The following is a 72089-nucleotide window of genomic DNA, read 5'->3' on the forward strand; positions in this document are numbered from 1 at the left end:
ACGTATTATCTTACTTTGGTCAGCTTCTTATTATACCGTGTATATGAAATCTATCAAGGTATACTAAGTTTAGCCTCAAGTTTTTAACGCTTAAAAATATTGATACTATGAACAAACTTTTGGTATAGGTGCTCATAAAATCAATTTCCGGTTGTCTGTCTGTCTATCGTCTGTCGTCTGTCCGTCTGTCATCACGATTACTCAAAAACGAAAAGAGATATCAAGTTGAAATTTTTATAGCGTGTTCAGGACATAAAAAGTGAGGTTGAGTTCGTAGATGAGCAACATAGGTCAATTGAGTCTTGGGTCCGTAGAACCCATCTTGTAAACCGATAAAGATAGAACAAAAATTTAAATTTAAAAAATTCCTTATAAAAAAGTATACAACATTGGTTTGAAACATTTTTTCGTATACATCACTGTTTATCCATGAGAGCGCAAATTTTGCGCAAATTGTATAGTATGTATTATATGGGAATATCAGTTATGTATGTGTGACATATATAGGTATATGTGAAATGTGATAAAGAAATCAACACTGTCTATACATGGTATTTCAACAATTAACTGAGTCAATTGTTTGTTTTCACTTGTTATCTATATAAGTCAAAAGTCAGTAGCTTAAATTTGTAGAGTAAAAACAAAATTTAAAAATAATAGGTTCATCTTCTTAAATTTGCGTCAGAATATTATATAATTTTTAAAAAATGACGCAACGGTAAAAAGTATTCTTTTATATTTCGCTGGACTTAAAAATTGAATAAAATAGAGGGTAATATACATAAATTATCAACAACAAAAGCATAGGATAATATATATAACTCACAGACATAATTTCATCCAAAATGTTGGTGTTAAATAAATATAAAACCAGTTTTGTTATTTGATCCTTTTATAAAATGCAGATATATAAAAGAAAGTTAGTACCTTTTTAAATAAATAAAAAAAAAGCAATAATTTATGTAATGGCGTGGGAAGAAAGTTGGCAACATTCATTACACCTGTTGAAAATTAACTGTCAAAAAATGAATCGAAATGCTAACAATGCTGGATAAGTTTTTGAGAGTAAATTTTAAGACACCTGAATTTTAGATATTTCTTACTGAAATTAAATAGAGGGTGAAGTACTTCTTGCATCAGATCGCGTTAATGGGATGCTTGTTACTAATGTGTGTCTGTCAAATTAAAATAAAAATTTTTGATTATAAAGCTCTCGTAATCGAAGTCGTACTGCATTCATAGCTAATTTTCAATCAGACAAGAAATATAAAAAATCTAGCCAACTTAAAATCATGTTTTTTGTAACGTAGCTCTTACTATTATACTAAAAACAGATCAGAGCAAAATTTCTATTTTTCATTTTAATTTCAAATTAAAGATAAAATAAACAAGTGAAAACCAACAATTGACTGAGTTAATTATTGAAATACCATGCATAGACAGTGTTGATTTCTCTATCACATTATACATACATACATGTCATACTATAAAATTTACGCCTAATTTGCGCCCTCACGGCTAAACAGTGATGTTTACGAAAAAATATTTAAAACAAAAGTTGTTTATTTTTTATAAGGAATATTTTTTACATTTAACTTTTGTTCTATCTCTAACAGATTACAAGGTGGGTCCTACGGACCCAAGACTCAATTGCCCTATGTTGCCCATTTACGAACTCGACCTCACTTTTTACGTCCTGAGTACGCTGTAAAATTTCAGCTTGATATCTTTTATCGTTTTTTAGTTATCGTGTACACAGACGAACGGACGGACGCACGGACGGAACTACCTTGCATATTATATATATGCATGCTATAATGAAAGTAAAATTTGGATAAAATTTAAAAAAATATGTAATTAAACACCTACACAAATTCATTGATAAAAATATAAGTAATTTTTTAAAATATTTAAAAATAAAATTATTTTTGAATGACATATTATTAGGTGATTAACCTCTCCTGCATTTAAAACAACACCAAGTAGTATTTCTGTTTGATCATTTAAAAAGCAGAACCGGTTCGGATGGCTATCCCAATTAATTCAATTTTTTTTTTACTACTGTTTTATTAGTTTCTAAGCTCAAAACTTCGGCATGTTTGCTATAGGCAATGCCGGTGTTACAGCTTAAAGGCTGCTAATTATTTCTTCTTTTCAATTTTGTCATTGTTTCTGTTTTAATAAAATACCGTATGTTAATATGCCGTTTAAAAAGTAGAAACGGTTCGAATGACAACCCAAATTAATTCAATTTTTTTATGTTGACACAACTGTTTTATTAATTTTTGAGCTCAAAACTTCGACATGTTTGCTATAAGCAATCTCGGTATTACAGCTTGAAGGCTGCTAAATGTTTCTTTATTCAATTTTGTCATTGTTCTTGTTTTAATCAAATATCGTATATTAATATGCCGTTTTGACACCTCCATAAAAATTTTTTTACAACTGACAGCCACACTATCAATTTTTTGGCCCTCCCTTTCCTATATGTAATGGCATCTCATGTGATATAGAGGTCTTTCGATTGTCTACCCTACTGTGGAAAATTGAGAGGTGACCTATAAAAAATCATCAATTAGTAGGGGTTGCAGTACCTAGAATCAAAATATTTAAATATCACCATGGAAATTATCTCTGCTTACTGTATCGCTATTTCGTAACAATATTTTTTTAGTTTGAATAAAAAGTTATCACGTAAAAGATAGAACAAAGACTTATATATAAAAACTAAACAACCGGAAATGGATTAATTAGTTGATTTTATGAACACCTATACCAAAATTTTGTTGGTAGCATCAATATTTTTAAGCGTTACAAACTTGGGACTAAACTTATATATATAATATATATAAGTATATCTTGATATATATTACATATAAACATGGTATAAAAAACTATGGAAAACTTCATTAATTTTGTAGAAAAATTAAAACAAGTTTAATTAACATATTAACTTTTGTTTATGTAAGATTTTTTACAATTTAACAATTAATTAATAAACAATTGGATCGGCCAAACGCAAAATGGTCGACAACCACGGTTCTACTAATCGAATAGTACAGGAGACGTTATAAGGTCGATCTTCATCCATTTAATAACCAGATGATACATATTTTTATGAAATTTTGTTGATTTATAAACACGCATATCATAGTTTTTCTACCGAAAAGTGATTATAGCTATTTTTGTGCTTAAAAGGTTCGACTTATCAAAATTCGACTCATTTTTGTACTAGTAAAATTCAAAATAGCGGCCGAAAAACTCTTTTGAACAAAAAAAAACATAAAATTAAAGAAATTTGGTACTATTTCACCTTAAAACTAAGTTTTTCGGCCTCGATTATGAATTTTCGTATATTTTATGGTCAGAATCGAATTTAGCGACTCCCAAAACCCACAGAAAGAGGTTTTTACTCTCATTTTTTTTTTTTTTTATACATTTCGGGAACTCTGGTGCTGAAAATTCGAATTCTCGAAAAAGAGGTGGGGAAAGGTCTAAACTAATTCAAGAGCCGTATTAGATCAAAATCGATTCATCATCAAAAAAAAGTAGAAAGTCGACCCTGATTCATTGTAGTGTAAACAAACAAATGACATGCACGGTCAAATGAATGTCAGAAGATAAACAATTTTTAATTATATTCTAAATTTATTAATTAAAACTCAGAATACTTACCTACCTCACCTATTACTTGCTTGCGTAGGTAATTTATATGTTATTATTTGTTATTAAGTGATAAGATGTGAGTATTAAACCCTCCCTAACAATACGTTTCCACCCAAAAAATAAATTGTAAGTTTGTTTTCAGACAATCTATTTTAGTTTACTAAAAATCTGGTATTAAAACACAATACATCTTTATAAACGCATATGGTCACAGAAACAAAACACTAAAAACGGTAAAAGTTCGAAAAATTTTAACAGTAAGACTAAATTGATTTATAAGAAATTAAAAATATGCAATTTGCATAAATAATATGCATTTTATCATTGCATTTTAAATTATCATGGTACATGATACAAACGCGTTACTCGGGGGTTTTTGGGGTTTCTGAACATGAATATCGCGACAGAATCGGACACCAACTAGCTGTTGCCCGGGATACTCAGATCAATTCTGTCACGATATTTATGCTCAGCAACCCCAAAACCCCAAAAATGATGATCATAACTCTGCTCCAACTGTGATCATCATTTTGAACCATAAATTAAAGATTTCTGTAAAAATTTGAAATAGTAAATGTCAGATTAAATTTATTTATAAAATTTTTTTTTTAAATATCTATATTTTTTTAATTTATGGCTCATGTGTTACTCTGATGTATGAGCTATGTACAGTTTTTGTGTGAAAGTGTAACAAACAAACAAATAAACGAACAAAGAAACAAACAAACATCCTTACTTTCACATTTATAATATGTAGGGATAGGTATAATATCCTTATATATAAAAATCCCATGTCACGATGTTTGTTTACGCTAAGCTCCAAAACCACTCGACCGATTTCAATGAAATTTTGCAAATGTGCATTTTTTGGCCTAACCTATAAGATAAGATAGTTCCTATCTTATCTTCTACCTCAATTGGTGATCGTTAATTTTTTTATTGCGAATTTTAGGTTTTTTTAAAAAGGTTTTTATGGTGGATTTCACTTGGGTGGTGAGATCTATACAATTTCCCTCAAATATAAAAATTATTAATATGATATAATATATTAATTGATTGTATTATAACTGAGCCACAGATATGAGCTTTTTCGAAAAAAATCGTAGTTGAAAGTTTGGTAGACTCATCAAAAGGAAGCCACTCACGAAGTTTCAAGTATATATTTATCGTTTAAAAGACTTTTAGCATTTTTTGAAATCTTTAACGAACTCTGACGCTAGGAAAAATATTAAGAATTTAAAGTTTAGGTTACGGTTAAGTATTTAAAAAAAGTGTTACACATCATCATGTATGGCTGCAAAATTTCAAATCGATATTCCTATAAATAACGAAAATAATGAGGGTGTCTTCATCTTAAATGCGGCACACTGTACATATATTATTGAAGAGGTCACATAGCCTCCTACTGAAACTACAATATTATTGAATCAAAAAATCTTATAGATTATTTACAGTATAATTCGGGAGGGCTTACTACAATCTATTCTCGAATTTTGAAAACAAATATTTTAATGATCCACAGAGATTGTCTTAAGCCTTCATTCGTAGTTTGTAAACAGTAAATTTTTCCTTCCATTTATGGAAGTTTTATATACCATTAATTATACCTGTGTACACAATATCTAATATAGACCTCAACACCCTTACGATCAAGCACAAAGTCGGGCGTGCAATGAGAATGTAGAGGTGATACTTGAGATAGAGTCTTGCTTGTCCTCGTCTTGCCTTGCGGGACTTCACTAAAAAAGCGGTTTTTTGTACCTGGATCAAAGACAACACGATGTACCCAGGCGAGTACAGGTGAGACATTCTCGTCATTTCTTGTGAAGTTCAGTAGTATACATACGGTGGCATTGTTGTGTTATTTATCCGGTCAATTTAAACATCCGAATGTACAGAAATCTAAAAAGAGAGATGGTACAAGACATCATCATACTTTAAATTTAAAAAGTTCTCATCGATCCGAGATGTGAGAAAAATTTACGCGAGGTCAAAGGTCACAAAAACGGGTTTTTCGCTATTTTCAGCGAAACGGTAAGTTTTATCATAAAATTCAATATTTTTTTCCAAAGAGCCGCCGTTTCTGAGATATAATGAATCAAAAAGTTGGAAGAGTTGTTATCGGCATATGATTTTATGGATGGAGATATAATTCTATTGCTTACTAAAAATGCAAATTTAATAATTTCTAGCAAATTTAAATCAGTAATTATGTGAATTTACATTGCCATATTTCAATAATTTTAACTGGGCATTTACTATATCATTTATATGAAAAAATTGAAATTAGTCATAACAGTCACCATTACGCCAAAATTATCCGCTGCAAGCGCTGATGTCGTTTTGATTGTCCCTACCATGACTGCACACCAAACGGATGGATATATGTAAGTAAAACTTGTAAATATGTAAGTTATACTGCCCGATAGAAAAATATTTTTACTTGTATTACAGGTTCAGTGTACGTGGGGTACATATTATGACGAATGCAACTCTTCCAACTTTTTGAGTCGTTATATCTCAGAAACGGTGCATCTTAGGAAAAAAATTATTGAGACTTTTTTTATCTGATCTACAATTTTATCTGAGGTAATTTTATGATAAAACTTACAGTTTTGCTGAAAATCATGATATATCCGTTTTGTGACCTTTGACCCCGCGTAAATTTTTTCCCACATCTCGGATCGCTGAAGACTTTTAAGATTTCATTTATGGTGGTGCTTTGAACAATTCTACCAAACTCAGCTGGGTGCGAATTTTTCTACCTTCACTCATATTTTTTTATTTAATTTGACCGGATAATATTGATAACGGTTAATTTATTAAAAAACTTTATTTCAATGAAAAAAAAAAAATTATTACTGTTAATTATACGGAAAAATCCAGTTTTTTAATTGTAATAAACTTGAATTGTAATTGTACAGAGAGCTATTTCAGCAGCTACTGCCACTTCGATTTCAGCCATAATGCTTCACTTTGGCAAACTTTGGCGAGTATATTCGGCGAGGATACTCCACGAGAGTGTGAATGAGGGATCATGCAATATTTGACAATCAATATGAAACAAATGCACATCACCATGGAAACCGTTTAATTAGCAACTGATTTGCGGAACCAATACTGCCATCGTGTGTAGAGGGCCTAAATATTTCTTAATGTAAGTTTGATTGTCTTTCTTTCACGTCAAAACGGAACTTGAGAAATTTTTTTACACAGAGATAGCGCAACGTCTGGAAAGTAACACAGGTCTTTATCCCGGAAAGAGAATCTCACTTCTACGGGATGGTAAGTAGATTTCGAAAAATTACACAAAAATATGAGTAATAAAAAATAAATTCATCTGAATTACTAAGTACTTTGTTGCTCTGTATAAACAATTCAGTCGAATAAAATGAACGCATTATTATTTTCTGGAATAATTCCCCGGTCAAACGATAAATAAACAAATCCAAATTTAAAGGAAATAAGAAAAAAAAATATGCGGGAAAATAATCAAAAGTGCAGAAATAGTGGGAGACAATATAGGTACTACATTGTATACCTTTACACAATGTTTGTTTAGTACCCACAACGACAATTCTTATTTAAGATACACATAAACAATAAATGTTCACCTGTTTGGCATAACAGTTTGTCGTAACACGTGGAAAATATATGGGTTTTTTTTTTAAAAAACTTCTATATAGACTCCAATGTGATTCAAACATCCCTTGTGTATTGGTGGACGTACTTGAACACTGTGTCTTTTTTTTTATATGGTTTCATGTATGAAGTCAACACTAGAATTGATTGTAAATTTTTTTTGTTTAAGCTTATAAAAAATATTAAACATTAGTGTTGTTTAAAAATTTGGTTAGTGTTGGTTATTTGAGAACGGTGAGTTAAACATAATAATACTAATAATTTTGGAAGCTTTTAAATTACGAACGGTCGGATATAGAATAGAAGATATGGATATAGCCCATTCATTTTTTACTTAGTATTACTTTTAAGTATTCGTGATTGGAAATATCAATTTTTCATCAGTTATCGCAAACATTCAAATAGTTTCCACCAAATAATCGAAAAAATTTGAATGATTCAAAAAAATAAAAATTCAAATAATTCCAAATAACTTAACAAAATTTTAAATTTTAATATTTTAAAAAAGGCAATTTTTTCGAATAATTCTTTCAAATAATTTAAATTGTTTTTTCTATAGTTTAAATTTTTTTTAAAATAATTTTTAATAAAATAAATAGTATAATTTCATATAAATAATTATGATTTCCTATAAAAAAATCGTGAAATAATTTATTCTAACAAGTGAAATTTACAAAATTAAAAAACCCTTGAATAAATTTTTCGGCTACGGAACCCAAAACTCGCACTTGAAACATCTCCATTAAATTATCTTTTTTCTTAAAGTATTTTGAAAATTTTATTTCAAGTACTTTCCGTTAAATTACCTTTAAGACGAAACCAAAAAAAATAAAATCGGTTCATCCGTAGGCGCTACGATGCCACAGACAGATACATACACACACGGACACGCACACATAGCAGTCAAACTTATAACACCTTTTTTTTTATTCAGGGGTAAAAATCACCTAATTCTAAAACCATATTTCATCTAAAACCATATATTAGGCAAAAATCTATAATAGAGACTGTTTTCAAATTATAATTCTTTCAAATACTTTAAATTACTCTTCTATCATTTAAATGTTCTTAAAATAAGACAGTTTCGGGCAAGAGGGTGTACTGCTTTTCTAAAAAAAAAAAAAAAAAAAAAAAATGTTAAAGAATGAATACGAAACGAATATTATATTTATCAAAACATACTTTGAATGAATATTAATTATCAATTGAATGTTATACGGTAAAATTCTAAGTTTAATGGAATAATTATCTATAATTATTCAACAAAATATGTTAATTATTACAAAAACTTTATATTATTTTTGTTTTTATGATCACCCAAATTATTCAAAAGACATCGCAAAAGCAATTAGTTTTTTATTACCTAACGCAAATTTTATGCAAGGAGCAAATTCAAAATCAAACTTATTTCTTTGTCCAACTTAATTATTAATTAATTATTGCATTCTGGGGCACGCGGCTGCAGAATTAAATCTCGTACCATCCTTAAAGCTTGCTTATGCTGTTTCTGTATATACCGCCTATCATAAACTTCACTGTAAAGAAATTATTTTAAAAAAATAATGAAAATTTGGCAATTTTTATACCAGTTTCTCGATTTTTATTTTGTTAAAAAAAAAAAGTCGGGTTCATGGAGGGCCAACTATACCTTTTATTAGAAATAGCGAAAAGGTATATATTAAAGCCTGCGGTATGTTATAAAGTAGATCCATTTATTTTTAATGATATTGCAATAAAATTACCTTCATTTGAAATCATATTAAACTACTTTCGAAGTTAATACAATAAAATAAATACTAGCAGTGAAAAATAATAATTTAATCAATAGTCTAGCCAACAAGCTTCATTTTGGGACGAATGATCAATGGTGTTATTTGATTCGGAAGTACTCGGACATATATGAGCGGTTGTGGTAAAAATTACAAAAGTTATTAAAAATATAACAAAAAAAAAAAGGGGTTTGATATTTTGAAAATGTCTCGGAAACTATTCATGATAACCGAAATTTAAAAAAATAGCAGGAAATTTACTTAAAAAAAATTCTACCTTTCGGAACTCTACCACCAGTATTTGTAAATTTTAATTTTGAGATAAAAATGTGTTGCTAAAGTTGTTTATTTGAAAAAAAAAATGGCTTCTGCGCTATTTTCACCTCTGATTTAAAATTATAAATATTGGTGATAGTATTCCGGGAAGTAGAACTTTTATTAGCAAATTTTCTGCGCTTTGTGGATCTTTTTTTAAATTTGCGATATTTTTAATATTTGTCGAGATATTTGCAAAAAACCAACTGCCGCATTTTCTTCTTATTAGATTGTTTATAACTTTAGTAATTTTTACCACAACCTCTTTACTTGTGTCCAGTTTCTAAACATAATCTCGAATCAGATGATACATTTATCATAACTTTCCGAAAAGGACATCGGATTCGTTCCAAAATGATTTTTGTTGACTAGACTTCAGTTGATTGGGTCATTTCTAACAAAATATTTAAAAAAAAATTAATAAAGGTAATTTAATATGTCACTTTGGGTGAATAACATTTTTTATGATATTTGATATTTATTTACGGATATACTTTGTTTTTTAAAAATTACACCCCTCTCGTTGTATCTGTTTCAAATGTGATTACTATGATTACTATCAGCGGTAACAGTCATACACTAAGCAGAAGTGGATAAAAAATGAACGCTCGTTTATAAGTTTATTTGATGAATAAAAAGTGATTATGAAGTTTCCAGCTGTACAGTCTTCAAGTGTAGTATGTATTTAGAATTTTTTCTCGAAAATATTTTGAATAAACTCTTTTGAAAATTCGTTCAAAGTTTGTAGATTCTAAAAAAAATCATAATAATAATAATAATAATAATTGACCAGAACATTAGACGGACTTATGTAACACTGACTCGGAAGAAAGACGGACCAACGGACGTCGCGTTGACTGACGGACGTACAGACTACACGGCCACAAGTCAGTGAACTTTCTTCAAAAGACGTAGCTGCCTTGTGAAGATTTATGTCTCTCAAGGAGATGGGAGGCTCCGGGGTGTAAATCCTGTATCCTCTCTCCCTCCTTGGCAGACATGAATTCGTTAATATCAAATTTAAATCATAATAATTAAACCTATTAACTATTGAGCCCAGTGCAGGGCAAAGGCTTCCCCCAAAAAAATCATACCTACTCATAAAAGAAACATTTTCCGAACCAACGAATAATGCACTCATAGAGGCCTCACAGCTGTTCCAGATTAACTTTGCACCGAGTTTGTTATGTTTTTCGAATTTTTGCAATCGCAGAAAGTCCGAAGCATTCGAGTCACAAAAAAATGTACAGTTATGAGCGGACATGTTTATCTCACATTTCTACTAGCTCTTTATTTAAACAGCTGAATTTTTTTAGTACCATCAAAATGTGACAGCTTCACCAAAAGGGGTTACAGTTAAAGATGTTACAAATAAAGGAAAATGAAAGAAACCGCTCGCATTTTGCTAATACCTCATGGAATGTGTTTTTTAGGTGTCATATATCATTAGTAAGGCTTGAGTTAATGGTGCAAATGTTTATATTTGTTTATAAACAAAAAATTGTTAGGTATTCAACGATCAATGTTAAAGTTGACTTACAAAATTAATAAATTGTCAACTTGAATTGCGTATACGTTATACATGTATAATAATAGTTTTCTATTATTGGACAAACATTTACGTCATACAAGTTGCCTACTTACTAATTTTTTTAAGGTGAAACTTATCATTGATCATTTCATTGAATTAAAAATTTGTTATTTTTTAACAAATAGAAACATTTGAGCCAAGAACTCATGCGTTACTAATGATATTTGACACACAAGAAACGCATTCCATGAAGATTATGCAAAATGCGAACGGTTTCTTTCATTTTCCTTTATTAGCCGATTTTTGTAACATCTTTTACTGTACCATATATTATATAGGAGCTAAAATGCACGTCTACTTAAGAGCTAGCCTTTCAGTCTCTAGTTTGATGAATTTTCGTCAACAGATCTAACTTTTTTTAATATGTGAAAAAATTTCTTAAAAAAGTCTTGCCACTCTTGAGAAACATCTTGAAAAAAGGGTCACTGGTGGTCCTTAGGATTTTTTTTTTTGATATATTCATATTCTATATTTCTCATCTGAACCATACCTCTTTTACAGACCCATTACCTGCGACGTGTTTGTCAAAATAAAGATTAATTTGATTATTTACAAAGTGATTAGGAATCAAACGCAGCTTTATCTTTAAATACATAATGTATTGTGAATTCCCCTTTAATTTATCACTTTATTACATCTGGTTTCTTCTTATAATATTAACTTTTCTGGTTTAATTAAATTAAATTAAATATTTTAAATTACATATTATGTCTCATAGTACATTCAATTTAAATTGAGAAATAATTATTAAAATAATTTTGAATTTTCTATTAATATTTATAATATCTGATGTAGTTTATTTATAGTTCAAGGTAAACTTTTATAGTTTAAGGTATTTCTAGCATGTTATTTATAGTTTCTGTTCTCGAACTAATGGTGGAACCCACTTTTCGACAGAATTTAACGAACTTTTTTCACAGACTAAGGAAGACCCAATTTTGTCAATTTTCGCCAAAATTAATATCTCGAAAACAAAACGTATGTTCTAAAAACATTTCTTTTAACTCTCCAACTTGTTTTTTCAATTCTGTTGAGATAACTTTCTAATATCGTAAAAAATATGTGAGAGGACAGTGAGTCAGTTTTACATGCTTTGACCCTCGAAACAGAAACTTTGCAGCTAGTTATCTCACGATCTAAACAACAAAAAATTTTGCAACTTCGGGATCTCACAGCCGACATTATTCTGAGTCTGTGAAAAAATGGCGAAAACTGTCGACAAGTGCTTTTGCGATAGAAATATCTTAATTCAATTAAATAAAATTTTAAATTATTATGTCTGATCTATACGTAGTATAAAATAATGTAACCAACAACAACAACAATAATAGGCGCTACAGCCCGACATGGGCCTTGGCCTCCTCCACAATGCGCCTCCAGAAGTTGCGGTCCTGGGTCTTGGTTCCCCATCCAGTGACTCGCATTGTCCTCAAATCATCCAGCACCAGATCCATCCATCTGAGCCTTGGTCTTCCTCTCTTCCTGGTACCATAGATCTTGGCGTTAAGTATCTTCTTCGGTATCCTGGCGTCTTCCATTGTAGTCCTCCACTTATATCTGTCTGTTTATTCGCTAACTCTTGCTAAACCATACAACGGATTTAAAAACGATTTTCCACCATGATAAGATTTTTCCGAAACTTTAGATGTAAAAGGTCTAGCAATACATTTAAATTTGGAAATTATTATTTTTAAAACAATTATGCAGTTTCCATTATACCTAAGTAAAGTTGTATTTATGGAATTTGTTACACAAAGCCTAGTGATGGCATGGTCAATATCTTTGTGCGAATTATTAATACTAAGTTGGATTAAAGTTAATAATACTAAAATTAGATTTATTTATACAGGTTTACAATGTCAATAGAAAAAGAGCCTTTAATCAATAGCAAGTTATTGGAGATAACAGGTGCTAAATTAGTAAGTATCCTTATATATTTTTTCAATAAGAACTCAAATGTTTGTACCTTATTTTTTTTTTAAATACGCAATTAATAATCCACATAAATATTACAAAAAAAAAAACAAGTGAAATCAAACAATTGACTAATTTAATTGTCGAAATACCCTCTATAGAAAGTGTTGAGCATCAGTGCTTGCAATATTTTTTTTATAAATTATAGAAGAGTTTAAAAAACCAACACAATTATTGTGGCCTTTGGTTGCCATTTATTTGGAAACCTATGCAAAAATTCGGTAAATTTTGGAACGTATTTTCTATATTTTATTTTCGTGAATGTTTCACAAGACCACTAGTTGAAGCTAGTGGTCTTGTGCAAATTTTCAACTCCCATTCTTTTATAGCTTTTCAGAAAAGGAACACCAAAGTTTTTTCCTAATTTGCGCCCTTAACGACAGACGGGCAATCGGAAATGCACTCTTTAGGTGATTTACACGTATACCAAAATTTGGTCAATATAGAGATAGGAATATATCGACAGCTGCATATATGCTCTTTTTGTTTTTTGTTTTTTATAAACTTATCTAATTTATACAAATATTACAAGCACTGATATTCAACTCTGTCTATATAGGGTATTTCAACAATTAACTTAGTCAATTATTAATTTTTATTATCACTTATTAATTTTTAATAAAATTTCATAGAAGTTTTCTAAAAAAATACGAAAAACTGTTGAAACTTTAAATGAAAATGACATTTTTAAATGAATTAAATAACTAAATACGAATAAATGTTAAATTTACAAAAGAACTTGTATGAAGTTGAAGTACTAATTGCAGTTCTTAGTGTTAGGATAAAAGCGACCTATTATCAGGGGAAAAAGTTAAACTCCAGTCAAAATATTGGACGCTTTGTTTCAAAGTAAATTCAGCGCTTGCCATGCGTAGTAAAAGCAAAAAAATTATTTTCGATAATTCTTAGGGGTAAATCTTCAACTCCACTCATAATGTTTCAAAGAAACTCTATGCATATATCATACCTTCTAAAAGTGAACAAATTATTTTTATCAATCAGGGAAAAATATTTAAAGCTCCAGTCAAAATATTGGGCCATTCGTTTCAAATTAAATTTTATCCATGCCTAACGTTTTAAAGCAAACAAACTATTTTTGGAAATTGTCAGGAAAAAAAATTAAATTAAACCTTAGTCAAAATGTTGGGTTACTCGTTTCAAAGTAAATTTTGCCCATGCCATACGTTGTAAAAGCAAACAAGTTCATTTTGTCAACATGTTAATTCGTCACACGTGGAAACTATTATAAAATGTTGCAAAAAATTACTTTTTATTTTTTTTTTTTTTTGCAATATTTCAAATTCTTTTTAATATTAGTATAACTCACTTATAATTAATAATTAATTTTTTTTTTATGTTGGAGAGGTTAATTATTTTTTGTTAACTAATCTGTTATAATACTAGAATATTAATAACTGTTGTGACAACTCTCTTATATTAATACACGGTCATTACGCTTCATTAAAAAAATAAATACAAATTGCACGCTAATTATACAGGATGATTCAGGTTTTAGGTAGAAAAATATTCTTCTTTTCTTACGAAAAAAATGTTCAAAAATGGGTGAAATGGAAAGTATCTCTTCATAACAAATAATTTTTGTCATAATTTTGGATTTTTTCCACAAATAGCTAAGACGCTAGCAAGTTTTTTAAGTAAAAAATCTAACCTAATCTAACTATTGGTTGTTTGATAGTTGGTGATAAGTTGAAATAAAAATTTTTTCGGGCCTCCTAGCTAAATGTTAAAAGATACCTATCAAATGAACCTTCATCAACCCTCTTTAATGTTAGAAATTATTATTGAAAAAAGGCTACTGAAAAGCCTTGCAAAGTTTTTCTAGCCGCGTGGTTAGAGGTTCTTTGGGTATACAAAATATGATCCAGTTAGGAAGACAGGCAAAATTTTGAAGTCCTTCCAGCAGCCCAAGGACTAATAAGTAATAAAGTTTTGTCTTATCACCATCAGACGATTACGGTTTTAAATTCCTTCTAGCTCATCTTATACACGAAGACGCTTTATTGCTTGAAAATAAATTGTGAATAATTATGATTTTATAATTTTAATAAAAAAGAAACAACATTTTAATGATAATAATTATCACAAACTGAATAAGATATTAGATAAAAGAATAATTGGATTAATTAAAAACTAGTAAATTACCAGTTTTTAATTAATTTAACTTTGCAGGTTTGAAATCAATACTATATTTATAATCATTACTTTTGTAAACGCCAATCATTACTTTTGTTATAAAACAATGATGGATTTGACTTATAGGGCAAAATCAATAAATTTCAGATTCAGCCAATGATAATTCCTAAGTTCATCATCAATTAAATTTTCGATTTGATCACAAAATTTAGCCTTAAACACACACATGCACTTTTTCATATTTAACATTGCAAGCATCACATAATTTCAATAATCTCTGTGTAAAAAAAAATTTTTATTTCGATTTTCAAAGAGAAAACAATACCTTTCTATGATCAGAAGTTTAATAAATATTTACAATTTTCATTTTAGATAATATATCACCTTTCGCCTTTAAGAGTTAGTATTCATATATTTATAAGAATTTGTGAGGTTTTGCTGGTTGAAGTTTTCCACCTTAATACTAGTTTTTCGAGTAACTTTACTTAAATTCTTTAAATATGAAGGGTGTTTTGGTATACCGCAGACCCGCAGTAAACCAGCACCTGATGTTTTGGGACATAATTATAACGGTAATTACAATGTCGATCTATTATAAATTCATGAATCCTTCGTGTCTGAAATTAAAAAACGATAGAAATTTTATCACTTTGTTGTGTAATTTAACGGATTACAAGGTATTCTTCTTCAAAAAGTTCCGGACTGCAGGGGGTTTGTGGCAGTACCTTTTAGTCTGACAAATTCGATAATTCGACACCACCTTGCAAAACGTATGTCGGATTACCGCGGATCCACTGTAGTAATCCACTAATAATATAGTTTTCAAACCAGTTCTCCACTAAATAATTGATTTTTTGACAGTGATAATTTTTAGCAGTATAAAACAGTATATGTTATAAGTATAAAACAAGTGGAAACAAACAATTGACCGAGTTAATTGTTAAAATACCATGTATAGACAGTGTTGACTACTCTATCACATTACACATACATTCATGTCACACATACATAACTAATAGTCCCATACAATACAATTTGCGCCCTCACGGGTAAACAGTGATGTTTGCAAAAAAAATGTTTCAAACAAAAGTTGTATATGTTTTTATAAGAAACATTTTTTACTACTAAACTTTTGTTCTATCTCTAACGGTTTACAAGATTGACCTATGTTGCTCATTTACTCGAACCTCACTTTTTACGTACAAAGTACGCTGTAAAAATTTCAGGTTAATATCTTTTTTCATTTTTGAGTTATCGTGTTCACAGACGGACGGGCAGACGGACAACCGAAAATGGACTAATTATGTGGTTTTATGAACACCTATACCAAAATTTTGTTGGTAGCATCAATATTTTTAAGCGTTACAAACTTGGGACTAAACTTAGATACCTTGATATACCTTGGTATATTACATATATACATGGAATAACAATGATTATTTAGTAGAAAATCAGGAAAGTGGTGCGATTTCAATTTTAATACGAGGTAGCCAGTTTCTCTTACTTCATTTTTTTTTTTCAAACCAATAGAGTTATTATTTGACTTTGACATAGATTATTACCTACCTTCTCAGTATCTCAACAAAAATAAATTTTGTCTATGGATACCCGTAGAGATTATACATGCATTGAAGTCACACAAGTTACATATGTTACAAAACAATTGTGGTGGTATTCAATTAGGGTTACCATTCATTATTTTCTTTTTACTTTTCAAACCTACAGAGTGTGCCATTTTTTATGTCGATGTGTACAACATTGAATAACTTTGACATCGAAAATATCGTGGCCAATAGGCACCGCCTGACAACACTATTCGTCGTCGTGTCTAATTTAGTTGAGCATGAGACAGTGAAAAATCTTCAAATCTTGGGGGATTAATTTATTAAGACTCAAAAGTGTCGTATCGTCATCAAACAGTCGCTTGAATGGTTGACATTGAACCTGATTTTTGAAGAAAATTTGGATAGCCGTCGAGGCCTCTGGCGGCGTTATAAGCAAAATTGTATAATGTTGGGAATGGAGAATTCACACAAGATCCATAGAACACAATTGCTTGACCTAAAAGTGACTGTTTTTTAGCCAATTGATTGATGTTGGATTTATTAACTAGTCCAAATAAATTGTGAATAATCAAATTGATTAAAAATACCTGATACACAGAAATCAATTTTTTTTTCAAAGTTAATCAATGTTTAAAAATTTTGCCTGTCTTGTTATTATATCATTAATATTATGATTTAGTCGGTTTCTTGTTTCACATAAGATTTGGTAGATATACGAAGATTATATTATTTTGAAAAAAGAAAAGGTAAAAAAGTCTTTTGTCAATGACAAATAAATATTTATATCTATATCTATACCTAAAGTGATAACGATGTCTAAGAATATAAAAATGTTTGTTCCCTTGGGTGTTATTTTTTTGGTTCGAGTGTCTTAAAAATACCTTTGTAAGTAATAAATTTATTTAACATGGCATTTTAGCCATTTAATTGAAAGAAAAAAATTACAATTGATTCATGCCCACGAAGGCACTGTTTATTTAATTCTTGAAAAACATTGCAAATTATTCCACACGAACTTCTATACCCATTTTGCATTTTTTTCTTAGGGTTACAAAATTGTTTTTGAAACATGTTCCAAAACGTATTGTAAGATATACAATTTTTTATTCACTCTCTTAATAATATCGAAAGGGATTTATGTGAAAGTGGAATCATTAGACATTGTACTTTGTTAGTTTCATTAGAAACCTCTGAAAAGTTACCTTGAGAAAGAATCCCTCAGTATTATCGGGTGGCGTAGGTATAAGATTAAAATTAAAAGACCTACTTTTTGAAATTATCTTCAAATTTTCAACTTTCAATTTTTATAATTTCACAATAAAAGTCTCAAAACTAAAGATAAAAAATGCACCGCCCGTAATATATGTATAGCTTTGATCGCCCGAAAACTACCCGATACAAAATTTTGTGGTCATGAAAGCCTTTATTCAGAATTCTGAAGAAAATTTTTGGGGCAGTTTGAAAAAGTTTCATATTTTCAATCTAATCATGTGATGTCCTGTTTTCCTATTTCTTATCAAGCTATTACTAAATTAGGCACTATGGCACAACGACTCAAGACCACGTACAAATTTTCTACCTACTATCTTTTATAGTTTAGGAGAAAATTTATAGAAACTTCTTTGCAAAAGGTGGACAGTATAGTTTTTTGTATGCATGAATTCTGCATACTCCGTTAAATACCAGATTTATGAGGGTTGTTTAATTTTTTTTTTTTGCGATTACAACAACTTCTATTTATATTTTTGTTGCACAAATTGGAGTAGAAGTTATATTAAACGTGAAGTAAAAACTATAGTCCAGGTAAAAAGTAAATAATTTATTGGATGCGGATATCACACTGTGGTGTGAATTTACAAATAATACTTGATTTCTAAATTATGTCCAAGTGTGTATTCTAAAAGAACAGAAGGGGCAGAGAAATGTACGATTTTGAAAATGAAATATGTAAAAATGCTGCAAAAAAAATCCCATTCAATTTTCCAAATGATCTTAGGCATTTAAGAAAATTAAGTACTGAAGAAAGTTAATTCTGTTTTTAAGCAACTTGTTATATTTTTTTAAGTAAATTTCGTTAATTTAGTAAATGTAGTTTAATACGGTAGTTGCCTGATGTCGAATTTGCCATATTACGCACAATAAAAGGTAAAACTAGACTTAATATCATGACAAAACTTGAAAGTGAAATTAAAATTGATTAAAAACGAAGAAGTTATAAGCGTTCATAGATTGATTTCCCATAACAAAGTTTGATATGTATTTTATATCCATCTCTATGGTGATATTGGACAATGATGTCACTAACCTATATCTTCCTCTTGGTTTAATTATTTTAAACGTTCATATTTTACGTACTTCTAAAAATTTTTCCAACTTCACTTTTCTGTCCGTTCAGTGAGAATTCTTTACCTGAAATGATAAAAAAAATTCAGTCAACAAGCCTATTTCTCATAAGTTTAAACATTAAGACGACTTCCATCTAGGCAAATTGAGTTTGAATTAGAGTCTTGTCAGATCCGCTGTTTCACTGCTTTAATATTGTATTAACAAACCGTTTTCATAGACTAAGCGCAATGCTATGCTATCCCTCGCTCTATTGTGGCTAAAAAGGGAGAAACCTTCACTTTATTTCTACATATTATGCTACCAAGATAACTTTCTTTTAACATAAATAGAAGGGAAAAACCTCGTCAAATTATGAAAAAATATAATTGATTTCTGTAAATTCTACACTCAATCCACAATTAAAACTTCATTTTTCTTTATTACGAAATTTATTTTTAATATTTCAAATGGCTTCTAATGCTAGGCGAAAATAATCCTTGAAATTCCTCTCCATTAAGTTTGATCGAACAGTACAGTATTACAAATAACATATAATCGACTTTCGACTCCGTCTCCGACTGCGTGTATTCAAGATTTGCTATTCAAAATATGTTAAAATATCAATTTTTAATGAATATTTATATGAAAACAGTTCGCCAGATTTTTTTTTTTCAAAAAAATATTTTATTCGTATGATTCAGCAATTATTTATATTACGTATGAATTAGCAATTAATAACATATCAAAAATTCAGATTTTTATCTATATACTTTAATGTCGGATTAACATTAATGACGGTCTATTTTCTTCTAGTTTAGTATGTACCTATCAAAAATTTTATTTACATCAAATATCTTTGATACAAAGATTAAGTATAATAATAGCTCGCTCCCACTTTTCACAGGTAAGGTATAAAATAATGTCTTGTATTTTAAAATTATGTCACTGGCTATTGCATTAAATGTCTGTTACTTTTTATTTATAAAATAATTAATGGTTATTGAAATCTATACCTGCAAGTTATCTTTATAAATATTCACTTCTTGAGTAGTACCAACAACAACAAAACAACATAATGAAGACATACATTTTACAGCATATTTGGGTCTTTAATTTGTCAAAATAATTCTCCTTGATATTGATCCTTGTATAAGATTTTAAATAAAGATTACACATAGTGTGAAGTTGTATTGATTTTATTGTTTTCATATATGTGGGCACAATGGATTTTTTATTTCTTGAGTTATTACTCTTACCCTGCCTGGTGTATGTAAAAAACAGGCCTTCACAAAATATTGATTGACCAACATCTTTTTAATTAACGAAAAACAAAGCATAACAATTTCAGAAAGATTTTATGTTTCTGTTTAGAATTATTTCCGTTTTGGAATGTTTAAAACTTTAAAACTTTAATTAAAATAGAATTTTAATTTTAATGTTTATTATCTTTTTACAACGTTTTTTTTTTTTTTTTTTATTATCCATAAAAAGGATAACTTGGGTTTTTATAAATGTGCTAAAACGTTTATTTTATGTTATCAATTTCTGTGTAGTAATAAACTAGATTACTAATTAAAAGTTACAAGCAAATTCTTCAACTCTCATAATCATGCATGGGCAAACGTGGCTTAGAGAAGACACTCATACTTCTGTATCAAAAATACGAGTAAGACAGGGGCAACCTAACCAGTGACAACCAAAAATACGAGTAAGACAGAGATACAACATTTTTTTCTACCTATCTCCATACTATCAGAGAAACTGAGATAGGTAGACGAATTGTACCCGTCTCGCTTCCTCCTGTATGAGCAATGCGGTCTTGGATAAAGGGGCATACAATAAAGTTTATGGCACTCAATAAAGTTAAAACAATGGTGGCTTTGACTTAAAATTACTCGCCCATGCCTGATCATAATGATATGGCAGTATATAATTATCGTTCAGAAGGTCAATTTTTATTTTTGTATAAATAATTAATTACATATCGAGTAATTGGTTAAGAAAAGAGAAAACTTTAAATTTGTAACCTATTTTGGCACGCGATAATTCAAAAACGAACAGAGGTATCAAGCTGAAATTTTTGTAGCATTGATCAGAACGAAAAAAGTGAGTTTGAGTTCGTAAATGAGCAATATATGTCAATTGGGTCATTTAACTATTCTATATATTGTAAATCGTTAGAGGTGGAACAAAAGTTTATGTGTAAATAATGTTTCTTATAAAAAACTAAACTATTGTTAGAAATATTGGTTAGAAATATAGTTGGTTTGGGCTGAATTTGCCGCCTATAGAGGAGTTGGTTGGGTTCTGAAGTTTTTAGCCCTTGCGTTCAACAATGGGACACTAACAGAAATTTTGTTCGGTCTATTTTTTCCGAGTATATTTTTTCCAAAATCTCAGCTTCGTGGCTGACGGCTGCTTTGTTTTCCAAGGACGGTCTAAATAGGCATTGTCACATTGCGATTGGTATATAGAGGGAATAAATGAGGGCGTTCTCTAAATAAATGATGATTCTTTAAATTAGTTTTAATGAATCAATGGTTTTCTAAATGAATCATTTAATAAAATAATTGAAATGAACTAAATTGCTAGCAAAGCCACGGGCAAAAGCTGGTATTCTATAAAGTCGAATAACAAATAATCTGACTTCTTATAATTATTTGTTCTATTTATGTTTTACTTAATAAGTATATTGTTATGTCAATAGTAGTTAATTTGTGGTTTGATGATTTTTTAGTAATAAAATTCGATCAGTATTCTGTGTGCATAAAATGATCGTGTTACTGAAATTGTGGATATTGAATAAATATGTAAATAAAAAACCGACTGACAGGCATTATTTATTAAATTTAAAAAATTTATTTATTTATTAAACCTCAGGCCAACCAAATAACTCCGGCAGTTGGAATTCAAGCGGAGATAGACAGAGGAATAATCAGGAAAATCATTCCCTCCAAAAAGTAAAGATGTCAATTATTTCTGTAATTCATTTTAGCCATAACTCCTAATATAGTCGAATAGTTTGTAACTAATAGCTCGATTTGGACAAAAAAAAATCGGATCGCTTTGATGCTTAATACCTCAGAAAACATAAGCATATTCTGCTCTTTTGAATAATATTAAAATGTTTTTCGAGGTATTTATACAGATAACTTCGTATTCTAAACAAATTCGTTATCTAATTTTAAACACTGATGACAAATAAAGCAAAATTAGTTTTATGCAAAAGCTTTCACGCTGAAAAAACTTAACTGCGATTAATTTTTTTTTTTTACCCAGATTAAAGGCTTGGCTTAAACTATAAATAAAAAAAACTTTTAACAAAAAGAAAACCGACTTCAAAAGAAAAACTTTTCCAAAACAAATTAAAATGCACTAAAAAGTAAAAAATAACGATAATATAATGTTGTTAAAATTATTGTTTATTTTGGAGTCGGTGTCAGCCAAGCTAATGTAGCAAACTGTTCTGTCAGAGCTGTTTCCTTGACTGACACCGACTCCAAAATAAACAATAATTTTAACAACATTATATTATCGTTATTTTTTACTTTTTAGTGCATTTTAATTTGTTTTGGAAAAATTTTTCTTTTGAAGTAAGTTTTCTTTTTGTTAAAAGTTTTTTTATTTTATGATTTTTAGTGAACCTGAAGTGCACTAACTAATTTATCACTAAAAAAAGAATCATCGAAATCGGTTTGCGTGATATTGAGTTATTCGTCCTGTTGTCGTGCATACTTAATGCTAATTTAAGACTTTTATGATTTTCTCATGGATACCGTTATCAGAATTCGACCAAAATGAAATGGGACCACACGGGAAGCACTAGCTTTCTAATAGATAAAGAATTATCAATCGGTTCACCCAATCGAAAGTTCTGAGGTAACAATCATTAAAAAAAAAAAATACATTCGAATTGATAACTTCCTCCTTTTTTGTTTGATGTCGGTTAAAAAACATGTCATTGTGTTATCAAAGACGATGAAAATTTTTCCTTTTACAAGCAAAAGGCTTTCTTATTCTTTATTATATGTTTTGATTGTTGTCTGACTATTTGGTCCAAATATTGTGTTTGAAAATTAGGAAGGTACTTCTCGACGCATAATTTTATTGTACTAAAAAGAAGAAAATAACTATTACTATTTTTAAAAGCTTGGGGCGCTTTGATTAATTCTTTAGTATTTTAAATTGAGTGCCTTTAGATTTTACCAATATAGTAGGTAATATATGAGACGACTTTATTTTTTAGTGTAATAAAATCTCATATCAAAAAATGTATTGTTTTATTAAATTTATGTTGGAGATTATTGTTTTTGCCTAAGTGTACAAAAAAGTATTAATTGCAATTTATATAAATAAATAAAAGTAGCGACTTGAATTGTAATCATTATATTATTAAAATAGAGATTTTGATCTATATTTTGCGGTTTTATTACAGGAGACATCAGAGATTGAAAGTCGTGGGAATGAAAAAATTCAATATTGTGGTATGACAAGGAGTTACAGTCGTTGGTCACCAGATGAAGAAGGTGTTACGGTTGCATGGCGTGATCTTAGTGTTTATGCATATAACAAGAATGCAAATAACAAACGGGATGCATACAAACGTATCGTTAATAATGGTAGGTATCAGATTTTTATCCAAAACTATTAAATCTTTACTATAAAACATTAAGAAATGTCTAGAAATTGTTTAATAATAAGTAATTATTAAAACAATTGTGGTTACTTAAAATTAAAGTGTGCGGAGTTCAATTTCTTGTGTTTAATACAATCAAGATCTAAAACAGCGACATTGAAGAAACCAAAAAATCAAAAATTATGGTCGTTAGCCAATAACCAATAATTCTTAGGTATATGAGCGATATGTACATTTTATTAACGAATTTCCGTAGGAAATGCAGCACCAAGTACTTTTTCAAAATAAAAAATATTTTTGTATTTTTGATCAGTTTTAAGCAAAAAAATACTCTAGTCGCTATGTCGTTATTCCAAAGAAAATTGGCCGCTATAACCGTTATATGAATTTTAAGATACAAAGCTAATAGGATTGATAATAAAGAATATAAGCTTCAAAAAAAAGATTATGACGTTGTTTTGATTGAGTTTGATCGGACATTATCTAAATCTGACGATGGGTTTTTTATGTGATTAATTATTAAAAAGCTACCTTTTAACAGTAACTATATGGTAGTTGTTAGCTAAAAACATGTTATGAATAATCTCGCTGAGCCTTCTGTAGATAAAAAAACAAAAAGGTAATACTTTTATTAATCATTTTCGTACGTAACATAAAAAATAAATAAAAAATTGTTTTCGGTGAAGGGATTATTTTTATTATCTTAATAGATAATAAGCTGCAAAGTTCGCCACTTCCTCATTCAAAGCATCCGTAAAACTCACTGGGCTTCCAGATATTTTTTACGATATTTTAAAAATTATCTCAAAATTGGGAACATAGGCATAATTATCTCGTGTTCAAAACGGTCTCGTGTTTTAAACGGTCAAAATTTCTGACTCTTTGGAATTTAATACTAAGCCCTATTAAGTACTTAAATTTATCAAAAATCTACTTGTAAAAGTTTTGTTATCAATGAGTTGAGACAGGTATAAATCAATATATTTGATTCAAGATTAAAACTAATTCAAACGTATAAAGATATAATCTCAGATCACTCCTTTATTATCAGTACCATTGATTACACAGATGCTTCCTCTAATCTACTTACTTTGTCGTAAGGTGATGTCTGAACAGTTTCAAAAGTGGTTTGCTTACCTTGCTTATGGCTAGTTATCATTGCCCGTTGAGCCAAGCTTTCAGAGAATTTATCAATAATTACGCACCGCCTTTGCGTTTTTCATTTTTTTTTTCAGTATGTTACCTCGTAAGAAAAGGTAGCTCAAACTGAAAAACTTAGCACGAGAGGAAAAAAAACTGTAAAATTAGTATTATATAGTAGATTGATTTACTTTATAATGAATTATATTTTGAAATAAAACACGATTTGACTGCACTGTATGCCAAGTATTTAATTATTTTAAAGAATAACAAAGCTTTCAAAAACTCCGTTTTGCCCTTCACGTAAGCCTAAAACGAGCCATTTCCAGAGGCTGCATGCGATGTGTTGTGTGAGGAGGAAGCGATACAAAAATCGCATTATTTTGTGGGGTATATTCTAATTATGGAAGATATTTGGGAGACTCGTGGTTATCTATAACCAAAATTACTTTTTCGACAAAGTCAGTCTCAAAATTGAGGTCCTGTAATCCAGCCACTATCAGCAAGTTAGCTTGGTGCCTGGTAGGGCCCCTTTCAATAATCTGCCAAATATTTACTTCTAAATGTAAGGAATTGGAGATTAAAGGATCCAGTTGTATTTCAACAGCAGACAACCGTCGTTAATTTTGTGGTTTCTGTTTTGTGCTATCTGTTTTGTCCGAGAGTACTGTGTTTTTGCTTTTTTTCAAGTACAAATAACCTCAAAACGGCAGATTTGGCAAGCAAAGTGTTTATGTAATTTCAAACTTATGTTAATGTGTTTATGTAATTTTAATAAAAATATGATACGAACAACACGACCATTATAACGATGGAAATTCTGTTTAATGGAAATACAGAATTTAACTTGTACTTATGGTTAAAGCTGCTGTGCCAGCTTCATACACCTATTACCAACAAAATATCATTTACAGAATTACAGACTGATTGGTAATTCTATAATTTCTATGTTTGAAAAGATAAGTAACCTTCGATTATGAGTAAGAAATGACTATTTCCCTACATGGAGCCTTTGTAATCAGATTACATAATTTATCAATATCGTAAAATTCAATATAGTTACACATATATTGTGGAAATAAAATTGTTCTATTTCTAAAAATTCTACACCTTAAGCCCATGAAACTCTTTTTGTATGCCATTTGGAGAATTGACAAAAATTAAGATGGATAAAAGGTAAGGACGTTCGAGTGTCGACTTCGTGCCAATGATTTTTTGGCTTGTCGTGTAGATATATTTAAACAAAGCTATTGGCAACACAAAAGATGCAAAAAAATGGCAGGAAGTGAACTGGCGAATGAGTTGAAAAATAGTTCTGTTTATTATAATTTTAGTACAATGCTTTTGACATTTTAAACGACAGGAAAAAAAATCACCGAAAAGTACGTAAATCTAAAAACCCGATTTCCATAAATTCGGCTTTATTTTTATTACCATAAAAACCTTTAGCAATCGTCCAAATAGCCAAAAAATAATACAAAGTCAATAAGAGCTCACGTAAAATTAAAATTAATTTCTAATAATATAATTTAAATTATTTATTTATACAGTTACAGGTGCTGTTAAATATGGAACTCTCGTTGCCTTAATGGGCCCAAGGTACGCGGATAACAATTTTATTTAAATAAAACACAAATTAACAAAATATTTGTCTATTTTAGTGGTGCTGGTAAAAGTACATTTATGAATGCTTTGGCACACAGAACATCAGGTAAAAATGGAGAAAAAGAATGTTTGTTTAATTTATATGTAAATTAAACAAATTTACGAAAAAAATTGAAAGATTTGATACTTTTACCTGGGTATTTGAGTATACATCGCAGATAGACAAGTGTTTCGCGCAATAATAATAGCATGACCTAAACTCTAAAGGAGTGGCTCTTGTCGCCTAAAAAGATGTCCTGGAGAGCTCCAAGACATGTTTATTTATATTTATTTATTTTTTATACCATTTAATACTCCCATTAAATAAGGTGTAATTTAGTGAAGTTTTGGAGGCAGCAATGCCATCTATACCAAGTTTTAGCATTTTATCTGTATAATAAAAAAAAGTAGAAGAGTTGAAAATAATGTTTTGAGAATAAAATATACTTATAAAAAAATTTTAGATATTAATTTTCGTTTTGGAGATATTAATTTTGACGTAAATTGATCAAAATTGGGAACGTAGGTATAACCATCTCGTGCAATCCTATGCAATTCTGTTGAAACAAATTTTTAACATTAAGTATAACTTAAGCATAGAAACTGCAGATATCATGCTAGAAATATATAAAAAATTTTGTTGGTGGTATCATGATTTTCAAAATTTGTGGCGGTATAACTGGGTGGAAATTTCTTAATACGTACCTGTCTTTAGTAAATTTGTTTATACATGTAAATTGATGAACTGATGTGTATTTTTAAATTAAATATCGTTAATATTATATATTATTGCTGTTTTTTTCGCAGCTGGAATGATTGTCGATGGCGATATTCTTATTAATGGCAGACCAATTGGAGATTACATGAAGAATTTGAGTGGATTTGTATATCAACATGATATTTTTACTGGTAGTTTAACAGTTTCGGAACATTTATGTTTAATGGTAAGATTAACGATATTTCTGTCAATTAATTTAAATCGAAAAAATCGTTTCTTAAAACGATAGATGCACACAGGTGTTAAAAAATGAATTTTTTTGCAGGCTCATTTAAAATTCAGTAGAAATGCTACTGCTGATGAGCGTAACCAACGGATAAGTTACCTATTAAAACACTTAGGTCTCACACACCGTATGCATACTAGAATTGGTGTCAACGGCGACGAGAAAGTCTTGTCGGGTGGAGAAAAAAAGCGCTTAGCACTTGCAACAGAGGTAATTTTTTAGTCACTAAACTTGCGTAAAAATATTTATCCATATTTGGTATATTTTCAGTTATTAACAAATCCATCATTGCTTTTTTGTGACGAACCTACAACCGGACTAGATTCTTATTCAGCTCAAAAAATAATTCAAATGTTAAATACTTTAGCAAGTCAAGGAAAAACAATTATTTGTACCATTCATCAACCAAGCTCACAAATTTTCGCAATGTTCGATCAGTTAATTTTACTGACAGAAGGAAGAATTGCTTTTATGGGACATTCAGAACAAGCTCTTGATTTTTTTGAAAAGTAGGTATATAAAAATATAGCTGTTTTCGAAGTAAAAAAAGTAATACTCATTTATATTCTCTCTAGACAAGGCTATGAGTGCCCTAAAAATTATAATCCTTCGGATTTTTTCATTAAAATCATTGCAACAACACCAGGCTCCGAGGAGGCAAGTAAAACAAGTATACGAAAAATTTGTGATCAATACGCAGTTAGTGAAGCCGCCAAAGAAGTCGAATTTGTCGTTCAATATGAGTTTCATATGGGAATTTCTTCTGATGTAAGATTCAAAAAATTATGAAAAATGTAAATCAATTTTAATAATTTAATAATTGATTTTCTTATTTCCAGCAATCTTCTTTCACACGAAAACTTAAAAAGTAAGATTATCTTTAAAAAAATTTTTTCAAAGTTAGTCTTAATTGATAATTTATTTTTGAAGGAATGGTCCATTTTGGTGGTCGAAACTATACTGGATAACATATAGATGTATTTTACAAGTTCTGAGGGATCCTTCGGTTCAGAGGCTGCGCATGATCCAAAAAGTGGTAAGACATATATACGATTCTGGGCTGTGAGATTTTTAACAAGGCAATGATTTAAAAAATAATTATATAATTAACATACAATGGGGTTTAACTTCCGTTCCTCAGACATACAGTCTATAACAAAGGCAACCCACATCATTATTTATTAATCTTTATTTATTTAATTTACATCGATATCCCAGTTTACTTTCTTAGATGAAAATCAAACTTGTCTGAAAATGTCAGTTATAGTTACGTAAGTTACGTACATTATGTCAGGGCTTTTACAAAAATGATATTGATTTTAGGACACAAAAAGAAAGACATGGGAGCTACTCATTTAAAATTTCAACGGATAGGGCTATTGTTTGTCATTTTATAACTCACTTACAAAGAAGGTGCAATTGGCCAAACTTATCTTATGATTCCTAGTATTAATTATCAATACGAGCTTGCGTGTGTATCCTAATTGCAGAAATACTTGAATTTATTTAAATAAAATATTTTCTAGGTGATTGCACTAATGGTTGGTTTTTGCTATGTTGGTTCAACAACGTTAACTCAAGCTGGAATCCAAGCTGTTCAAGGTGCACTTTTTATGTTGGTGGCTGAAAATACATTTACACCAATGTATACAGTCTTAGAATTATTTCCCAGGGAGTTGCCACTATTCATTCGAGAGTATAAATCTGGACTTTACTCTGCTAGTATTTATTACATAGCAAATGTAATTGCTATGGTAAGTTATCTAAACGGTAATATATCTAAAAATCAGGAAAAAAGAATCGATTATTACTTATGTATTAAAATATTAAGAATATTGGGAAAGAGTTTTGATACGTGTCCGAACATTATATACTGAAATAAAATTAGCATAGCTGTATAAAACTTAATTTGCGTTTTCAAGCTCTATTTTTATTTTCATAGATTTTCTTTAAAACTATGAAAGATAGAGATCAATCCTTATATACCAACTCAATAAAGGTAGCACGACCGCCAAGGCAAGTTTTGACTTGTTGTTGAAATTATTTTATTTTATTTTCAACTTTGATGCTCAATTTTGTCATAACTTTATGAATGTATACGAAAATAAGAATAAAATTTTTCGATATCTGCCTTAGTTTTCGAAATATCGAAAGCTAAATAATTAAGCAAAATTTTCAATTAACGATATTTTGAAAATTCCAAGTATCGAAAAATATTTTTACTTTTCACCTTATATTGTCAAGGTATAACATAATTCACCACCAAAATTGAAAAAATATATTTTTTTAAATTTGTTTCCCTCCCACACTGCTTATACATCCTTATTTAGTCGCGCGCAACGGTTTTTTTTTCAATAATTTATTAAGGTTTAAAACTTTAATTTAAATAGTTTTTTTTCCACTTCTTTCTCATTAGACCAATGTAAATTTGTCTACTTTTGAAGTTATTTTTTTATTTAAATAATCGGACCAAACCCCCCTAAAATTTTTATAATTGATTTAGACTTAGTGCAACTTCATATAAAAAAAATCAAGACTTTTATCCAAAATTGTCCTGTCGCTTGTACATCCTTAAGGGGATTCAAAGTGAGATATTAAAAAAAATAATTTTAAATCGTAAAGTTCGTTTCAAAGCATGTAGATTAAAAGAAAATTAAAAATTTTCCCTTGAGAAATGTCAGAAAAGTTTACAAATTAAAACTTTCACTAAAAATTTGTTTCGAAGCATTATAACAATATTAGTGAACCGAATACGGTAGAGTCTCGCTAAGTGAGACTCCATAAATTACTGGAATTGTTCCGATTACTGGGATTGTATGGAAAAATTCATTATAAATATGGTATTGCAAAAATATCCTTGGAAATTATGTATTTAATATTGTCACACAGCATTAAACACGTGTTATTGCGATGATATTGTGTTGTTAGAATCATAACAAAAAATCATATTAGATTTATATACAGTTCTGGCAGACAACGATTATCGAGTGTTCCGATAAAAGAGACTTTACTGTATTAATAATATCTTTGGTATTAATATATTATGTTGTTTTCAATAATAAATTAATAATAAGATTAACATAATATAGAAATTATGATTATGGTCAGATAATAATTTTTTTTTAATACAAATCCATTAGCATTATGTGTAGTAAAGAAGAGTCTTTTTCATAAATAATTATTTAAATTAATTAAAATGTATATTATTTTGCAGTTACCAGGTCTCATCCTAGAACCAGTTTTATTTATTTCTATATTTTTACCATTAACTGGATTACGTCCAAGTTTTTATGCAATCTTAATGACAGCTATAATTACCATACTTACCATGAACGTATCCGCAGCTTGCGGTAAGTATTAAATTGATACTTTAATGTTGTTAATTTTATGCAGTAACTTTATATGACTTCGCATGCCATTATCTAACTAAATTTATGTCAAAATACTGTCAAGTTTATAAAGACCTCCTCTAGAAAGGAAGGTCCCCACAATTCTCTGTATCATTTTGATCAAAAGCTATTACGGAAACAAATATTTTAAACAAGTAGTTTTCGAGCTACGGATGGTCAAGCGTATGAACATATTATAGTTCTAGTATATGACTAGAAAAAAGGCTCTCTGTAAAACTTTTTCAAACGTCCGCCAAAAAGTTCACAGAAAGTCATTTTCCTATCTAATATTGTGGGGTCCTTTCTTCTTCAAAAGGTGGGTACGCCTATGTTCTTGTAGAAGTTGGGAATGATAATATGGGAGTGATAAATTATATCACGAACATATCAGTTCACCCCTGCGCTTTAAGTAAAGTGCTTTTAGAAAATTTTGAAAAAGATAAAAAATCAGATTAATTTAACGATTACTTAAGTAAGTTAGTACAGACAACCCTTAAAGTGAACTGAAATAAATTTTTATATATTTTGTGTCGTATTAGCCATAAATCATCCAAGAAATGAAAATCTAGTTTGTTTTACAATTGAACGAAAAGTTTCGGTAGCAGTGGCTGAAATCCGTCAAAAATACTCTAGAAAATGATTTTTATCCAAATTGAAGAAAAACAAACTTAATTTTTGGCAATTTTCTTAGTCGGTCCCCCGAAGAATTTAATTTTTGATTTAAGCGAAGCATCGTTTGTTATTTTTACGTTCAAAACATATATCACTCAGCTGCAAAACCTCTTTCAAATAAAAAATTTCAAAGATACCCTCGTATAAAGTTTGTGTGTATAAAGATCAGAATCTTTATTTATATACAAACAATAATTATAAATAAAATATAATTATATATAAAAGTAACCAACTACCGATAAAACGTCTGCCTGGCGAAGAGAACACAGAAATTATATTGTAATTTTACTACTAGTTTTATAGCTTTCTTCTTTGAATACAAAAAATAATTCCGCAAAATATAATTCTATTTATCGCGATTACAAATGAAAATTGATAATTAAAATTTTATGCAAAAGTTTATACTTATAGAATAAAATTTAAACAGACAGGCTACTAACTTATAGTAGTTTACTATGCACTAACAATCATAGCCTCCTCCTCTTCAAATAAGAAAGGTGTGAACCAACCAACCAAAAATATGTTTTTTAATAATTGACAGTCCTTGTACAAGATTATACCGCGTACAAAGTATGCGATAACTAATGAAAAATTAATAACTACCATAAAAAGTACAATTTTACTCATTGAATATACAATAAAAAAATTATGACTTGTAAAGGACATCACACTTATCGACGATATCGTTATTATACTTCTATTTCGTGAGCGATTCTATTGCGATAGCTTTTTGAATCTTTAGGTACGAGAGTTTTTTTTAAGATTTCGGACATTTTTTCCTCATTGATCTTCAGTAGAAAAAATTTCTGTCTGATAAATTGAAATTTCATTCTTTAATCATAAAACTAACTTATATTTAAATTACAGCCACACTAAAATGATTTAAAAAGTTTTTCGAAGTGAAAACTTCTTTAAGCGCATTGAGCGCTTTTTTGAAACACAGATTGAAACCGCGGTTCCTACCCGATCACTAAAGCTAAGCAATAAGCTAAACAAACTTAGTTCGAGGATGGGCGACCACTTGAAAACACTGTGTGTTGTACACTTTTTTTAAATTATTTATAATAGGTTTTTATACACACGTAAATAATTTCAATTTACAAATTATTTATACTAAAATTAAAAAATTAAACAAACACAGTAATTTCAAAGTATTAAGTTTTCACTTTCGCTGTATATTTCTCATGGCTGACTATCTTTTTTTTTAATTAAACGAGTAATATCTAGTGCGGTGTTATAAACGGAAAAGCTATCTGGCAGTTATAATTTATATTGTTAAAAGGGCAGAACAAATGATCTTAGAAATACGCTCTGGTAAACTTAGTAAAGGTAGCCGCTCTTAGATGTCAGTCCTATCTTAACTAATCCATCCCTAACTGATTTAATAAGAAAAAAATCCAAAATCTTTAACTGTTATACCATTTTCTTAAAAGAACCAAATTTTTTGAAAAAAAATTTCAATATTCATTAATGCCAAATTACAGATTAAAATTACTTTTTGAAGAAATATTGGTTATCAACAAGTGCGGATGCATCCATATCTCAGTATAATATCCGTATAATATTTGTTGAAGGGAGCAAAATGAACTTTACACTGGTATTGGACCTTTCGTTTACGTGAACTTGATTACTTGAATTTGCAGTTACTTAAATAAATAATTGTTTAGAAAAGCTCTCTTTAATAGTTTTAATTTTTCTAAATTTCATTTATTGTAAATATTTTATTGACAGATATTGCTATAAGTCATGTCATTATAAAATATCATTCTAACACCCCACGCTTTTTTACGATAAAATGGTATTTTTCTCAGTTCACTCTATTTTTATTATTATTATTTTTTTGAGCTTATTTATGAAATAAATGTCTTACCTGCACCTCCACCATTTTCTTATTTAATAAATTTCTTAATCCTGAAGATCCTGATCAGAATAATCTGTTTAAATTATTGATCAATTCAATCTGACGTGTTAAAAATAGCTTTCTTACTTTTGGAAATTTGCTATTGCTCCGGTTGCTCTTTTATGAATACGTGCTTGATCAATAAATATCGTATATTACATGCTATTATGCTAAATTGTATTTGTATCCAATTAATGATCAATAGAATAATGGATTTTCTTTTATTACAGGAACATTCTTTTCAGCCGCTTTTGAATCGGTTCCAATGGCTATGGCATTCTTGGTACCGTTTGACTATGTTTTGATGATAACATCTGGCGTATTCATTCAATTAAGGTATGTTATTTGAATCAGATTTTATATATGGAGAAATTTGAGTATCAAGGTTTGCGTTATTTTCTGTAAACATATCATCCAACATCCTGCCGAGATACTTATTTTATTAATTTCCATATTTTAGTTGATCAAATTCGAATTCTGTTACTCCAAAAACCTTCAGAAGGGTATTTTCAGCCCATTTTGTAAACCGTTAGAGATAGATTAAAAGTTTAAATGAAGTTTAAAAATAAAAAACTTTTTTTAAAAACATTTTTTTGTAGTAATCAACTGAGGAAGTGAGAGAACAGATTACTCTAATTACTTTGTGTGTAAGACTGGCTATATTTCTTTACTTACATAACGTAATAAAACAAAAGATTGCATAATAAACACTGTCTATACATGGTATTTCAATAAATAACTCCGTCAAATGTTTCTTTTCGCATGTTCTAAAATACGTTTCGGAAACTATGGGGCTGAAACAAACTAACTTATTAGGTTTCTCTAAATTTAATTACAAACAAAATGAGCCGTGTTAGATCAAAATTAGTAGCATTATCAAAAACCTTCTAAAGTCGATCGTGATTTTAGATTGATTTACTGCACCTGAATTATTAAATTTAAAAAAAAACTATTGTTGGATCTATTATAATTTATTATTCGAGAAGTATTGCAAATAATTAAAATTTCTTTGAAAAACTTGTTAATTTGAAAAACACTTTATAAAATGGGCTACACCCTTCTAAAAAAGATTACGCTAATAATTTTTAGAAGTGTAAAATTACAAAACAGTTTTTGTTAAAAAATTTTTTATGTAAATTTCAGCACAATTCCACCATATCTTCAATGGGCTAAATATTTGTCGTGGATAATGTATTCAAACGAAGCTTTATCAATTATACAATGGAATGGAATTACAAATATAAGTAAGTAAACATCGAAGATATTTTTTGTAAAGTAATTTGAAATTGTAGAAAAAATTTTCTGCAACTTAGTTCTTTTAATGATTGTTTTACAAATATATTTTTATCAGTGGAATATTTTTTTTAATTTTATGTTTCAGCTTGTGAAATTCCAGCATCCGCCACAGAAGATGAAATAATTCCATGTATACAAACTGGTGATGAAGTTTTAGAAAAATACAGTTTTTCAGCAGACCATTTAGTTCCAAACATGATTTTCTTAGTGGCATTTTATTGTTTTTACCATATTTTAGGATTTTTATTTTTATTGAGACGAGCGAAAAAAAATTAAAATTATTAAATTTAATATTTGTTTACATGAAAATATTAGTGCTGGATTCAATTTAAATGGCGTATGACGTAAAAAAAGATCGTATGTTAGTGAAGAAATCTTATTCTATAAATGAATTTTGGGCTAATTTTTTGTCCTTCCCTATTGTATTTCTATCTGATTTTAACATTTTCCGTTCTTGAATTGTGTCTTGTCTTACAGTCTTTAGGTTTAATCCAACGCTAAGAAAAACACAAAAATTTACATGATAGAAATAAGACTGTTAATAAGAGTTAGTATCAGATTTTTCATTTTTATAATAAGAAAATAGAAACTACTGAAAATTTAAGTGTAGGCACTCATACCATACATTTTATTTGCAATAGGGAATATTAATGTATTTTTTTTATATTTTTAATTCATTCTTTACACCGTTATAACAAATTAAAAAAATATAAATACTGTTTAAAAATGCTGTAATTAAGTGTAAAAAAATATTTAAAATAGAGAATAATTTTGAGATGTTTAAGCGCAGTCCTTTTGGCGCTCACTATTGATGACGTATTAATTTGTGATCTGCTAATTGGTGACAGTTCAATGTATAATATACACTTTCAAATAATTAATTTACCAAACAGAATTTACACACGTTATTATAAAGTTTTCTAATAAAAAGCCATAGAATAATATAACTTAATGCAATACCATACAAAGTATAAGTAAATAATTCCGTACAGTATGTCAAGAAATCTGGCAAGCCACATACTGTGACGTCACGTCTATTTTAAAATTTGAATTTCCGTTTAAGAAATTTGAATGTCTCTCACTGAATTTGTACTATTATTAATTCAATTTGGGTAATTAAAAAGATATTAATTACTGAAATAATGGTTTAATTGAAATGTCCAGCCAGTAAAGTTACGAAAAAAAATATTTGAACCAAATTTAAATTTCATGAATATTCCTTATTGCTAATTAGAATTCTCGAAAAATATATTCGGTGATATACTTTTCACATTTACCTGAGTTCGTGTTATCATTTATTTTTAGTTTTAATGATATAAATGAGGCGTGATGGAGCCAAGTAACCTATGTGCCAAAAAAGGATTTGTATTTAACAAGGAGGTTTTGTTCTTAAAGAAAATGTGAATAGAAATTGAATTATGTGCCATGAATGAGAACTGCTGGAATGTTCCTGTAGTTCTGTAAGCCCGGTCAGAATCCTTGAATGATCTAAGTCGACCAACTATAACAACTACTCACGACCAACTATAAGGAAATTCTTATAAACCGGCATAGATAATTAAATCACTGTATAAAGCGTTTAAAAACTAAATGGACGCGGCTTCTAGATTTAACTGTCATTTCTACACATTAACATGGGCACATAGAGAATATTTTGGTGTAAAAAACTATATTTTTAAGTTTTTGCCAATAAAATCACTTGGCCCTATTTCGTCTCAAATATTGCAGATTTGCACGAATGTTTCAAAAATGAAAAATTTCTAATAATTTTACTATGTAGTTAGTTTAAAACCTGACCACCAAATACAGTAACAATTTTCAATTCGAAATCACGTTATTTTTAGTGCAATGCAATATAATTTAAGCCGTCATGTGATTGTCAAGAAACTATAAAAGTGCCATATTACGAGTTTTAAGATAATTTATAATTTATTTAATTGTGAAATAGATTAATGTACTTTTTTTTTGTGATTTTGATGATGTATAGAGCAAGTTTATTATTTTAATTGTACATAGAAATAAATTTTATGAATTTTTAAACTTGTTTTAAAATTTTCTCCCAAATTATCCCAGCCCAAACTCTTTTTATGATTTTTATGATTATTGTACAGGCAGATTGCAAAGTTTGCTGAAGGAATCTTAGAGTTTAACCAAGACAATTTAAAATAAAATAACTCCAATTCATCATATTATTTAAATGTGATATATCAACGAATTCATGCCTGCTAAGGGGGGAGATAAGACACAGGGTTTACACCCCAGAGCTACCCATCTCCTTGAGATCCTTGTGAGGCATAAATCTTCACAAGGCAGCTACGTCTCATGACGAAAGTTCACTAACTTGAGGCCGTGCCTTCTGTACGCCCGTCAGTCCACGCAAATCTCGTGAGTCCGTCTGTCTTCCGATTCGAAGGTACGTTAGTCAGTCTGATGTCCTGGTCGAGCAGACTCCGTTCTTGCACCGCAGAGATGTGGAACCTACTTAAAGAAAAGAAAGAAAAAGAAACTTCAAGGGCAGTTACTTGAAGACAGTCTGATGCGCTTTTAATGTACGAAGGGTGCCTATAATGACAGCCTTTTGCATGGCAGAGATAAGGTGACGAAGATAAGACCTGTAGACCGGAATTTGAGAAAGATTCGTCTCGAGAGTGGGACGAAAACCGCCAAGGCAACCGATTATGAGAACAACCTTTTTGACTAAGTAGCCAGGGTGTAATTGTCGTAGTTCTTGTAATAGATCAAGAACTTTAGTCCTGTTTTGCTCATCCTTCGAAACAATGTTTGTTTCTGTGGGCGCAGAGAACTCGATGACGTACATAGTCTTGGATGTGATATCCTGGAGCACTATATCAGGCTTAACAGCGGAGAGCTGAATGGTAGTTTTGAACGAGAAATTCCAGAAGATAATGCATATCTCGTTCTTGACGACGGACTTGATCTCGCCCGGAGCATATGGTAGGACTGGCGTAGGATCCGCTCATACTTATGTCTCAGCGTCACCGGCTGTGATTTTCACGCTCTGCACATAGTGGTGGAGACTGCTTCCTTACATACATACTTTTGGTGAGAAAGCGTGGCTATCACACCATCTTGGGAATCGATGAGAAAGCTTCCTCAGACTTGAGTCCAGCTGATCGTAGAAAAGAGAAATATTAGATCGTAGAAATATTATTATTATTATTATTAATTTAACCTTTCACGCAATAATTGCAGCATTTATGTAATAATATTGTCTATGTTTACTAATAAACAATATCATTATTTAAAAATACATGCAAATTTATAACGATGCAGAAGTTATAATTATTTCCGCCTTCTGCGCGCAAAAAAGTATGGAGATAACTTTATTTTTGCAAAAAGAAATTCGATTTTTTGTATCAAAAGTGCATTGTCCCTAAAATGAATGGTTAAAAAAATTGAAGAAAAATTAATAAATTAAGTATCATATATCATATTTTTTATTTTATTTTGTAAAAACTGGTTTCGCCAGTAACAACCCAAAATAACGCTTCACGGTCATTATTAACAACAGCAAAAATATAATATCGCATAAACAATTTAAGTAATAAATGTAAATTCCATCCATTAAAAAATCTTTTCTAAGGTTTTTTTGGTGTTAGTTTTCATAATGCATTTCTCGTAATTTTAAGAAATAATATATGAAGCTTATATATAAACACATAATGTAGGTTTAATGTAAACTGAATCACGGGATTTATAAAATAGAGTGAAAAAATAAAAAAAATGTAAATATCTGCAAAAAATTTAGTTATTTACTAATGAACTAATATGAATTGTTCGTAATTTCTGCAACAATATGATTTATTCGTAATTCTGTACAAAAAAAGGCCTCCCAATAATTCTTATGGGAAGTGACTCCAAGTTAAATAAATTTTTAATAAGTTGGGCACAAAGAAACAGTCCTTTAGTCTACCTAGGAAGATAATAACATTTTGTTATAAAATTATTTTAATTTCACAATTTTTTTTAAGTTTTTATATATCTACATAAAAACACGCAAATATGTTCAAACCAACCTGATGAACCTCGCACAAATTAGATGCAATCTGCATTTCGGTCAAACTTTTTCAAATTTTGAGAAATGTTAGTTTAAGTCATTCTGAAAAAAAGTTCTCATGGTCACAAGTCATGAAAATGACAGGAAGTTAACGTTAAATCAAAGTAGGAAAATGTACTCATTTGTATAAAAAAATTATTGTAATTTAATTGTCAAAAATCGTATACGTATATATGTAGCTGAAAATATTGATCTTAACACTTTATATTATTGATCCACTGAACATTTAACACTGCTTCTTCTTGGAATTTCGTAACATATTCTTCAAAAAAACAAGAATTAAAAAACAACACTCTAACATTAAAAAAGATACGTATGCATGTAGTTATACATATCTGTATATGTATTTGCCTATAAACACATAGGCATATTTATACAAATGAGTACATTTTCCAAATCTAATTTAGCTGTAACATGAAATCCTGTCATTTTCATGACTTGTGACTATGGGAACTTTTCTTAAGAATGCCTTAAACTATCATTTCCCAACATTCGAAAAAACTGGGCCGAAATGCAAATTACATCTAATTTGTGCGAGTTCGAATGGTTACTTTAAACAATGAATATTATTTTAATACATTAGTAAGTTTTAGTATCATCAACTGTAGTTTTATTATAACCACATTTTATATTCCCTACCTTAAAATTGTTATTCATGGAACCAAGTTCCTAGACTATGCTCTATGGCTCAAATTTTCTTAATTGTACACTTGATTTTCTTCTATCATCCTGATTTTCTTCTCCGCAAACTATCTCTAGTTTTTCAGACCATGCATAAAAATCTAATCTAGTTTGAAAGTCTTCAAATTCATTGTGATAGATTTCAGATAAACGATTAATTTCCAACAATATTTTATTCGTTTCCATTATTAATTCGTTTGGATCTTCAATTATTTGCCTTAATAAACATTTATAACTCTTCAATACATAAAATTTCTTGATTGGATCCAATTCTTTATTATTTAGAATCGAACTTAATAATTCCTTGACAATATCTGGTTTCTTTTTTACGGTATAATTAATAGAAACATACATTTTACGATGTAAATTGTCTGATAACTCCAAAGATCTTTTAAATAGAACTCCAGCTTTTTCATAATCATGCCGATCGAAAAAACATTTTGCATTATAAAAACATATATCTGAAACATATTCATAATATTCTGGTCTTAAATTCATTTTTTTTATTGATTGAACTTTTTCGTAAACCGGTTCCAATAATTCAAACGCTTTATTAAACTCGTTATTTTCAATATAACAAACTATCAATAATTTTACGAGCAACAAATAAAAATGACTCAAATTTGAGCATGTGACAGAAAGGCATGTGTTAAGAGATATTTCATGGTTATCTATATTTTTTGCATGTTGATCAATTTCCATTTTTGGTAAACAATATTCTTTTGGAATACAATCTATAGCTTGTTTAAAATATTTGATAGCTACATTATACCAATTCAAAATATAAAAACGACTTCCGATTTTAATTAATCTATCAAGAGATACTTTATATATAAATTTAGATATATCGTTTTCGTTTTTTTGCGAAAGGTCTCTTTTGAAGAAGTTTAAACTATATTCAGGATTCATATTAGATGGAATTGATTGATCGTCAGAATTCATTGATTTTTCATAAATTACTTTCAAATTGTTACAATATATGGTTATTAATGAAATTATATGTTCCGTAATATAATATTCTTTATTTTTTTTATTTTTTATTCGCGGTTCAATCTCTATTAAATATTTCATTTCTTTATCAATTAATCTTGAAATATTCATGATTTTATCACAAGCTTTCATTTTCTCTTTGATTTCATTTTCATTTTTGTAATGTCCTAATTTTTTTAAGTTTTTATATTCGGACTTAATGTTTCTTCCCAATTTTGATTCAATTCTCTTTTTTCTATCTTGTTTATCAATAATTTCATTTTTAAAATATTTACCGCGTTCGATTATTGTCTCCTTATTCTCGTTTATTGATAAAGTTTTGGGTAACAATTTTAGTTCTTCCCTTATATTTTCAATAATTATTTGATAATTGATTTCTAACTCTCCGGTTAATTTTTTGATGTTTTTGTTATATGATTCAACTTCATCGAGTAATTTTGGATTAAAATAACCGATTCTATTATTTAAATGATTCATAGTTCTTGGAAAATGATCTAAGTACTGTGTTAATTTTTTCCAGGTGGTTTCATATTCAGAATCAACATTTTTACGCATTTTGAATTTGTCAGGGTTTTGAATATGTGCATAAACATTAATTACGCTGTATTTCAATTTATTCAGTAATTTATTAATATCAGTTACAGTCGGAATATTAGTAGTGTTAGCAGTGATACCAACATTATTGATTCTAACAGAATCTTCCTGTGATTGCTTTCGTCTAGTTTGACGAATCTTGAATAATTCTGTACAGAGAGCGCTTAGTAATTTTAAATCGTGATAATTTAATGAGAATTTCTTATTTTCATCAATGTTGATAATTGTTGACAATAATTTTTTAACTTCCAAAATATTACTTCGAATTTGCCTAACTTGCTCGTTAGGCAGATAATTTGAATTTTGATTATGCAAATTAATAAGACCATATTCTATCTTATATAAAGGTTTAAATGTATTTAATTCCGCATCTGCATTTCGAATTATTTCATCTTCAATAATCTCGTACAATTTTTTACCAATGATTATAATTTTTCTAGCAAAATAATACCTATCGTCTCTAATACTAAAGTCCACGTCTTCAAATGTTATTATTTCTTCATTGATTTTTTTAATGGCAATTTGATCATAATTACTAGATATGTCAATAATGTCTGCCATATTATGTTCATTAGGATCGTAGCTTGTGTTTAATTCCTTTATTTGTTTTATAAATTCCCCATCATCTGTTAGAAGCTCATTTTCTACACACAGAATATGTGCGATTTTCATCTGTAGATTTTGTAAATTATTTTTTAATTTCGATAATATTCCAATATCATTTAAACATGTTGGTGAATCATATAAAATTTCTTTTAAATGATATAATTTTTCAAAATAAATGCCAGTTTTATTAATTTTGTTTTTTTCATCTATAAATCTATTAATATAGCCATATTTATTTCGTATACAATTAGCATCTAGACTATTTTCTGATAGTCCATTTTTACTATGAGATAAATCGCCTATATTCATAAGTATTTGTTTTATCGTTGGATACTCTGCATCCTTAATATCGTTTATCATTTTAAACATCTCAATTAATTTACGTAAATCATTTTGTTTGGCTTTGTTAGCTTTTGTTATTTTAATAATTGTGCTCTCCTCCATTTTATTTCTAAATACAGTAGGTATTGTTCTTCCAGAATTCTACATCAAAGGCTAAAAAAATTAAATATTAACAAAAATACTTATTTTTAATTGTTTGCAATAACTATAGTCACGTTAATTTGGTATTTACATTAAATATCGACCTAAACCTCCTTAATTTGCGTAGTTCCGTGCCATTGTCCTTTCATTTTGGTAACTCCTTTTATTAAGGACAGAAAATACATTTTTTTGACGCTCAAAAATCGTGGGGCGAAATTGCAACTTAAGATAATCAAATAATCAGCGGATTTAAATTAAAAACCCAATTTTATTAAAGAGAAGGTTTATGCGATGAAATTTTTACCTCTATCCTGTACCTGTAATATATCCCGAAAACATGTTACTCGTTATAAATTTTAAAAGTAAAAATAATGATAATAAAACATACCGTAATTTTATTAAATATTTCTTCAATAAATCAAAAAATGTAAAACAAAAGTTTTCACAAATTCCGACAACGATTCACAAACAATACATCTCTTCGCGATGGCAAAAGTATTAAAACTATGTTCAATAAACTAGTAAAATAAGAAAGGCTTCAAAATTAATATTGAATAATTTGGACTATAACAAATGAGCGGTGCATCAACATTTGTCGGAGTTGACTGATCTTGGTTTTGTCATTGCAAAAACACCCACAAGACGTCTACTGCAGTTCTGGATAAAATATAATTGTTAAAGGTTAATCAGGGCAGACTTATCAGGCAGTGTGGGGTCAACTGTGACAAGTCAGAGTTGCGGTCCGTGATATGATTCATAGATGAATAATACACTAAATAATAATATTATATTGGTTTTGAATGTCTGATTATTTCAATGAAATTTATAATCATTTAAAAACCAAAACCGGAAATCATTATCGTTTAAAACTGTATGTTATAAGCATTGGTCCCGGTTGGAAGATACTTTGCTTTTGTTTAACCGGATGCTATTCTGTAAATTTAGCGCTGGTTTTATAATTTTCTGTAGTTAAAAAGAATAGGTAATATATGGGAGTGCTAAATTTACAGAGGGAGCGGTTGCTTTAAAACCCGATTTTGTTTTGTTAAGTATGAGGAATTTTGTGATCTTATGCAAGAACAGTGAGATCTATGGTTACCATTTCGCATATATTTCATTAGTTACGCTAATAACTAACTACTTGTAGAGAATGGACTTCAAACTTCAATCAAGTATTTTTTTGCTGCACAGCTTCATCATAATCTTATGTAGGAATAAGATAGGGGAGCGGAGGGTAATGCCGTACACCTAACTTTAAACGTGTATTTCTTCGAACCTACTTAATAGAATACAATGCTTTATGTATCAAGCCATCATAAATTTAGTCTAGTTTTATATAAATAATCCATAATTGGCAGTGTCCAATATGACAGTGTCAAAATCAAATTATTCTATAAAGTTATTTGTACGGAATTACCCGAGACTTGCGTCTAATTCCGTACATAATTTTAAGAACCTAAAAAGCCTGAAAAAAGGTATTTTTTCACAAATAAAAATAATAATTTTAATTTACTGTGGGTAATCTTTTATTTATTCACAAAATACACAGATATAATCGTCCGCAGAATTTGCGCCACTACACAAAGCATGTGCCCATTTGTCACATGACATACATCTGTACCATAATTCTATATCCTTACCAAATTCATTACATATTACACACAATTCATGAGCTCCTCATATTTCTGATTCTACTGGTGAAATGAGTTCATGTGATATCTCTGATTCTGCATTTACTGCTGCTTCTGGAGAAATAATTTCATGCAATGCTTCATTGCGGGTAATACCGTACAGTGTACGGAAATTCCCGAAACCGAATTCAAATTTCAAGAATGAGTAATTACCTAAAAAAAAATTCAATAAAGGGATTCTTTGATCAAAATCTTATTATAAAGATATTTATAGTCCGAAATATAATAATTTAATTATAAAATTTAATAAAAATAGGTACTTACATATTATTTTTTGATGTTTAAAAGTTATAAAAACGAGCGCCAAATCACATAACACCTATTTATACCAAAATTATTACCCTTAATAACACAGTAACTTAAGAGGCTACACGAACACTACTGCGCTAATGATTGACACCAAGCAAACGCACGCAGCTCAATTCCTTCAGGATAAACAGTGATGTACGGAATTAGCCGCTGTACGGTATTAGCCTCCGCTCCCCTACTACATATTGAAAATACATATATGGGCGACCGATCATTAAAGTTTTTGTCCTCCTCCAGTAGATAGTATTATTACATACTTAGTAGGTACTCTAATTTGGTTAACATAGAGTTGGTACCAAAAATTCTACTAGATGACACTGCCTATTTAGTAATGTCATTCTTATATTCTTTTGTTAGTGGTACCATCTGTATTTTTCACAAAGCATCTAACGCTACGATTCAAAATATACAGTTATTGGCTCCAAAATTTTTTTCGAAAATTTGTTTTCTTCACGTTTTCTACATTTTTGCAGGAAGGTCGCCTATCTTATTAAATTGTGTATGTTAATTACTAAGTATCTGTATGCGATTTCTCTGTACATTCCTAATTTAAAATAATGAACAAATAGTGATTAAGATCGTAGAGAAATAGTGATACAGACATCTGCATGTAGATTCCTTAAAAATATCTATTTGGTGTAGATGGGCGATGAACTATTGTGTTCCATTCTGAGGTGACATACTACCAAAGAATGCTTTGTATTCTGTATTCTTTAATACTACCAATAAATTACCCATATTTCATCGGCAGAATCATGATTGGAGCGATGGAGTTGGATGAAGTTGGAACGCATTACGCCTGGGGTACCTTACGCCCTTTTAAAGATTTACATGCCATAAAAATGTGTATTCTATTCAAAATAAATTTTTGCCAACGCAAATCGACGGCCAAAAATATTCCAGCTATTATCATCACCATCTATAAACAACTGTATGAATTTACATATGTATGATGTCGCTATATATAATCGTTCTTGTCTTGTTTAGTCATATGCTTTAACATTGAAGCTTGGGTAAAGCGATCATAGATGTATCTACAAGCGTTTGTCTTACTTTAGACATGAACCAACGGTTTTATTACAAATCAATTTAAACAGCATAAGCAGATATTGAATTTTAATTCAATTATCCTTAAGATGTACAAATAAATTTCAGATTTATCATTTCAAATTTTTTACATACTATGCATTCAAATCATAAGATAAAAACCAAAGAAATTCAAACAATAGGGAACTGAGTTTTCAACTACTGCTACAATCTATTGAATTTTTTCTGGTACTAAGTTTGACAGCTAGCGTCAATGGCTGTAAGATAAAAAATGTCAAAAATTAAATAGTATATTAGAAAAATAAAAATATAATTGTTCTATTACATAAATTTTATGAAAATATTGTTTATTTATGCTCATAGTTTATATAAATTATTAAATAAACAGTTGTCAAAAGAATTTAATTGTGGTTATTGGTGTTCATGTGTTGTGAATGATTAGGTTTACAGATTAAATTATTTAAAAAATAGTGCTATTCACTGATTATAACAATTAAATGTCAAACATTAAATGAAATATTCAAATTTTGAATAGTTCCAAAGTATTAAATATACACTTGCGCATTTGTATGACCTGTCATGGAATCATATGTGAATCCTGATTGTTTTCAGATGAACAATGTATGTGATTTTTAATGAATTTTTAATTAAACCGAATGTTAAGTGACTTGTTTTTCATATGGTGACTATTAATTAGTTATTTGGTGATACAATTTTCCGCTGATAACATAATATTCTAGCAAACAATAGAGTGTAAAGTGTTTTTTTGGGCTGGTTGCGCGCATCGTTTGTTACGTGAACGTGGCCTAGTGGGATGTATCATGATGATATTGTCAAGGTAATGTTTTGTCCTTCCGGAAAATTTGACCCATATTCTCATTTAGAAACTATTTTTTGTATTAGACAAATCTTATTTAGGTTTTAGTTATCATTTTCATCCATAATCAAAAATATAATTTTAAATTTGATTATAGACATAAGTACCTAAGTTCCCGCGAATATGATCCATTTATAACTTTTTTCTCCTTTATACCGGCATTAAAAGGGTATAAGTACTTGAGATTCCAATAACATATACCTAAATCCTACCATTTTGTGATACTTTGAGGCAATAAAAATTAACACAAAATTTACTTTTGTGACTAAATTCGACAAAAAGCATTATTTTATCGCATTTCTAATAGAAAAATTATACCGGAAGTTTCATTTTGAGTTTAATATTCTAAAAGTTTATATTACGATATACTTAAATATAATAAGTGATCATTTTGTGAATTGGCGCTGAAATATTTTCCGATTAATAACTCATTATCATTGATATCTAATTAGTATATTATTAGGAAGATATCGTAACTGTTACGAATAAAAACAATAACCGGTTTTTATTGGAGTGAAGAAGTATTCCCTTTTAGAAAATATTAATTTAATAAGCTTTGTAGCAAAAACTTCTTTATTTGGTAATATCCCATAAAAAAAATTTTATAGGCAGAGTTATATCCTTAAAGGTATGAAAGTTGCCTATACATGAAAGTTATTTAAATTCTTTGTTGCTATTTCACGAGCTTAATTAGTTAATCGTGAGCGATTAATGAAGTCAAATTTCTGCGATTCTTTTCATTTGTCTTTTGGAAAAATGATTTTATTGTTTTGTATGTTATGTATAACGACAGTCTTAGATAGCATAATAAGTGAAAAAGTTTGTAAGTGTCGAAAGGATTGAAATATTGGTACTTCTTACTGCAGTACTTATTTGGTACTGTACCGGCACCAGTCAAATTTCTCATTTTATTTACGTATTATGTTGCCATTGATTACGACTTTTATCAACATAGATGAAAGAGAATAGCCTTTCGTTTAACGCGATAGTCGTGGCACGGAAAAAATTGTATTTCTTTTTACTATCAAAATTCCCTTAATCAATATTCTAAAGGCCAGAAAAAAATTACAAATTTTAACTTGCTTAAACACTCTTGGTGTTTAGAGAATTAACTCGGCAAATGTATTAAAAGTCACCGCCCCCATTTAAGAAAATCCTTGTCACTGCGATAATTTTTCATTACACTGAATAAATATGCAATGTATTCGATGTTTATAAAAATACGACCTCTCAACAGTTATCTTCTGCAAATAGATAACCGAACGCCAACTACGCTAAAATTACGGTGGTATGCAGCGGTAACGAAGTTTAGGAAGCAATTCAGAAGGCTAGAATAACCTGGAGAAGATAAAAAAACAGATAGTTGTACTTTACTCTTTCTCTTATACTTTAGTCTTTGGTCTTCTAAACTACGGTAATAAAATACGGAGCCTTATTAAAGTGGCGGGTTTCACTAAAGTACAATAAAGCACAGATTTGAAAAAATATATTTCCCAAAAATCACTGAAACTCGTCACTGAAGATCTTTTTAATCACAAGAACCTAGAATTTTTCAAATACTTGATATGCATATTAGAATAGCCTTATTTGACCAATCAAGAAAAACCTCATGGCTCTGACTGGCGCTTTGATCTGAACCATGGTAGTAAATGGAGATGCAAAGATACTGAATGTGTAGAGGAGTTAAAAAGTTCAGGATGGCTAACTCAACCGACAGACTATATTTGCTCACCGAGAATGGGAGTTTTACAAACCGAAATTCTGTCAAACGGAAAAGTTGATAATAAATGATAAAAATGAGCTCAGAGTAATACATGAAAGTGACAAACCAATTGCAAAGCCGCAATCAATACTGATACTCAGGCAGCCGAAGGCTGTAAAAGACGTTGACGCTAGCTAAAAGGCTCGAAAAAATTAGCAAAGCGTAATTTGCTGTCATTGTTTCTTGTATCTTCTACAATTGAGAGGACACGATGCACTGACGCACAATTTCTACGTGAGACTCACTTAACGATGGTATTATATCGCAATACCATCATGATGGTTCCTGACGATGATACCATATAAATAAGGAAATCAGGCATTTAAACAGACACATACATTTTTAAAATGGTATGAAACATTGAAAACTAATCATAAAATTATTATAAATTTATGGATTCGATTTTCGGATTGAAAAAAATAACTTTCTCTATTAGAAAGTTAAAATTATAATATGACATAATAAATATGTTCGTTTCTAAATCACCTTAAAATATAATAAATTTATACAAATTTTTATATTCTAATAAATTAGTTAACTGAAATATGTCATGACTAAATATTTGATTTGGAAATGTAAAAAAGTTATCAAGATTTATAATTAGTTTGAAAAGAAGTAAGCTAGTTTTTTTTATTTTATAGTTGAATGTAATTTAACTTTTTAAAGGTCGTAAAACTAACAGTTAATTATAGTGACAGAATTCGTTTTAATATTAATATGATTTTTTATGATTCTTTATATAGCATCGCCCGTTGGTTGCTTATATCATCTTATCTTATTTTTTAAAACTATATATTTTGTTTAAAATTAAAATGTACAAATTTTCTGCGATACTTTCTTTTTAACACGTTCCTTATTAGTTGTTTTAAGGTCTTTGGGGAAAATTCATATCAAAATTCATTCTTTATTAATTAGTGAGTATTATAAAATATATTACCTGTGTGAATAGGGGATGAAATTCTAAGATGAAAGTCCTTGGACATTTTTGCACCTGACCCACCGTTAATAAGATATTAATTAAATGTAGTAATCAATTACAGAAGGGTGCTAACAGAATAAGAAAAGGTCCGGAATGATTGCAGCGGCAGCAGTGATATGTGAAATGGGCTCGCTCTCCTCACCACTATGGTGGAGCTCTGAACTCTACCGGTTTTAGACAGCATCAGATTGATTCGCTCTACGTTTCCCCACCATTTTTTATTTCATTAATGAGTTTCTGTAATTGGTTATTTTTTTAAATTAACATCTAATTAACGACATACTCTATCCTTCCTTTCAAAAAACTTCATGACTTTCAACTCACCCTGCATAGTTTAATATGTAGAATATACCAAACGATATAATTTTCGATCGGGTTATTACTTATTATATGGATATTAGTTTCGCAGTAAGTATATATCTTGTAAGTTGTTTTAAATATATTTCTTAGTCTAATGATCTATTTGCTGTGAAAAGCGATAATATGGAAAAGAAATGAAATGAGAATAATTGCACTGCAAGAACGAACTACTAATTTGCTTAATATTACATAACATGCATAAATAAATACAATTTTGCACTCCTAAAATCTCGAAAGAAACGATCGCGACCGTCTAAACATTAAAAAACATTGTGTGACATTAGTAATCAATTTCAATCGATAAATCTTTTATAAACATGGGCACTCAGTTTGCTTACAAACCTACATATTACGTAAATAATAAAATCAACTGAATAAAACAATTGATTGAGTTAGTTGTTGACCAGCGGTTACATTATTTTTAATAAATTAGAAGATTTGGTTTACGAAATTTCCGAATATTTTCGAAATTATTTTCTAGAACTTTTCTTCGTTTTTTAAGAATCTTTCACAATATCATTAGTTTAAGCTACCTGCAAATTTTCAACTCCCTATCTTTATAGTTTTGGAGAAAATGGACATCAAAGTTTTGTCTTATTTGCGCCTTTACAAATAAACAATTATGCGTATGAAAAAATTTTTGAAACAAAAGTTTTAGTAAATTTTTTTTATAAGAACAAATTTTTACATTTAAACTGTTGTACAAGATGAGTCCAACGGATCGCTACGGAGCACGATATAAATTTCAGCTTTATATCTTTTTGTTTTGAGTTATCCTGCCGACATACATACAGACAGGCAGACGAACAGACGGAAATTGACTAATTAGGGGATTTAAGAATACCCATACCAAAATTTTATTAATATCATCAATATTTCTATGCATTACATACTTGGTACTAAACTTAGTATACATCGATATATATTTCATATATAACAGGATTTTCTTGACATTACTCTCGAATTATATTATGAAAGAACTCTGTTCAAGCCACAGATTAAAAAGGCTCAATTTTTTTAACAAGTGTTCAAATAGAACGAATGTTATGTTTTCTTTCGTATTGCAAATCCCTTGAGATCTTTTTATGATAAGTTTTCTTTTTATATCTATTTTTGATGATTGCTTTTCAATAACGTCTCGGCGATCAACACTAAGAGCATCATTTTTCTTTAACTTTTGTGGATTTCGACCTTTTAAGAATCTCTATACCTCTAATACATGATTTTTTTTAGAAGTATTGTGTTAGTTTTCTGTAGGTCTTTAATAATCTTGATAAAATGATATACTTCATAAACCTGTGAAAAATAGATGGCGAGTAAGGTAGTACTATACACTTTTGTTTAAAGGCTAAACTTGTATCACATGTACTACTCTTAGACGGGATATGTTGAAGGAAGAAATTATAACAACTCAACTAAAACTATATTCCTACAATATACATTATACGTATATACCTAGTAGTAGTAAGTAATATAGGAATATAAAATTAAATTTCACAAAACTGTAAAGAAAGTATTGTTAAGAGACATGTACGGAGGTATATAGTAGTTATATGTATATATGGTCGTAAATATTCTTTATTTTACTATACTATTACTACAGTTGAATAAGAAGAAGAGCGTTAGTAAAATTGGGTGTGATTTATAATAATTACTGTGTAACTGTTCAGTTTTAAATTCTTACAGATTTAGTGAACTGTGGTGTTTATACTCAGTGCCATTGAAAATAAAGCTACCTAATGTACATTCTTAATTACATAATTGTATAATTAAAAACGTTTTTATTACGTTTCTTATTTAATACGTTATTTGAATCATGAGCTCTAAAGTTGATTTCGTCTCCCGCTCTTTTCCACAAGATTATTTTCCCACTGCTCCCCCCTCCCCATATATGTTGTCTCCTGTAGTGAGCTGTCTGTTTTCAAGCAAGCCTATACCATTATTTCCGTAATTATATTATTATCTTCTGATATCAATTTCTATTAGTTAACAGATCAGTGTAGTTACCTTCGTGATCGGCTTACCTGTTCATATGGTATTAATAGATCTACACCGATACCAATCCAAATTGGTATCAGAAGAAAGGTAATTTAATTACGAATATGGTATAGGCTTGCTTGCAAATACCTATCATGGAAAGAATTGATTAAAATTAATTTAATTAAAAATAGCCATGATCACTTTTTGATAGAAAAACTATGATAGTGTTTATAAATAAATAAAATTTCATAACTTGTGAAATTTACAAAATTTAAAAAATGCTCGACAAATGCGATTAATTGATTGAAAACCGATTTTTTGGAAATTTAGCTATAAAATGTTCTCAATCGAGTCGGTTAGGCCGTTTAGGGGCTACGAAGCCACAGAAAAACACATAGACGCACAGATAAACACTTTAAATTTATAACCCTCCTTCTGAAATCAAAATCAAAGTGATGGTCTAAGACATTAGATGAGATGAAAAGAATACTTAGAGAGAGAGAGAGAGAGCTAACATTTTTTGGGACAAATTTTTGGAAGTATTTTAATTGAAATTGAAATATTTGATTTTGTTCTTTTGAATTATTGTTTTGAATTACTTAACTATTTTACCATTTCAATTTTCGAAATGAATGGAGCATGGTTTATTTGACCATTCCTTTCCATAGTAATTATTTATATATTAAAATTGTATGTTATGCCTTTTCCAAACTGAATCAATTTTGAAGATCATCGCCAATTTTCTAGTTTTTTCGAGTACGGAACACTAATCTCGCACTTTAATAGCTAGGAACACTCTCCGTTAAATTACCTTTCAAATAAAACAAAAAAATTAAAATCGGTTCATCCGTTTAGGCGCTACGATGCAGACAGACAAACACACAGATAAACACATAGCGGTCAAACTTATGACACTCCTTTTTTTAATTCTGGGCTAAAAAATATGTCTCATCTTGTTATCAGATGGATGAAGTTCGACCTTATACCTCTTGTACTATTTTAGGGACATTATAAACTTGTACCGACTTGTATTACTGGCGCTTTGTTGTGAATAAAATTTTGAGAATTACATAAAAATGATCCATCTAATAATTAGCATTATAAAATTCTTTTTCAATGGCACTGAGTATAATAATAATAAATAGAATAAACTTTGTATTTTAAAAGTTCACATAGAACACAAGAAGAAGAACCGTAGATGTAATAATTGTATACTAAGATATAAATCTTTTATATGTGACAGTCAAAATTTGTATGTATGGTATGGTATATGGTATGGTATGGTATGATGGCATGGTACCTTCTATAATAATATCTAATATACTATTTTAAATATATAACAATTATAATAATTACTTGTACTTACTTTACTTACTTTGTGTTGCCATTGTATATTCTTTTATTTTATTATATAAAGAAAATATAATAATATGTATTTAAAACTTATTTAAATGTATGTCTTTAATGAGAATTATATACATATATATTTTTTTAGAACAAATGGCAATAATTACTATTTTTTGGGCATCATATCAAATATTTTATTATAAGCTCATAACACAGCGAAATACCTATGATTCTCTTTGTCTGCCATTTGGAGAATTGATATAATTAAGTTTGGTAATCAATAGTGCTTCGATTTTCCCTTTTTTTGTATGACTGACGTTAATATTAACTAAAAGAATGCTGTAAACAAGTGTTTACAAACTTTAAAAAAATGCGACAAATGCGATTTATTCCTTGTAAACCGACCTTCGAACCTTTAGGGGATGCCACTGAGAAACATACAGACACACAGATAAACATTTTAAACTTCTAAATCAATATCAAAGTGATGGTCAAGGACATCAGATGAGATGAAAAGGATACTTAGAGAGCTATCATTTATTGGGACTTTTTGAAAATATTTTAATTGAAATTGAAATGTTGGAGTTGACTTATTCTTTTGAATTATTGTTTTGAATTACCTTATTATTTTACCATTTCCCTTTTCAAAATGAATTGAGTCAGGTTTATTTGACCATTCATTTCCATAGTAATTGTTTATTTGTTAAAATAAATAACAAATAAAGCTCGCACTGGAAACATAGCTATGTAACATAACACTACCCGTTAAGTTACCTTTCAAATAAAACCAAAAAAATTAAAATCGGATCATCTGTTTAGGCGCTACGATGTCACAGACACACACACACACACACACACACACACACACACACATAGCGGTCAAACTTATAACACCCCTGTTTTTTTTAGTTCGGGGGTTAACAAACTTATAACACCCCTTTTTTTAGTTTGGGGGTTAAAAAACATAATAGGTACTCAGAAACAAATGGCAAGAAATTTCTAATTATTGGGGTTGAATAATAGAGTGAAATTTTGTCGATATTTCGAAATGATTTTCAACTTGTTTTTAAAAACTAGCAAATAAAAAAAATCATCTAATTATGAAAAACCGAAACAAAAAAATGGAAAAACTTGATCTCCATAACCTCGGCACTCGACACGCGGTTAAAATATCATTTTTCTTTACTAGCTGAAAGGTGATGAATATGGGAAATATGAGAAAAGAGGTATGTTGACTATAATTCGTATACACGAGACTCTCAGAAACCGAACGCTAACCAATCCTTGTAGAATCCGTGTAGAAATTTGCAAAATATAATAAATAAGGCACGCTGAATTTTAAAATTTTTTAAGAGTTAAATAATTTAATTGTAAAATATATTCGTTTTCCAGTAACCACCTCATAGGAGCTGCAGTTAATGCAAAATTGAAAACAAATCAAAATTTGGTTTCACAATACGTTTTGAATGTGCAATAATTAGAAATTAAGTCAGAGTACTAACTTTCAGAAAAATAAAAAAATTTGTACAGTGCATCAAATAATCAGTAAAAATTTGCAATCAACTCATTGTTTGAATTATTTTGATAAAAATTTCCTTCTCCAGCGCCTGTATAGTTCCTTTAAGATTTGATGTTAGAAGAAATTACCGAAGCTGCTTTTCTTCAATAAATTCGTTTGAATAATATAAAAAAAATAAAAGATGTTACCGCTTCATTTGAATAATGTAAAATTATTGTATTTGACAGTTACTTCAAATAACAAGCCGTGAATAGGGTCTGGTTCTACCCTAGAGGTCCACACAAATAATATCCCACCATCATAAATAGTTAAAAAAATCAAAAATAAAAACTGGACCGAATCGAAACGACTCGACCGTATATTATGGAATTATTTTCGGATTATCTTGCTGTTAATACACTTCATTCGACGTCTCAACGAACGATATCATTTTTTGTTCGTACGATATCGATCAGGAAATAATTTTTTTTAAACTCATTTGTTTCGAAACGACTAGACCGAATGTTATGAAATTTTGGAACATATTTCTGTTAATTCGTTTCGATATTGACGGTGAAAAAAATGTCTACGAGTATGTGTACGTACACACGCACACACATAATTCTTCTTAAAGCCTTGTCCTAACCATGAAATCTAAAGATATGTTGAAATTTTCATAATAACTTCCTATTCTGGGAAGTTAAAAATTATTTATTTATATTTGTAAGTACGAAACTGAATCAAAATTGTCAGCACTGTTTCTTTCAAATAACGAAGCTGCTCCTGCTTTTTAATATTTTGGGAACGTTTATACTTATGTTTTAAAATGATAATTGTAGAAATGTAATAACAATGGTATGTAATTTAGCTTAGGTGGCATCCTGATATTAGCTTCGAGGTATAGTATACGAGTATTTATTTTTTATTCTACACTTTTGTGATGATATTTACCCGGTCATGTCTAGAAATAACTGTTGCAATTATTTGAAATTTTTTAAAAATGTTCTTTTTCCATTGTAATATGTTTCCTCTGTTTTTTTGTATTTTTTTTGTTTTTTGTTAAAAATAATTTTAAAAAATTGGGCAGATCTAGCAGAACTACTACACGAGACGATTAAGTGCTATTTTTTTCCACTGAGTGGTAGTAATTTTATTTATGTGTTTAGTAAAATAGTGTACGTTATATGTTTACGTTTTAAAAATGTATCCAATTCAGTTGGGAACTACGTTTTTTTTATAACAGTGAGATTTTATTGATGTAAAATACTTTTATCCTTTTTGTTTATTGTAGTTTATAGTAGTTTGTTAGAAAATTTACTTTTATTGAATCATCTATAATTTTCTAATCCAGAACACACAAATATCAATAGAAAATCATCTAAATGAACTAAATTCAGATGTTGGTTACTCAAATTTAGAATTTTTTGATTTAAAATCAAACATTTTTTTTTCTTTTTGTTTTTTCTTTTTATTAATTTTATTTAAGATCGCTTTTAACGTCTAGGTCATTAGCGACCGCAGATATTTATACACTATTTACATGTGTTATTATTCATACAAAATGTGTTCATACAATTAAGTCACTGTCTTTAATAAACCTGAAGAGGCCCGGGAAATATCCGGGATATTGAGGATATCCTTGGCTTCCGAGGGTAATCCATTTTTATTTCTTTGATGTTGGTATGCTTGACATTGTGAAAGAACGTGATTCACCGACATGATTGCGTTGCAGTGTTGGCATCGGTTTGGGTTAGCTTTGTTTGATCTACCAATTAGCATATTATTCTCACAACAGAACCTAGAACAGATAATTTTTCAACTGCCTCCCTCATTCATTTTTTTAGGTGATTTTAACAGCCATAACCCCATATGGGGCTCCATAAGAAGAATACTTGAAAGTATCATTAACTCTAACGACGGGCTAATTATCCTCTACAATGGAGCAAACACACACCTGAATATCAAACAAATCTATTATTTACTTGAATTATGAAATTCTAAGTTCTTTCATTTTATTTTTTCTTGTTATTTTAACTTGTTATTTTGTAATGTTTCGCATTCTATAATACTTCATCGGATGATTTTAGTAATACATCTAACAACAGAAAGTGAAGCTTTCATCTTTACTTCATCATTTGTGTGAATTTTTCTTGGTTTAATATTTCATAGTTTAGTACTAGTTATGAAAAAAATGGCCGATTGTCGAAACTAAATTAACGAGGCTTCAAGATTAAATTATCCATCAATAGCAGGTGGTTGCCGATAGAAGTGAAAACTAAGTAGCTTGTGAATTGTATGTAATGTAATATATTATTTATATTCGTTTCCACCATTTATGTCTCTGGTTTGAATTTTTTGTTGCGGAACCCTCAAACACACGCGCATGACGGGGACGTTGACGCAAGTTTCATGGTTTTTGTTCACTCAAAAGAAATTTTCATTTCAACAATTGTAATGATAAATCGTATTCTCAATCATAATGACACTTTTTTATTATTCATACCTTTACAAAACAACAGAGGTTATTATCAATTATTTTCAGTTTAATTTTAATCCGAATTCACAATTTTCTGAAAGTCAAGTTTCTTCAAAATTGCAAGCAGATGCCCAGTTTTCTCTTTTTTAAAGGTTTTCCAAATGAATACGTGATAGACTATACAGCGTCAGATTATCGCCACTCTTTTACATAACTCTCTGACGCATATCATTTTTTCATTTGTTAATACTCGCGATTAAAAAATTGGTAGGTAACTAGGCCAGATGTTAAGTACGAGTTAAACAAAACACAGAAGCAAATCAATCTATACTAAAAATATTATCCCGTAGAGTTGGTCAAAGAAAAGTTAAGACAAATCCGCCATTTTCAGTCAAACATGTTTGATATGCCTAAAAGTTTAAAGTATTGCTAACAGCTATAGGCAGTTATTCGTAGATTGTATAATCTGGCTGTTGTATGAACGAAACTGGGATTATATTATATTGTCTTAAGTCTTCCTTGACCAACTATTATTCTTTTGTGTAGAGTTCTCTCACGATCAGTTTTGCTTTTTGATGGTGGAAGCCTTAAATACATTGAAAACTTGTACTGCACTACTGTTTGTTTTTATAAAAAAAAATATATATATTTGGTTATAATTTAGTATGCAATATTTATGTAATTAAAAATGTAATTTATTCAAAAACACGAATTTTACATATTTTTTTACTTGTTTGATATTCAGCCCGCGTTGAAAAAAATAATTACTCATTAATATTCTAACCCATTATATGTCCGTGTGTTCGTACGAACTACGTACGAAACAGTGTTACTAGTATTTTTCTTTTTGTGTTTTGTTATTATTATTATTTTTTTTGATGAAATGAAACAAACTGTTTTTCTCTCTTACATATTTATGCTGTGAAGCCTACGACTAATACACGGTCCCATCAGTATTATCATCATCATCATCTACTCGTGGATGTTGTGACCTACCTACCCTACCTATATTTTTCATTCTCGTTGTTGTTATTATAATAACCTTTTTTTTTATCCCCTTTATAATAATAAGATACAATATAGAATTTCTTCAACTTTTGTTTTTCTTAAATTATTTATATATATTTATTTTTTATCATTTTCCAAATTTGCGAATAATAAATTAATCGAAAAAATATTAATAAGTGGTTTATAAATTACCACAAGCTTACTATTTGATGATGGTAGAACTATAGTGATCAAAGTCGTATTTTTCTAATTATAAAGTTTTTGGGGTGTGGGTAAGGTAAAAACTTCTTCTTAATTTTTCCGTGTCACACTTATTCAAATGCCATTTGTTCTAATTTGTACCCTCACGAGGGTACAAATTAGGTTAAAGCTTTGCAAGCAGCTTCAATTAGTGTCCTTGTGAAAGATTCTGGAGGAACAAACAAAAATTCTAGAAAATCATTTCGAAAATTTTTGAAAGTAAAAGACGAGTAATAAGTAATAATTTTTGAATGGACAGCTGGGATATAAGTACCTTAAACTATGCGAGATTATATAGATTCTATCTTTTAAGTCAAAATGTATTTGTGTCTTCAACATTTTTCTTAAACTGACTTGCTTAGTTTATCTTTTATCTTCTTTTGCTATTGGACTAAGAGTTTCTCTGTTCGTTTTCTATCTGTTCGCCATCATGACAGTTCCAAAATGGAAAGAGATTGGTAATTGAAATTGGATTAGTGTGTGTTCTGTACTTTTGCAGAACAAAGCAAGTTTGAAATCCAGAAAAAGTATAATCACTCGTGGAGTTCGTGTGAGCATTCTAAACATTCATTTCTTAAGACGGTTCTATACACATTTTTCAATGGAGTGAAATCATTATTTGATTGGCGTGAAACTTTCTAATTTTTATAAGACTCCTCTTAAATATTCATTGGTGGAAAAAAATATTTATAAAGAAAAGCGGTTTTCCAGATAAGAATGATTTTCATTTTTCTCATCTAGGTATCGTGGAATACGAAAAAGTACCTAATTGTGAACAATGAAAATTGTGATTTCAAATCGATAGAGTAAAGGGTATAATCGCAGTGCTTGAAATTCAATTGTAACTTTAACCATTCTTATCTGGAAAATCGCGCTTCTTTTAAACGCCAATCAAATAATGATTTCACACTATTGAAAAATCTGTATAGAACCGTCTTACGACAGACAATGGCAGAAAAATTCATGAACAATAATGTTCTTTTTTAAAGGCATATTTTCATAACAATTTGTGGTCCAATCTATTCCAAGTTGTACAACAAATTTACCGACAATTTATTAATCGGAGAGACTGAATTATCTACTGAATCATAGAATCATAAAAAAAAGTGAAATTATAAAATTGTGTGTGCAATGCCTAAGTGTGAGACATCATCTGGTTATTTTGTAAAAGAAATAAAATTTCAAAACTCACGTTTTCGATAAATATCTATATTTTGGTACGATAAGACTGTATTAGTATTATGAAGGTATAACAAATATTAAACAAGCAGCGTTGGTGGATATGACATTAAGAGGTTATCCGAATAACTTTTTCATTCACATCAGATAATTTTTTTAAATATTAAATTACAAAATGTAGTTATGGTTTTCAATTCTTATTATAATTACACACGAGCCTAAAGACTTCAAACGTGCCTTAGATAATTAAAATTGCGAATTCTTTGTATGTTCGAATTTTATTAAATTTTTTACTTCAGTTTTCATCCATTGCTAGAATCAAAATTTTACTTATTAAAGACCGAAAATACAGCAATATATGACTTACTTGATACAATGATTTCCTAAAAAATATGATACGAACTAGAAATTTGGATATGACGAGATAATATATTTTGTCCGAGCACTAGTTTTAGATACTTTAAAATTTTACGTAGTTATGGAAATAATCGTACACACTTTGTTGAGTACAAAAAAAGTACAAAATGAATATTATAGTTAAAACAAACAATTGACTGAGTTAGTTGTTGAAATACCATGTATAGACAGTGTTGATTATTCTATCACATTACACATATAGACATGTCACACATACATAACTGATATTATCCATATTAAAACATACTATAAAATTTTCATCTAATGTGTGCCCTTGTGAGTAAACAGTGATGTTTACAAAAAAGTGTTTCAAGCAAAAGTTGTTTATTTTTTGATAAGGAACATTTTTTACATTTAAAATATTTCTATCCGTAATTGGTTACAAGATGGGTCCTGCGGACCCAAGACCCAATTGACCTATGTTGCTCATTTACGAAATCGACCTCACTTTTACGCCCTGAGTGCGCTGTAAAAATATCAGCTTGATATCTTTTTTCGTTTTTGAGTTATCGTGTTCACTGACGGACGGACGGACAACCGAAAATGGACTAATTAGATGATTCTATGAACACCTATACCAAATTTTTTTTCGTAGCATCAATATTTTTAAGCGTTACAAACTTGGGACTAAACTTAATAGCTATATATATTTCATATATAATGGTATAAAAACTCAGGAACTATCTTTTATAAATGAAATTTGTGTTTTTATTTGCTGTTTTCTACGCTGTTTCATCAGCATTTTATGAGCTATAGCGCGACAGACAATTGACATCATATTTACAGACATAGAAAAGAATTATTGTAATATTTTTGTTTCCGATTTTCGGGGTTAAATAATATAATTCTATGAGACATAAAAAGGAGAACGAAAACCATTTCATTCATGAAGTTTTCTTGTTGTCTCTCTATGAAGGTATGTTGTGTGTGGATAGCAATGCTGTTATGTTGATTTGGTTTGTGGTACAGGTCCTGTTTATGGTCTTACCTCGCGAATCTTTGATAGTCACACTACAAAAATGTAATGTACAATATACATACACACAATATCTTTTATTCATCACCAATAATAAAGGTTTTTGTTGCGCGATCATAACAAGGTTATCATAAAAGTTTATTAGACCATCACCAGAAAAAAAAGGAGTGTGTGTTGAATGCATCACGTTACTTGTATCATGTGCCAACGTTATTTAATTCTAATCAATAGTAAAGAAAAATGCTCAAGTAAATAACTGAGCTACTCTGATACAGCAAAAAGAGGTACTTCTATTTGTAACTTCGTAGTCTCCAAACGGATCCAAAAACTTGAAGTTCTTTGTATGATGTAGACATCCGATAAGAAAGAATTTTCCGAAATTGTACCCCTAAAAACGTGGGGTGAAAAACTGGGGGATATGATAGCAAGAGAGATGAAGGCTATAAAGCGGTGGTGGTGGTCTTTAATTTTAGGTTCAGCGAAGCGGGTGTGTATCAAGCTAGTCTTTAATCAACTTTGGTATATTTGTGGACGACACTTCATTTTTTTCACTTGAGTGGATTTCAAAACCTTGATAGGCATATTTAAACTGTTTTGTTTTATTTGGACTCTGAATTAATCGACATGCACCTTGTGTATTCTTTAATAATATTCTATTAAGTTAATTGTACTCGAGTTTGATCTAAAACCATCACATGAACTGCTTATTATACTATGTATATATGAAATATACATAGTATATTAAGTTTAGTCCCAAGTTTGTAACGCTTAAAAATATTGATGCTACGAAAAAAATTTTGGTGTATAGTCTTTATTTATTTTTCAACAATTATTTTTCGATTAATTTCAAAATTTCGCTTGATATGCAATAACTTGATAATTTAATTTTGTATTTGAGGTTATTTAATGTGAAAAAATGGTTTGACTTGTGAGTTTTGTTTATAATTTACAGAAGTATTTTTCTTGTGCTATCGAAGTATTTTTATACTAATGTGAAATTTACTAGTGCTTTTCCATGATCTACTTTCTACTGTCATAATTCAGACTTAAGCTTTGTTGATATCACTTGCTCCAATTGAGTTAAGTTTAATTTCAGCCAAAAAAAATTAAGAATAACAAGTTACCGTGCTAATGGAAGTCGAAAAAAATAGCTATATACTGCAAAATATAGATAGATATTGGTTACTTTTTATTGCACACATAGAACGAATCTGATACACATTTTATGTTTTTTATGGCACAACTTAAAATTTATATACTCTTATACCACATACATACCATACCCATTGAACAAACATAAGAATAGACAGCATTGAAAATGTACAGTAAATAAGTATTAGTTGTGTAGTGTTCGAAATATGGATAGAAATGAAGGAATAGCAAGAAGCAACACTCATATCGAGGGCCTCATGCCAGCCGAGTGAATCCGTCAATAGACCTTTTTCATGAAAAATTGAAATGCTTTTTGTTAAGTTTTTATGAAAATTTAGGTTGAGTAGATCCTGTAACTCGAAAATTACCCATTTTTAACAATAAAAACACTATGAAAAAAAATTGCTAAAAAGGCACCATATTTCAAATAATTTAAAACTATTTTTATTGGCTAGTAGTCTGTGATGTCAATTATATTAAGAATTTCATATTTTCGAACACTGTTTTGATATAGTTTGCATTTTCTCTATTAAATAACTCGTTTATTTTCAATTTTACACGAAAAATGGGTACTACTAAAGTTATTTGAAATTAAATTTCCTACAATTTTAGTTTTTGCCTAAACTTTAATGATTGTGGAAAAATGTTCGAACAAAAAATGTTAATATTTTAATCTATAACAACTTTCTAATTTAAAGTGTTCATCTATTACCAGTAATGGAGTAGAGTGAGCTTTTCATTGAGCTTGACAACCTATGTCAAGTTTATTCTCTGCATAAGATGTGGGCCTATACAACCAATCGATAAAAGCTATTTTTCCAGTTTCAAGCATATGTCAACTTAAACAAGTGGAAAAAAAATAATTGACTGAATCAATTGTTGAAATACCATGCATAGACAGTGTTGATTACTCTATCACATTATACGTACATAGGTACATGCCATACATACATGCCATACATACTGATATTCCCATATAATACACATTATACAATTTACGCCTAATTTGCGCCCTCACGGGTAAACAGGGATGTTAACGAAAAAATATTTCAAACAAAAGTTGGTTATTTTTTTATAAGGAATATTTTTTACATTTAAACTTTTGTTCTATCTCTAACAAGATGGTTTACAAGATGGGTCCTACGGACCCAAGACCCAATTGACCTATGTTGCTCATTTACGAACTGAACCTCACTTTTTTCGTCCTGAGTAAGCTGTAAAAATTTCAGCTTGATATCTTTTTTGTTTTTGAGGTATTGACAGACGGGCGGACGGACGGACAACCGGAAATGGACTAATAAGGTGATTTTATAAACACCTATACCAAAATTCTGTGCGTAGCATCAATATTTTTAAGCGTTACAAACTTGGGACTAAACTTAGTATACCTCGCATATAACATATATGCATGGTATAAAAGCCACACTGTAGAATGTTAATTTTTTGAGCATATGACTTTTTCGAAATATTTTCCTCTTACTAAAACAACAAAGTACTTATAAATAAATCAAATCTAAATGTTGTGACCCGGATTACTGTGACGCCTCTTAAGCCGACTTTTGATGATTGCGTATCTTTCTAAATAATTAAAATTGAGTTGTTATAAGGATTAAACAAACATAATGTAATACAAAAATGTAAAAACTTTATTATTAGTACTTTGGTGGGTATGCCCTTCTGGCAGGAAGGCCTCGATATAGAAGCGACAGCAGAAGTATCTTCTATATTATATTAACTCGAATTACTATTGAAACTGTTTCTTGTATCTCTTGTTAATATTTAATTAGATTGCATAGTCAAATTTGTACACACATAAAATAAAACTATACAAATATATTTTTCATTTCGTTTTTTATGATTCGTTGCGATGCTTTGTGTATTATAAAACTCATTTTATATATTAAGTATAACAAATTGTGTACCAATTTAGTTCAGTAAAATTACTTATATTTTATTTTTAAATAAGGATGGTAGTTTTGATTTTTTTTCCGTCAACTTTATTATTGTAACCGAAAGAGAACGTAAATTCGTACCCATCAAGGATATTAAGAAAAATGTTTGCATGGCGGAAGAAGCATTTGAGTTTTAAGAAAATATATCTAGGTACATTCTTCCTCGATTTTTTTTCCATGCACCAGAGACTGATTGTTTGCATTTATTGTTGAATCGAAATATATTTTGAACGGGAGTTGTTGATATTTTTTTATGATAAACATTTTTTGTTACTTTTAACAGTTGGTTGTATTCTTAACAGTTAGAGAGAAGAATCTACTACTATGCGTGAAGTTTTGGTTCCTGTAGTTCAAATAGAGCTATTATACCAATTATTATATACTAGCTTGATACCCGCCCGCTTCACGGAGTTTAAAAGTAAAGAATGGTAAAGGTCACTGCGTTTATATCCTTCACCCATCCCCTCTCACTTATTCCCTTTCCGTTACACTCGAAATAATGGTTTTAATTGACAATTAATTGACTATATCAGAAAAAAAATGGCCATGAATTGTTTTACATTGACTATTTTTACATAAATCTTTAATTTATGGTTCGAAATAATGTACAGTAAAACGTCAGATTAAATTTATTTATTTAAAAAAAAAATATATATCTTTATAAAATCATTGCCTATGCGTTATTCTAATTATATTATTGTTAAATTGCAATCAAATCCAAACAAACATCCTTACTTTCACATTTATAATATACAGAGAAATAGGGATAGGGATCTGACATAACTAACGATGTTTGTTTTTAACGATTTGCAATTCTTTACATGTAAATGTTACAGTGAATGTCAAATTAAAATTATTGAAGAACACTAATTAATTAAACTTAATGCATTAAAAATTGTGAAAATAAGAAATCAAATTGCACAAATATTATTTTTCAAATGTAATTTATCATAATTATTTATTTAAATTTGTTAGACAATAATATTAAATTTTCAATGTAAATGATAAATGCCATTCATACAATTATATATGCATCCATGCAATTCTATAATTAAAGTAGAGTATCGTTACCATGGAAACGCCTCCAATAAAACTCTTACACGGTGCGAAAATGCGATCTTTCCATTTTGTTAAAAAAATTTTAATTCAACAACTGAATTAACAGTAAAAAGTACAATTAAAAAATATTTTTAGTTCGAACACAGGTACCAAATTGATTCTTGTAGAACTATTCGAAATGTGTAAAATCAAAAATAAAAAATTTAGTTTATCAGCATTTATCTAATAAGTGCGCATAGATTTCTGTCATGAAAAGAACTGTTTTAGGCGAAAAAAAGGTTTTAAGTTAAAAGCTTTATTGACTGATTAATTAAAAATGTAATACTTACATATAGCGTTACTTAGAAAAAATAAAAGCATAATTGGTAGTTGAGACAATTAAAATAGTTATGTAGGTATGTTGTGAAATATTATAACTAAAAAATAATTGTATAGAAGTACAATTAAGAAATTACATGCTAAAGTCATTATTACTAGGTAATTATTATATAAATGCTATCAAAAAATAGTATTTATTATTATATGTTCATTGTTCTAGGTAAGTAGGTAGGTCGGTATATTGAAAGTGCAAAAATGTTAATCGTTTCAGGCGTAATGCTCTATTTGATTAAAATTCAAACACACAAGAAAATATCTAAACTTATATACACGCAGAAGTTTCACCTACTTTTAATAACAAGGGTAAAATTATAATTTATGCATAATGCATACGTGTATTCTATCGTTTAAATAATAACAATTGTATATTACTATCGTTTAACAAGTTGAGCAACTATAATTAATATATTTCTAATGCTTTATATTAAATTTTTAAAGGACATTGCGCAATATGTGCTGGAAAGAGTTCTCCGTCCAATTTTATTTAGATAAGCTTATTTCTTAGAACGTTTTTAAAGGGACAAAAGGCGGTTTTATGGCCGCGACTTCCTATTATAAGAAACACATACAAATTAAAGAAAATATAATGTGTAAATTTTACTTTATCCCCATGTGATGAATGTTTGTTTGTTTCTCCGTTACGCATTCACGCAGAAGCTATGAAATGGATTTGAATGAAACTCTACAGTTATATAGCTCCTACATAATACTAACACATGAGCTATAATTCATAAAGATATATTTAAAAAAATTTAATAAAATTAAATTTAATATGCGTCATCTATGAGCATCATTTTGAATCATAAATTAAAGATTTCTGTAAAAATGGTAAACGAAATACAATTCGTTTCCATCTTTTCTGATACACTCAATAAATTATGACTATTTTACATTAAAAAAAAATTGAAAACTGTAGGTACATATATTTTACCTGTGTAAAACAAATCCACAATCCCTACTCCTATTTACCTCGGCAAACAGTCCTTAGGCTTTACCTCGGTGGTCTTTACCGGTCTTTACTTTTAAACCCAGCTAAGCGGCTTGATATCAGCTAGTAAATATATAAATGCTTCAACTTTAAATACTTGAACGAATACATTTTTTAACTAAAATTGTGACAAATCTATTGATATTATGAAAAAATGTTTCACAAAAAAAAAATTGCTGGAACTTTTTTTCTATACATGACGGTTAAAAGGATTATGTTTATTTTAGAAAGTTGCCAAAATTATATAAAATGAGCCAAATTGAAATTAAACTCAAACCCGTTTTCAATGCTATTTGTGCGACGTCCTTTTAATGTATAACTTTAATCATAGTCTAGAATCCAAACGTAGATTATTTAAATTACTATAAAAAATTTTACCATACTTTCATTTAGATCATTCAAATTTGACACGTGTGAAAAAATCCAATAAACTTGTTTTTTGTTTTTAACTTTTTTTTTTTGTTATCAAAATTCCTTACGTAGAATAAGAAGGCTTGTGGCATAATTAAACATTTTCTGCCCACACGAAAAGAACAGACGAAATATTGTAGAACAGGTATTGAAAATTATTATTCCCAATGGTCTTTAGAATATAGAAAAAATTTCAAATTATTGATTTTAACATAGTACCTACATATTATTTTACAATAAACCTCATAAATTAATGGAAAAAGAAAAGTTTTTACTTTGAGAAATTACGTAAAATAATTTGCATAATAAAAATTTTTTAAAAAGCCTTGTTTTTAAAAGGTTGTTTATTATTTTAAAAATAATTGCATTTTTAAAACGTTATCAGGTCACATAGATGTCTAAAAACTATAAGGAAACTGAAAAAATGTGAATATTCAACATTACAAGAACATTTCTTTAGGAATACGCACCAAAACACCACCATCTTTTGGAACTCTATCGCAATTTTAATTTTTTTATTCAAATATTCTTTACAATCGTTAAAAAAAATATTAGTGCATTTTAGATATTAAATGATTTTTCAAAAATTTTACGCAAACCTAGCGAGGTTTTCTTGTAGCAAAAAAATATTTTTTGCGTTTCGAAAATCATCTTTCATTGGTCAAATTTGGAGAGAAGTAGGTTCGGTGTTATAGTCGAGCGAGTAGGAGACATTTAAAACATAAGAAGACTCATTTTGATATCCAGAAACTTGCCATTCATTGTCAAGTCGATTATGTCTTTGAAGCATTAACGGTAATTTCGGCCCAAAAATTTAAAAGTTTATTTCATGAATGGATGAGTTTTTTTCAAGAAATTCTCAGAATGAAAGCTTTTCGTATAGAATTTTAGGATTGTGGGATCATTATCTGAATAGTTAAATCAACCCGATTTTTGTATTTTTGGGGTAAAAATTACTTGGAAATAATAAGTTTATTCAAATTTCGGAAAACTTTTTTTGGGAATTAATCTCGAGTTTTTCAAAAGGAAATTACAAAAAAAACCTGAAAATTTTTAGTCTTCGACTTAGAAAGTAGTCTTATTTTAGAGAAATTTTGATACAAAAATTACAAAAACCGAGTTCCTTTGCTGATTTGACGACGACTTTAGTCGATACTTAGAAATTTGTCGTTCAATGGCAAAACCAACCAAATGTAGGTTTCTTGGTAATATTAAGGGCAAATTGGGCCCTAAAAAAAAAAAAAAAAATCCAGCTGATTGACTACTTAATAAGTATTTTTCAAAATAATATCTCCGGAATCCAAAATAATAACTTCTCTTCGCAGAATTTTATGCAATGTCTTATACACTAATCACCCAATCGTTAAATGAAATAAATTTATATATTCTTCTGGATTACATTACTCTATTTATTAACCTTTATCAAATTCTGTAACATAAATTTTAAGAAATTATTACATTTTGTTTACCGAGACAAACAGAAATCCGGAAATAAATTACATGTTTAACGGTATCATTGTCATTACAGGCTTGATACTACACTTAAGTGGCTATACTTTTTTTTCTGTATTCGATTCTGTAGTTCTCACACAGGAGTAAGAAAAAAATTGTATATTATATGTTATTTCGTGCAAATTTTATTCAAAAATATAATTTTACTCTGTTGATTGTTATCAAACTAAAACTATTACCGCACGAAACCTTAATTACAATGAAATAATTGTATAGAAATTCATTGTTTCCAGGATAGACACAAAAAATTATACTTACTTTACATTGTATAGGTATAGGGACTACTTGGAACATAGTAAGTATATTTAATGCTTTATTAGTACCGTATACGTTGTGATTGTGGTTGCCTACCTTACCGTCCTTTTATTGCACGGCAAGAATCTGTATCGAAGAAAAAAGCATGATAATAAAATATGCATCAAATATAAATACTATTTTAAACTTTTTTTTTTTCATTTTTAATTTTATTTTGTTACATGGAGGCAGCAGAGTAGTGTGCGCGTGTTGAAAACGCTGTAAAAATTAAATTCATCAATGTTTCCAAACTGTTACTATGAAAATAAATTTAAGAAAGTTACAAAGATGGACTTTTCAAGCTAATTGTTAATTATATTTTTTCAATCTTGATTAAGGAATTTATAATTTAGTCTGATGTTACATATACCTACTTGACCTTGCAAGTTTACTTGATAAGAAGTTTATATTCTGTGGAATGTGATAAGTACCTTGATTTCCTAAAACAGTTTGAACGCGTGAATGTATACTCTATGTCAAAAAAAATGCTCGTTTTAAAACATTCTAAGTGTTACTATTATAACATAACATATGATGAGTACGCTTAGAATGTTTTAACTGTGGCAGTTTTTTTGGAATTAAGTATACGTCATCTTACTGGAGTTACTGTTTTAACTCAGTTACATTTAGTTAACGTTATTGAATGTTTTTTTAAATGTAATTTAACAATTTAAGTTGTTAAAAATACAAGTAATTTACTTTATCTTAATAATACAAATTTTAGATAATTTTAAAATTTAATAATAATTTAGTATAATTTTCTTAGATCTTTTTAATGTATTTTAATGTAAAAGAACGGATCGAGAGGTGTCGTGGGACACCAATGAGGAACTATATTGCTTTCGTACGTTGGTACATTATAAATGTATCGCTTACTTTTTTATTTACAAAATATTTTTCTGAAAATTTAAGGTATTAATTTTAGAAGTCAAATGTTTGAATCATCAAAATAATTTAAATTTATAGCTACTTTTTTAAATTTTCGAATTAATTGTAGTATAAGTTTTAAAAAGACATACTTCTGATTTCGTAGTCATCCCAATACGTGAGTACATTACATTAGGTTGGATTAGGATATTTATTATGACATAGCATAAAAATTGGATTGCAAAACTGATTACTGATGATTTTTATTTTACAGCGTTTTCAAAATCGCCCATTTGTCTGCCTCATCCTGTATTTGTGGAGAATATACCTAAAAGTATATAGTATCCACTTAGATAATTTAAAAATAAAAGCTATTTTGTATTTAAATTAAATCACATCTCATAAACAACAAGAAAAAGGTCGTAAACGTTGACTTCGGCTTATTAGTGGCGTCAAAATTATGGACAAATGTATATTATGTAAACCAATCAAATGGAGCGTGATATTTTTGCCTGCCATTTAGAGAATTGAACCGTGGCTTGAGTGTCGAATTAATCGGCTATCGTCTGTAAACTACCAATTTCTAATTAAAATTATAATTTTAATAATCCCTTATCAGTTATAGAATCCATAGACATAGTAATACTAGACGGTGCGATGCATATAGTTTCTGTGTTGAAAAGTTGTGCCAATTTAAGATAGAGACAGCCTCTGTAAAACTAGCTTTGTTCCACTGGGTGGTGATTATAGACGTATGACAGAGATAACTCTACCGTAAATTCCTTTGTATCTCTTCCTAATTTTGGAAAATTAATTACTTCGAATGCTCCCTCTAAGTATATCATCTCTTTGATAGAATCAGAGTTTTGTTTGCAAGTGAGTCGTAAAGTTAAGTTTAAACTTAAAGTACCCGTAAGAGAGTCTCAGTCTAGTAGACAGCTGGAAGTCTCCGATGCTTTTACACCGAGTAATTTTTATTTGTAGCATTGTTCAGAATAAAACTTACCTTTCAGTTTTTTTATTAATTTGATTTTTGATTTTCATTTTGTTAACTTGAAAGTAATTTTTTTGATTTTTGAATTGTATATCATTACTTGTTTAAAACTAAATCTCAAATTAAATGGTCTGGAGTAAGATACTATGATAGCTTTTACTGGCGGCAAGAATTGTAAGTTTATTACCTTATTAGTTATGAATCACACATGCGAAAGTAAATATAAGTTGAAAAGTAACATCATTCATATATATGGGTTATTCAATAGATTTTATAATTGAATTTAAATATAATTTTCAAATTCAAATATAATAACATTTCTCTTCTTGTACTATGTACGATATTTATTATTTCATGATGAAATAACAATTTTCTCAATGCCCTCCAGGTTAACTTAAACTAACAAGATGCTTCTGACTGTTATAATAATTACATTATAATGATAATAACTTTAAATATATATACATTTTGCTTGTTTTATACTAATACATAGTAAAAGCTAACGAAATTTGTTAAATACATTTTCAAATAGTTTGAATTTTAGTACTAGAAGTTTAGTGGCATTTTATTAAGCCTATGATGTTCATATCAACTATATTCGAAAATGGATTGGAAACTAGCCATTATTGGTCTTGACAGGTATATTATCAACAATATTATAACTATTACAAGTTTGTTTGAATACTAATCGATTACGGAAGTATTTTTTTGGCAATAAACAAATTTAAAAAAGTAGGCTGGTCACGCAAGCAAAATCTTAAGAAATCTTCAAAATTTTGAATATAAGTAATCAAAAGCCTAATGCACACGCTGACAAATCTTGAAGTTAAAAATGACATTTGTAACACACGTAGCATGGAAGAAGCGTGGAAACAAGGCTCTTCTATAAAATATCAAGTTTGATATTAAATTTAGAGGATTATTTTTATTGAAGGGGAGTATATGTGTATTAATTCCTGGTATATGTGTGAGACATTATGGGTAGAGGTACAGTAATAGATACGTATAGTATGGGTAATAAACCAATAATTTTTGACTCGGCTACTGGGATAGAACTACCTTAATAATATTTAATATATGGTCGGCATTTTGATAAAAAATAATTAATTAGGAAATCTCCAGCTGTCTAAATTATTGGTTTTATTATTGCTTTTTGGAAATATAAAAGAAAACCAAAATAAATGTAAAAACGTTTTTACTAGTCTAGTTTCATAAATTGTTCTGAGGACGATTTATGACGATCTATGTCATAGAAAATTGTTTTATATATATATATTACACACATTATCTCTTTTGTAAGATGAACTCGCACAGCCGAGAAAAAAACTACAACAATTTTCGACATTATATTGAATATTTGGAGTAAAATATAGAAAAAATAACGACATATCATTGTCAACCATGACAATATATATTAAAATATTTATATTTGTGAAAGGTATCTTCTCAAATTGAGGTATTTTATCTTAAAGACGTAACTATATCTTATCAAATTCCAAAATTTTTAGGACTACAATTTGTGGTTGTGATTGTCACAACTACACGTGCAGGTAAAAAAATAATAGGTTTGTACCTGCTGATAGGTCTATTTAAATAAAATTTGAATTTTCAAGCTGAATTTGAGCCAGCGACATATGGATTACTTTAGATTTTAGTGTTGTAACTCTACAGCTTAACTAACTGCGCTATCGATGCTATCGCTGATTTGTTACATACTTACCAAAAAATATTGTAAAAGTTATAAAAATGATATATATGTTTATTTCAAATTCTCTGTTAACTGGTAACTTCTTCATGAAGTTGCCTCAATCACATATGGACTTGACATGATAGATATGATTTCGTACTAACCTGATTCTGTATTTACCTAAAGCAAACGTAAAGATATGTTATTCTAATTTGTATATTTGCTTTATTTACACGATTATATATTTATAATAATAGCACCAACTAAGTGCTATTTTATTTTCCATCAATATAATGCATGACTTTAAACTAAAGCCAATCTCTTTTACAGAAGTAATGATTTTGTTTATTTACAAAACTTCAGTGATTTTGAACCAATGAATTCATATTTTAAATTCAATCCCATTCTATTGTAAATACAAATATTTAGCTGTACTTGTTCTAATCGTTAGGCAATATTTTGAGAGTATTCTCTTCTTCCACGATAGCCTACCTTAGAAATAATTTTTCTTAAGAAGTATTCATTTATGAAGAAA

General features: G+C 29.1%; 1 protein-coding gene and 1 long non-coding RNA gene across 3 annotated transcripts; one reads left to right on the plus strand and one right to left on the minus strand.

Annotated features, from left to right (window-relative positions):
- Positions 1–2702: 2702 nt before the first annotated feature.
- LOC123296917 lies at positions 2703–12464 on the minus strand. Its single transcript, XR_006535208.1, has 3 exons — positions 12294–12464; positions 8487–8489; positions 2703–2713 (listed from the first exon to the last, which is right to left on the minus strand). It is a non-coding gene; the product is annotated as an uncharacterized LOC123296917 (long non-coding RNA).
- LOC123296916 (protein scarlet) lies at positions 7502–35358 on the plus strand. 2 transcript variants are annotated; one of them, XM_044878617.1, is made up of 16 exons: positions 7502–7542; positions 12833–12902; positions 23437–23620; positions 26328–26376; positions 26439–26488; positions 27229–27365; positions 27465–27635; positions 27696–27934; positions 28001–28193; positions 28265–28293; positions 28356–28461; positions 28952–29179; positions 30640–30775; positions 33617–33722; positions 34530–34630; positions 34768–35358. In XM_044878617.1, exons 2-16 carry the CDS (start codon positions 12840–12842, stop codon positions 34956–34958), a joined length of 1983 nt encoding a protein of 660 aa, XP_044734552.1. In that variant the 5' UTR covers positions 7502–7542; positions 12833–12839; the 3' UTR covers positions 34959–35358. The 2 variants fall into 2 exon arrangements, with proteins under 2 accessions (XP_044734552.1, XP_044734553.1); XM_044878618.1 differs by lacking the exon at positions 7502–7542 and adding an exon at positions 10050–10069.
- Positions 35359–72089: the final 36731 nt, after the last annotated feature.

Source organism: Chrysoperla carnea, chromosome 3, assembly GCF_905475395.1.
Source record: "Chrysoperla carnea chromosome 3, inChrCarn1.1, whole genome shotgun sequence".
In the NCBI taxonomy this organism is placed as follows: domain Eukaryota; kingdom Metazoa; phylum Arthropoda; class Insecta; order Neuroptera; family Chrysopidae; genus Chrysoperla; species Chrysoperla carnea.

Excerpts from the sequence above, each read along its gene's own strand:
- LOC123296916 (XM_044878617.1), top strand. The coding sequence starts at position 12,840 with ATGTCAATAGAAAAAGAGCCTTTAATCAATAGCAAGTTATTGGAGATA. Across the intron at positions 26,489-27,228 it reads TTTGGCACACAGAACATCAG|CTGGAATGATTGTCGATGGC; the intron begins GTAAAAATGGAG and ends TTTTTTTCGCAG. Across the intron at positions 30,776-33,616 it reads GAACGTATCCGCAGCTTGCG|GAACATTCTTTTCAGCCGCT; the intron begins GTAAGTATTAAA and ends CTTTTATTACAG.